Source organism: Leuresthes tenuis, unplaced genomic scaffold (assembly GCF_036924035.1).
Source record: "Leuresthes tenuis unplaced genomic scaffold, fLeuTen1.0.hap1 SCAF_17, whole genome shotgun sequence".
Taxonomy (NCBI): Eukaryota; Metazoa; Chordata; class Actinopteri; order Atheriniformes; family Atherinopsidae; genus Leuresthes; species Leuresthes tenuis.
Genome location: NW_027325371.1, coordinates 22,245,919 through 22,318,007, shown reverse-complemented (window position 1 = coordinate 22,318,007; position 72,089 = coordinate 22,245,919). Strand labels below are relative to the sequence as shown.

Genomic DNA, 72,089 nt, shown 5'->3' with positions numbered 1-72,089 from the left:
TATTAAAGTCTGAGTAACGCAGATTCAGACACTTGCATGGAAAAATTGTATATGTGTGACACTACCTGCCTAAAACATGTTAAAAGGCCAAGAACTGTTTTTTACTGAATAGCAGAGTTGGATTGGTAAAATGTTTTTCGTTGATTTTCTGAGTTGAACTTTTAGGGCTGGACTAAAGACACACTCCCGTATTGTGAACTTCATGAATAAGCCTTCTACTGTATATTGCAATGGCCTCTGACTCATATCTAGCCAACTGACTGTCTTTATCGTGGACATGTGTTTTCACTGGAACTGTCTACTTGAATGGCAGACAATGGGCCAGAGCAAAAAAAAAATAAAAAATTAATTTTGTGAAGAGTGAAGCTGAAATGCGGCACCACCACAGATCTGGCAACACCAGCTTTGAAGCAGAGTTCAGCATCACCCAGCAGAGACTCTGACTTATGCCCCAGTGACATGAAGGGTCAACTTAACCATCTGATACTGCAAATTGTAAATTGATTCTTTGAGGAGCCAACACTGCACTGTGGAGGTTTCAGAGCAGCACACCTATTTAGATAACCATTTCTGGAGAAACTACTCAGTTGACCCTCAGTGGGTATAGTAGATATATTTTGTGCAAAGACACGGTGATAGAAAACCGCAAGTATCTACCTAATTTTTTTTTTTTTTATTAAATTGAATTTTTTTTTTGTTCCCACACTACTAGGGTGTAGTAAATATCTCCCTGGTGTTCATTTTAAAGATTTTTTTTTCCCCTTTGAATGTATTAACTTCTCTTCAGCAATGTTACAGATTGTGAGCAGTTTTTCCATGCAATTTTGTGGAATGTGTGCATGGACCTACCATGACAGACACTTATGATGCAAGGTAAGATCAGAGGTCGGAGTGCCTGGTAATACTTTTTTGTGAAAGATGTTGTTAAAAGATATGTGAGCCGCTATTCATGCACTCCATGACACAGCTTCCCATTATTTCAATACCAATGTTGGCTAAACTTAAACATGCTTAAAACATGGGGGGGGGTTGGGGGGGTCATACGTACGTTGGAGATTACAACCAGTCTCATAGAAATGACTGGACTTTGGATAACCTTGAACACACACATATGTGGAAAAGAGGCTTCTTGCTTCCCCGGTGACATGCTCACAACTTGGCCATGAAAACAGAAATAGTGTCAAGGCCTCCGGACACAAATGCAGGGTCGATTCAAAGTCAGAATGTTTATCCATATGAACAGGTGGAGGAGCTCCAGACAGACCAAATAAAGAGGCTGTGAAACTCCTAAAGCGCTCTCCTCAATAACCATGTTCAAGGAGAGTGCAGCTATGAAAATTACCAACAAAACTCTCCACTCTGGGAGGGAAACATAAAGGGCTGCGAACGATTACACTCTCCTACTGAGGCCGACTTAAACAAAAGAGGACGCTCTACCAATAACGGGGCAAAAGTACACAAAACGCTCCTCAACGGCAGGCTCTATCAAACTTAACTCTTAACTATCAGCTCACCTTTAACGGCGGCACAAAGATCTCTAAAAACAAAACACAAAATCACTCCACTAGTGGAGAAACTATGAAACATCAACATTTAACGACGCAACGCTCCTCTAACACGAAAAAAATCAAATAAAATCACTCCTTTATGGAGGAAACAAAACAGACTATGAAAGACTTATTGTGGCATTAAACTAAAGCTATGGAATAAACTTACAAAACAAGGGGGCTCTGTAGGAGGATCGCACCACTGCAGGCTCGAGGATTCTGTGGCTTTCAATTTCTGTGGACAAGACACTAGAGTGAGGCTCATGACAGGAAGCAACACACTGGCACAAGACAAGGGAGATGCAGACTATTTCAGCACAACAGGAGCCAAGGGGAACAGGTGAAAACACTTTGGAATCAAGGAAGACAATCAGATGCTTGACACAGGAGGAAGGGCAAGATACCTGAAACGAGAGGGAAGTTAATATTTCAAAATAAAACAGGAAATTACGAGACAAGACATGACATGAATCAAAGCGTAAATCATGACAAGTAGCACAATTTAATAATGTCAGTAACTTTGTCCACAAACGGAAGGTTACCGAAAATTTGGTTATTTTTAGTTTATATATGATTTCATGTTTAAGCAGTTTATTTCTGCCCAAATGAACACCGCTCTGTTTGCTCCATTAGTGTGGTTCATTGTTGCTGATCTGAGATTAAAAGGTGTCTTTAGCGAATCTCCCTAGCATCACGTGGCACAGAGCACTGCAATGTGACAAACTCACATCTGTTTCTGCTTTACTCAAAATTTTATGTTGGGGTGAGGGGGGGCGGGGCGGGGTCATGTGGTTATTATTGCAATAGGTTGATACCAGTGGGTTAAACTAGGAAATGGTTGTGGTTCTGGTTAACATAGACCTTATGGACTCTCATTCACCTCTCCTCAAGTTGTGATGTTTGTTTTTGTTTTTTTGTTCGATTGCAAGTAATTCTGTTGCTTTTCTTTTAAGAATATCACAGCTATTGGGAAAACAAAACTGAGACAGAGTTTAATGTGCAAGAAAATGTTTTATTGATCAACAGGTTATAAGGAAATGGTTAAATCAACAGGCGTTGCATTCAGGGTGTAATCAAATCTAAAGTGCGCGTGTTGCCAAATAATTAGCATTAGTTGGGAAGAAGAAAAAGCAGCCCTGTACTCCTGAGTGCTCCTGCAAAGCTCTTTTGGCAGCTTGACTTCGAGGGGTTGCTGCTCAGGAGAAGGGAAAGATGATTAATTAAAATTTTATATTTCGTCATTACAAACTTACTCTATGCTTTTTACTGTTTTTCATTTTAAAATCTCAGAATCAGAAATCAATGTTTCTTGCTGTGATGTGATGCCTAAAAGGTCAAAAAGATTATTTTCTGTGTGCCACATAACTCCTTCCCATCCCCATTCTCTGAAAACTCATAATACCTACTAATCAGCAACTAGGACAATATCTAAGATAGTAGCTATTAAGTAGTGCAAGCAGATTTGCACACAGTCAAATGGGGCTCCTCAGCATTGCTCAGGCTGCATCCTTGCTGCTCGGCAGCGTAGGACTTTCAGGAAGCTGTCAATCTTATGGGAGTCCCGGCGAAGGCAGGACAGCAGAAAGTTAAAGTGAACTAGTTTGGATATCTTGTCCTGGCCCAGATCATTGGCTCCTCTGTATGGCAGTGAGGAGATGGCCTGAGCAGCCGGACCCATCTGGTGGAAAAAGCAGGCGAGTGAAGAAGGACAAAACGTTAAAGACAAAAATAATGACTGCAGCAGGAAAAGAGCATTTTCCATCTCCTCGTATTTTCCCACCTTGTTGGACAGTATATCCAGGCCATCTCCTAGGCTTTTGGAGTGCTCTTGCAGCTCCTGGATCTTGTTGTTTATAGTGCTTTGGGCTGGGTGGGGCAGAGTGCTAGCAGAATGGGACAGGACCACCAGGGGGTCCGCCCAGGCTTGGAGCAGGGAGCGAGCCAGCGACATCAGAGAAGACTCCTTAAAGAGGAGTGAGATCAAAATTTTCACTTTAAAACTCTGTTTTAATGTTCATACAAAGAAAAATTAGGTTTACAAGAAAGCAGCAAAGAGAAGAGGCGCCCGAAGCTAATGATAAGGGCTAAATAGAAATAAAAGTGCAGTCTAACTTACTGATACTTGCAGAGCTTGGTCTTTGTCATTGGGCGTCTGTAGCGAGGACGTGTGGCACAAAGATGGGCGTGGCGTGATGACCCGGCCTATTGGAGGGAAATGAGAGTCCTAAAGAAGAAAGAAGAGTACCATCATCACATTAGACAAAACTTAACTGAGAAGTACTGTACATTCTTCACTATGATGGAAAGTATTTTAAACAAAGAAAATTAATAAAAACCAGTGGCGTTCTGTGAATTCATCCAATGAATTATAAGACATAAAATCTCAACCAAATCTTCTATCTTCACAAAGTGCTCTGAAGCAGATTCAGCTATACCTCCATGCAGTCAGACTTATTGGATTTGAGGACACACACACTTTCTGATAAGACACTAACCAGCTCCTGGGTGAGCATCGTGCTGAGGGAGTGCAGTTTGTCTGAGCGCTGGGAGGCTCGGTCCAGCAGGTCGTTAATGGGAATGGCTCTGCACATCGCCACCATGAACACCACTGGAGCAAGAAAACAAGAGGCAGAAAGAAACAGCAGACATGGTCGGTTTCAGGCTGTAATGTACAGTCTTCTTCTCTTCTTGTTACTCTTACTTAATTCCCTCTGACTTGTCATATTTTATTGCTATTAGAAGGACCAGTGATTAATAAATTCAGATATTTTCTGGGTTTAAAATAAGCTGAAGTACTACAATTTGATGGTAAGTTTTATAACCTGATCATTAATGGACATCTAGAGCTAATAAAGAGATCTGGTCTGCTCTTCATTTGATCCAACTGATATTTTTGTTGATGACCCTGTAAATTCAATTGTCAGACTTAAAAGATGTGTTTTGACATTTTACAGTTACCACATTTTCACTGCTGATTAACAAACTGTGATGGTAACCATGTTTCTTAAAGTCTTCTGGTGTGGATCGACCTGTTTGTACGTACAAAATGTTCAGAAACTCAGATTTGAGCAGCACAAACAGACCCATAGCATAAAGTTCATCTCACCTGTCATGAAGAGTTTGCTTCCACTGGTTTGTCTGTGAGCCATCTCTCTTCTGCTGCTACCTGTCAGTGTTTTCCTCTTTTTCTCGTCGTTTCACTTTCTTGCTCCATTTTGCCTCCATTTTATAGTTCCAAGGCTCCAATGGTTTGATTATGCAGCAGTAAGGTGAGTGTGTGTTAACTGTCTGGAACTTGCTTAGACCAGTTTATAATGAGAAACATGGTGGGGGAGATCTGAATGGATGCAGCAGGATGTGCTGATGCACATTTACTCCATGTCAGTTTGAGTTTGCATGTTTGCATGTGTGTGTGGAGGAGAAGTCCGGATCTTAATTGGACTGATGAATAAAAACACTAATGTTCCCACCAAGTATTCTAATAGGATTTTTAATTCATTTTGAATAATTTAATTGGGAAAATTGCTGATGACCATGCAAGTCTTTAGCTCACCTGGCCTTTTCAGTGCATATATGATACATCACGTGCCATATGTTTCATCAAACCTGTAAAAGGTAAAGAAAAAATGTTCTCCCACAAGACTTGCTGATCAGATTAGAAAAGCTTAACATGACTGGACTCAGCTCTTGTGCTTGGTCTTTCAAGTTGACTGTTTATTCGAACCATGTTGGGTTTTTGGTTTTAGATTATAAACCCCTTTTTAATTGTAAAATCATTTCACATCTAAACTTGAGTGTTTTCAGCCTCTGTCGATGCTTTTGAGTATAAAAGTTCTCTAAGTTATGACATTACAGATCTTTTGTACAGTCTTAATCCCAGCCTGTGCCATCGTTTAACACACTAGCTCCCCCTTTAGTGTCATTTTTCTTTATTAGCATCTTCTTTTAAAGGATTTAAAATGGTGCTGTAGAGAAAAGACAGAGGAATATCATCCAGGAGTCTTAAGTTCACGTCCCATGTGGGTGTGTTATTGTTACAGTTGTTCCACTCATTTGCAAGCCTTAAAACAGCTTAGTTAGCTTTGGGAAACCATTGGGGTCTATTTCAGATGTACTGAAGTCACAGACTGTGTAGCAGGTTGAAAAATTATACCTAAAGGCCAAATGTTTGTTTTGAAAGGGCTCCTCCCTGAGTAAGTAATGATTCAAGAGGTCTGCTTTACAGCATTTCATAACCAGTAGTATGAACAATTACTGAACTCTGTTTCACTGGATAATGTTGATTTAAAGTGTACATGTAGTATAGAAATATGGTCCATCTGGGATCATATTGGCTTTACTCCCCTGATATTTGTAAAAGTACTTGCGTCTTTTTTCATTTACTTTCTTTGCTATCAACATGTTAAAGTCTATCATTCTGTCAATGATACTTCACCTCAGCTCAATTCAAACATCAGCTGAGTATTTTTTCAGCAGGCGGCTGAAGATGGTTTGACAGTAACAGCAGCTCACTGAAACCATCTGGTGGACATATATGAAATGACAGCTCTCTTCTCCACGATGGCGAATGGGGATTTACTAATATCAGATCCTTTGACAGTTACATCATATTTTACATTCTTGATTGGATGAATATAAATTTCATATTCAAATTCAAAAATGTACAAATATATAATTTTTTGAATTTCCCCCACTGGGGGATGAATGAAGTATTTTTTTATTCTATTTCTATTCTTTCTAGATAATAGTTAAGTAAAATAAAATTAATAAAAAATAATTTCTAGCATAGTTTATGACTTTAACTATCAGTTGTGGGTCTTCTGCTAAACAAAGTCTCATCGGTTCATCACATATTGGCTCACAGACTATTTCTTGTCTATGTTTATCACTCTTATTAAAAAAAAACGTTTCAGTCAAATCTAATACACCTGCTTCTCTTCCCACTGTAGAGGTTGGGGTGGCAGGTCCAAAGTGACAAGAGGGAACGGTGATGCCACTGATGTGAGTATCTGACTTCTATTTGTTGTCATATATTCTGTTTTTGTGACAGATTATATGTTTATGTGTTGTACTTCAAGTTTTAGCAGAATGTGGTTATTTTTTTACCTCATCACACAACTGACCTTCCTTTTGCTTTACATATATATAAATATACATACCGTTCACTAATCAATACATCTAACCAGCCAAGCACATAGTAGCAATCCAGTGCATCGTAGCAGAGACAAAGCCAAGACGACCCAACACTCACACATGTACACACAGCTAAACCCACACACATGTAACATATAGAACAATAGATGCAGAGCAGCAGTGGAAAAAACTGTAACGCTGAAGATGAAACATTTAAATAGCTTAATACATGAACACATAGATACTAAATAATAGACAAATCTGTAAACAAGTGCTAGGAGTAAAGAATTAAAAGGAAAGATAAAAACTTACAAATTGTGTCCATTAAACAATTTTATTTTAAAAATGAGTAAAGAGATCAAATGTTACGACTTCTCAAAACATGGTAAAAAATTTTAAATGTGAGTCTTCAGATTATTTTCAAAAATCTCCACTCAGCTGTCCTCAGATCTTCTGCTCAGTCGTCCCGCGGATGTGGGTCATGGCAGCAAAATGTGACCAAAAAGTGTTGTGGTTCACACTTTTAGGCTTAATCAAAAACCTGCTAGCAGAAGGCCTTGGATTAGAGGGTCCACAGAATAAAAACAGCAATAGATATTCACTGATTTCACTGATAAAAGGATTTTAGAGCAGAAACAGGTAGTCAATGCAGATGTTAAAATTGTTGTAATATGTGCTGTCTTTCTAGTTTTAGAAAACATTTGTACAGTCTAAACACAGATCTGATGTGACTACGGTAAGTGTTTTTGTTTTTTGTTAGAATGACCACAAAACAAATTTGTCCCAAAACTGATATCTCAAAATAAAGTTTTCTGAGAAATCGGACTTTTCTGGGAAATGGAATGTGGTCAAACATGATTTTACAAACTGAGAGACAGAAACTTGTTCCTAACATATGAGCCTGCTGAACTCAGGTCTGTTTGCAGTCTGGACGGCTGTGAAATCCGACACTCCACATCAACTTCAGTGGGGTTTGTTCTAGTTCCAAAGACAAACGGTCTGAACATTTTGTTCAACTTACAGTGAAAATAGATCAGAGGAGCATGACCAGCTTTGACTTTAGCATGAATGAACAACCGACACTTCCGACGTAGGTGCTGTTGGATAGCTGTTCTGAAAGTGAGCCCAGAACTGATCTACATAAGCCTATAGAGCTTATTTGGTTACCATGGTAACATTAATGCTTATTAGTCCTTGCCTGCAGGGATGTCCCCATGATAACACAGTCAAAAGCCGTTTACACTGCATTCTCTTCTCTTACGCCCTGTTACAACATCTTTTTGTTAGAGTTAATGAAAACACTAACTAATCACCCTTGAATATTTCCTTTGCCTCAACCTTTCCACACTTACCTGTTGCAGATATTTGATCATATTTAAGATGGACATGTTTTTGTTGTGAACCTCTAAAAAATGTCTTTTGAATGTAAAAGCCCTTTTCAGGAAAATTGGCAGTGAAGTGGGCTTTAAAACTGATAAACCAGTTTTCTAGAGGGTTTTTGTGAGCTGGTAAAGAAAGCCTCAAACAAAATTTAAGTTACATATTAACTTTCCTTTCTATAGAATTACTCATAAGCCAGCTATATGTTCCAGCTCTGTGGACTGAAGTGTGGAAGTACCTTCTGTCCCTCATGAACTCAGCCTGTGTCACCTGTGTGCTGTGTATTTCCCATGACACTTTTCTTTCAACGCCTCTCCCATACAGGACCGTCTCTACCCTTCTCTTTATTTTTTAGTACCATTCATGATATATTGTCCATGTGTGACCTATACACTGACTTTGAAGTGTCCCCCGATGTTCCTACCCTCTCCTGTCATCCAAGTCCTGCTGTTTGTTGACCAGAAACCTCTTCAATTATGCTGGTTTTAAACAGTGAGGGTGTGTTTGCAGTTTAGCTATTTCAACATGTGTATGGTGCTTACTTGTGCAGAGTCAGCAGTAGCCTGAGGGTTTCATGAGTGATACATTTCATAAGAAGAGATGAGATGAAAATGGGCTGAAGGAGAGCAGGAAAGTGGGGAAACAACATGAGAGCCACAGGGGCTGCCTCATTGATTTATGGCAAAAGGCATCGCCATTGCCGCATTACACCACAGCCAAGCTACCATACATTAAATGTCACGCATGTACACCCCTCCTCTTCTCTCTTTTTTTTAGCTCTCCTTAACCCTCATGGCATGTCAAACAGGAGCGTTTTTTTTTTTTCTGTTGCTCTTTCGGCTCAAGCTCCTCTCCAATTTCTTTCTTTTTTCCCTTCCCCCCCAACACTTGCCCCTTTGTCTTTTCACTCTTGGCAGTATACATTCCACTGACTTGCACACACGTACACACATGTGCACACACACATGCACAGACATAAACTGGAGCTACAGGACCCCCTCCTCTTACTGAGAACATATTCGCCACAGAGCAGTTGCAGCACGTCAAATTCCTTCTTTTGGCATTCTCCATTGCTTCCTGCACACAGACGCACACTTTTCCAGCTGTCACAGTCAGGACAGAGACATCCCATCTGCAGATACTATAGGTAAGGGGTAAACAGCTTTGTTCTATATATTCATCATGTCACTTAAAGTACATAGTGTTCCTTCTTGTCCTGATCCATGTGAACTCACAGGGAAGTGTGGAGTATGCTTCTCACTGAAGCACCACGCTCTTCTTTTCTTTCCTGTAGCCTTCTGCTGCACCACAAAAACTTTTTTCTACACTTTTACACTATAGTTTGATGCAGTTTGCACGTGTTTTATCTCTGGTCCTCACACTGAAAGAATGGATGCTCTATTCGTGCAAGAGGAAGTGCAAAAGAGAGGTTTTTGTGTGCAGGTAGCCAGTTGGTTCACATGAAATGCTAATGTAATTTAGGGACACTTTTCACTGTGGAATATGAATGAGGAGAGAGGATTATTTTAAGGAACTACAGAGACCAGTTGATGTGTGATTGGTATAAGAAATTAACATATATAGCATTAATCTACACGTAGATCTTTGAAAAAAGCCTGCGGTTGCAAAATTTACTTACATGTCTTCACTTAATTTAAATGTATATGTCAAATTTGTGGATTTCCAGCAGGGTTTGGAGTGATTGCTCAAACAAACAGACAAGCTGCTTGATAGAGTCAAATGAGAACCTTTAAAAATGTATCATTTTCCAGTTTTATGTATAAAGTTATTGGAGTAGGTTTTGCATCTGTTAAAGGGTCAATTTGCTTTGAGCCACTTGAAGAATAGAACTCCTTATTCCACTCTGTTGCAATACTTTGACTTTTCCTTCCAAAAGCTATTTTCCAGAGACCAATGCCAGCAGCCTGGTACCTGTAACACCATGTATGAGTCTTTGTACTTTGTAGTGTCCACTCTGTTAGATAATTCTAGAAATATTACACAATTTTCATAATAACTTTCATTCAGCAGATTAGAAACGTTTTTTTTTTAATCAAACCATAAAGAGCTCGCATAAAAAGATAATTCCTTCAACATCAAAATCCAAGTAGAATAGTCAAGAATTTACCTGAATTTCCTTGAATAAATTTTTTTTTTAAAGATTTTTAAAAAGTACCAACGTCTATCTATCTAAGACTGAAAACAATAGTTCCTGTTTGATTAGCTATGATGATGATTAGTTAACTGGTTAACAGAGATGTGGAAGAAGATATCTGAACCTCTAAGATGATTAGCTACCCTCTAAGTCCAAACTTTGACTATGACCTTGGAAAACCTTGATGGCTCAGAATGTGACTTGTGTTGGCTATTTTAAGGTAATACATAAACTTAGACTACTATATAGGGTATAGATGTGGATCAGGAGGTGGAGTGAGCATCTTCTTTAATCAGAAGCTAACTGTATCTATATCCAACTTCCCAAGCGCTGATGTCAAAATGTCCTTGAGTGAGAAACTGAGCCTCATTGCTACAAAGTATGTTCCTCAATTGTAAGTTTTTGGATCAAGACGTTACTAAATTAATAAACTGTGCTGCAGGTTGTAAAATATTATAAAATATGATAATGTTTTGACTGATGACATTCCTCGACCTTTAGTGATTAACAGCCTTGCACTGAGATGAAGGCTGCACTTGATGCAAAATGCCTCAGCCATTTACATAAAACTACCATTAGATGGCAGCTTTGGTGGGTAGAGCTGGTTGGACGACTGGCTTGCATCTGCCCCAACACACACATGCACACAGACACACAGACACACAGACACACAGACACAACTCATCTTACTCCACCACATTGTACTTATGAGGATAATCTGTTACCAAACCCCTAGTACACCTCTGCTACACACATTTACTGTTTAGTAAGCAGAAGATCAGGCTCATAGTTATCTCATATCGTAGTGGTTTCAGCTTATCCTGTAGGTTTTATCTGTTTTCCTCATGCGTTAGCTCTACAGTGTGTTTGGAGACCGTGTTCACACTGGATGTATCATAATGAACTTCAGTCAACGAGGAACCCAAAACAGCCGCCATATTTCTGTCCTTGTTTCTCAATCCTCCTTGCCTGTGCATGGCTCAGGGTCACTGCCCCTTCAACCCTCCACCCCTCTCCTCCTACCCCTAACTGCTGTGTACACACGTGTGCCTCCCTCTCACATGTTTTATCTCCTCCCACCTCCTTCTGTGCTCCCCTCCCCTTCCACCAACTCACTCTCATCCCCACTGTCACTCTCCCTCTCTCTCTGTCGGTGGCACTGGGATCCATAGGCGTCCAGAGGACAAGAGCAGGACAGAACGTGCAGCCTTGACACCACACAGCAGCTCCACCACAGACATGTCGGACTCTGAGACCGCCGCTGCCCCTGCTGAGGCCCCCGTCCCCGCTGCTTGTGCCAGCATCAAGGCAGACCTGGACAAATGGTAGGTGAAAACGATGTTAGTTGCAAGAAAGTTTCTTCATCATAGCAACAAACTCATCATGCAAGTCTTGCACTACCTTCAATTCTTTCACAAGTTCTTCCCCAGATTCCATAGTTGCCATCAGATTCTTATATAGATGAAGGTGGAGGAGCAGAAACTGTTTGCAAAGAGCTCGAGTCTTTCTTAATGAGCTGCCCAACAACTCCACGGAAAAAGAGCATGAGAACTGCTTAAAATTGCTAAAATATTTGGAGCTTGCACAAAGGCGAGGAGTTGGTTGTGGACAGCAGCATCCTAAAATGCGCCATGATAAAATGGAGTCTCACCAGCGGACATTGTGGTTAGCCCAGAAAGCCACCACGTCTTGCAAGCGGTGAAGTAACTGAATTCGACATCCTAATTGTTCGGTGAAAGGGGTTATGAAAACTTGGGGTTACGGGAGTGCGATTTAGGGGTTAACGATGTGTGGCAGCACCATGATGTTGGATGCTTGTCCATACGCTTGGATGGAAGCTGGGAATCTGCTTGCGTCACTAGCCTCCTTTTCCCCAGAATACTTTGCGTTAGCTCCATCCATTTGTCCCTGCAGTCTCCTTTTGCCTCCTGTGGTGTTATCTGTCAGGGACACCAGCGAGGGGATATTTAAAGAGGATTTTCTGTATTTGCAGTAGACAATACTTCAACCCCAATCTGTTTTTACAAAAAAAAAAAATTTATTTAATTTTCTTATTTGTGAATGGTCACCAAGCTTTGACCTCTGATCCAGTCAGGAGCAATGTCATTGCAATTTGTGGAGGCAGATTTTGTGTTTACTGCGCTTCATGACTTCTTTTGGAGGGTATACCAGCTAGGAGTGACACGTTTGCCTTTGCCAGACTTTTGGGCCCAGATAAAGTGACCGTGAGCATGTGAAGCCTTTAGATAAGACAGCAGGTTGAGGTTGGGGGGTGGGGGGAGAAAGGCGTGGATTGACTGTCTAATCACGTGTTTCACAAGTTTAAGTTGAAGACCTGTGCCTTGTGCTTTGATATTTAGTTTGACACAGTTCTATGTTTAGGGTTTCAGATAAAAAAAAAAAAACTGTGACAAAGATAGATAGCTGTAGTTACTTTTGTGTTAAGACACTGCAGATGCTCTTAGATTGTGGTAAATAAGTAGGCCTGTACTAGGGACGCTTGCCAAGGATTACACCTAAGGATGTTTTAAAGTACAACTCAGTGTGAGGTGACAAATGCTTTGCCAGACATGCTACACACAGGGCTTCAAGTGTATATTAGTCATTACATGGCTCATGTCAGCAGAACTTGAACTCATGACTGTAAGAAGCTGAAAGTGAGGCAGCATCAGCTCTAATAAATAGAGCTTCCCAGCACACATTAAGCTTCCTCTGCTAATCTGCGAGCCACAGTGGCCCCTCTTAGTAAATAAAATACCTAACCTTCATGACCCTGGATCTTTGTCCCTTTATCTAAAGTCTCAGTAAAGTGAAATATTTAACCAGAAATTCATTTTGCACAATGTTCCCTGTACAAATGAGCCCCATATGCAATAAATACATCAAGCTTCAGTGAGGTCTAATGGAATTTCACTCTGCACTCTACCTGAAGTTACTGTGTTCACTATGACTGCAAAAGCAGTGTGTGATGGGCCTTCATATTCAGATAATGTGTCCATTCTGTCCATGTTTCAGATTATTCCCCCTGGTGTTCAAGGTCATGAATTACATTTCTTTTTGGATTGATGAACATTTCATTGCAGCAATGGGAAAGGCTCGTTTTTGTTTTCCTGTCCAGTTTTATGGAAACCTCACATAGAAATACTGCAACAGAACAACACTAACAAGGGGAGAAGTCAATCAGTAGAGGTTTATTTGCACATGTAAAGTCAGTTTTGTGGAAAACATTACTAAAATTATCACAAACCACTATGAATACTGTCCATATGTTACAGGTCTACCCATCATTTCAATGCTGTTGTTGGCTAAACATGGCATTGAAGTTTTCAGTTTGAATGTGTTCCTTTTGACTGTCAAGCTAGTCTGTTAGCCTAATCGCAACTTTGTTTTTCTAACTTCCTGGCACACAGCGCCATCTCGCTCTAAAACTGTTGTAAAAGTTAAAATGATTTAATGTATTGATGGCACAACTGTAATATGGATACATTACAGAAAATTATGACAAGTTTCAGCTCAGTAGCTGTTTAGCTAGTTTTACTTTTGTGCTTCAGTCTTGTCCATTTAGCATTTAGCAGCTACAAGCTATTTTTCTCCTACAGGAGTTCTGAAGTGGGGACCAAAACCTGAGCTAAACAGAGCAAACATTCAGCTAACTGTTGAATGTAATAAGCTGGCGTCTGCCAATATATTAGTTATATAAATTTCAGTACCATTAATAATAAGAAGAAAGGGGTTTTTTATGTTACAGCACCAGCAGCAAGAGAGAAAAAAAAAAATAGTATAAAATTTAAATAACAATATAAATACTACAAACAATAAACAATATAGAACATATATATATATATATATATATATATATATATATACAGTGTTTTAATTTACACCATTTCATTTCAGAGCTGAGAATATATCTGGTTGGTATATGGACCTTTATTAACACATTAAACTGTTAAACTTTTTCAGTCTCAATGTGTCAGTGATGAGTTACATCCACCTTTAGGTAACAAGTTAGTGGTCAGTGCTGATGTTTAATGACGGACCAACAGCCTTGCATCATGATGCAAAGTTGACACGGTTAAAACATATTTTTCTTTTTAAAAGCAATCTCCTGCAACTCAGCCAATAAGTTATGGGCATGTTATGTCAGTTGCTAATGTAGCCTTAAGCTGCTATCTACTGCTGACCTCTGCTCTGAGCAGCCCTCACTGCCATTCAAATGAACGTGTTTGAAGTCTACCGGCAAAGGGTCAGGGTTACAATGTCATCCATTTAGACTGAGATGGATTAATACTTTGATCTTTATGGTAGTAAACCATCTTAACTATTTTAAATCCAGGTTTTATAATAATTTATATTCTATTATTAGGTTTGCTTAAGAGAAAGTGTTCAAGTTTCATGTACTCAGCTCACTCTTGGACTCCTGCCTTGTACACTGCATGCCTTCTCCTCCTTGTCAAATGCTGCTTCATAAGACCGTTTTTTTACTATGGTAGTTGAAATCATATCATAATGCTGGTCACATCTGGATTTTATGATGAATTCCCAGCAACTTTGAGCCAATTATTGATTCAAAAAGGCTTCTGAGTCTAATGAATATTAGAAGTTGATGTGTATTTATAGCTTGTAAAAGTCATAGATATAGTATGAGTGAAACTGTATGTACGGGACACCATAACATGTTCCCTGCCCTAGATCACGTTACTGCTCCACTTGATACCTGCTGCTTTTAACCCAGGCCAGTCAAAAAAGCAAAGGCCTCACATTCACACTCAACCAGAGACATACTGCATGGAGGCGGCCATGTTGTTTTTAGGCTCTCATGCTGTGATGATAACCATCTCTGTACGAGCACCATGTTGGATTATATCTTTAATCTTTAATGGAAGTCTTTCAGTCTGGTTTATTGGTTGAATTTATTTTCTCCAATCTTTTTATTTGATCATTTATCTTTATTTTATAATGGCAGCAGTAGTTATGACCTTGTCTAGGTCAAATCAGCAAACACTGAACAGTGAGGTGAGGAAAGAACTACAAACAAATGAGGCTTTTAAAATGTTCTGTGCTTTGCATGTACAGTAGGAACAGAAACTTTTTCTCTCTGAACATCAATCAATTTACACTTCCCGTGGATATATTTTGAATGAATGGATGAATGAATGGATGTGTCTAAACATTTGACTGGTACTGTGTATTTCTTTTCTTTTCTTTTTACTTTATGAAGTCTTTTAACCCCTTTTTTGTACCCTTTCCTGCTAATATTGGCACTTGTTTGCAAGGTCACAATATTCCATGCTGTGCACTTTGAGAGTCCAGGGTTTTTTCATAAGAGTTGCATACAGGCCTACGACCCTTTCCCCTAGTTTTCCCCTAAACTAACTGACACACACATACACATGCTACTGATAGCCTGCAGTTGTATGTGCAGACATGCCTGTACATTCTTGTTGGTGGAAACCGTCCTGGTTTTCAATGTGGAATTTGGTGACTCGGCAGAAGTCAGTAATCTGAGTGCATTGCTACTGTTGTGTTATATTAGCACCAGCCTCCTCCCATGCAGCCCACCAAACCATGTATTAGTAGCAGATCCTCTGCACTTCTGTACTCCTTCATGACTCTTATCAATATGAAGCCGAATACCTCGTTTGATGTTTAATCATTTACAAATGTTTATGTTCAGAAGCAGTCGTCCCACCAGCACGGAGCCCAGTTCAAGTGGACTGTACTATTAGTAGACCCTTGCTTTAGTTACACTACCTTTACACTTAAGACACTTATCATTACCCTTAAGTCAGGGAGCAAAGCCATTTTTATAAACTTTTTTTTAAATATGAAATGTTGGCCAGAGATGACTACATTCATTTTATATGACCATTTGTATTTCTCAATTAAATTAAACGATCTTACATTATTCTATAACTTTATGTAAAAAATACTTGATGATTTCTTTTTTTTTTTACAAAATGAGCAAAGGCAAAAAAGCAATTTTCCAGCTGAATTGGTAATTTAGTCACCACCTGTAAAACAGCTTGAAGAATATTTATGATGCAACAGACAATATTTTTCATTCAGGTGGTAAAAGGGAATCATGTAGTCAGTAATTATTATTAGAACATTTGAATAGGAGGAGTTGCATTGAAACAATAAAAATCAACAGAACTTCTTTTAATGCACAAAATAGTTTACACCCTTGCTTGAGGTGGTTTTTGCTTTTGATGTTTCTTGATGCACTTGAGGAAGAATGGAAACACCTGCAAATTGCATCTGACCTGACAAAGTTTACAAGTCCTCAAACTAAAAGGATCATGTAGGTTATTTTTTATTAACCCTCAATATGGCTCATAAAGTCATCCTGTAAAGTACAATCCCCTAAAAATGGCAGAAGGGTTTCACTTTCTGATTGACTTCAGAAAATAACACCACTTGGTTGTATTCAGACAAGAATAAAGGTTAGAGCTAAAAAACATTATTTTTACTATGCAACCATACATTTTTGTCTTCACGTGCATGTTCTTTGCATGTAACTATTGCCAGTATTTGTCCGCCTGCACGAATAAAGCTTTGTTTATTATTTTCAATCAACATCATTAAGAAAATGTCTGATTTAAATGTCTCATTTATTTTTAATTTTCTTTATATTTTGCAGCTTTTTAAAAGATCCTTTCAAATTTGCTTTGCCAGTAAATGGAAACTTGGCTAATTTGGCTAAATTACTTTCCAGACATTGCAAAGAAGTCAGTGCATCTATTTATTTATTTTTTTTAGAAACATTGATACATTTGTTTAATGGTAACACAAAAGTGGCACATGAAGAAACGAATACACAATAAACATCCCCGACAAAATATCCCAAAACTTATTTTTCATTTGGGTTTTTTTTTTTAATTGCTATCCTTCGCTTAAACAACATCATGTGTAATATGTTGCAGTCAGTGAGTCTAGGCACCCAGGGAGGCAGTACTTTACTGTTCCTCACTCTGCTCTCCAGCAAACAATGACACGACAAGCTCAGCCTTAATCACATGATCTTTTGACTAAAGCTTAGCCTTGCATCATCTTTTAACACTGCACCTGCTCCGTGATGTATTATGCATGTTTCTCCCAGAGGATTGACAACACCTTGCTCAGCCTAAATAATTCAACATTCATTTCCTGATTGTGTCCCATACACAGAGGACAGCGTCACTTTTCACTTTAGGCAGAGCGGTCTACATTTCTGCATCAGGATAAAACTAACACTCTGAAAATTGGTTTTAGGATGACAAAATCATCATTCATTACCTGAATGAATTTATTGCATTAAGCCAGTGACAAAAGTTTTGCTCCATGTTGCCATGACAACTCAGCTTTGCCCCTTTGACCCTGTAATGAGACCTCGCTCACATTCGTGCTTTCCCTCAGGAGATTGCGTAATAGCTTTGATGGTGATGATGTCATCACCTCCGTACCCTCCCCTGACAATGTATGTGACCGCCAATCCAATCAATGCATTCCATACAAAAAAAACACTATAAAGAAGATGGGGGCAAAGGGTTCATCATTTTTTTTATAATTTTGTAAGTAGTTTAGAACTCCCATTAGGGTTAGATTGAAAGGAATGTGTGTGTGTGTGTGTATATTGTGTTGGATGGTTGATATTGTACCAGGATTATCTGGCAACACACCCTCAGGTTAGACATTTTGCGACTCTGATGTTGGGTCATCGACTCATTCAAGCACTCATCGACTCTGTTCAAGCACATGCATGTGTCCAGTCTACACTCAGTGGCCTCCATTTCCTCACACACCCTCCCAAACAGCACACAAACAGACCATTTGCTCCATCCCACCTGGCAAATAAAACGCTGAGTGATAATCTGCAGCAGCCAGCTGTGCGTTACATCATTGATGGGTACCCAGCCACAATGCAAAGACACAAAGCCGCAGACGGGAAACTGTAGCTCAACTGAAGACTCAAAATATATGGGACAGTAATGTAATGGTGTTGATTTCCACACTTTTTTGTTATTCAGAATATCCCTCTTTTTAAAGCTTGAAAATGAAGCTGACATTTGTTGTTACATTACCTTGGCGATAATACCCAGGCCATAATGGAGCAACAGCTAGTTAGCTTAGCTTACTGTTGAGATTACACATAACCATATACTGTAGCTACAGTGTGAAACCTCAGCCTGTAATATTCTACAAGTCTATTTAACTGAATAAGAATCGAAGACTTGTTGACTAGCTGTTCCCAGCAGTTTGAACTCTGAATGCTAAGCTAACTGTGTCTTATCTCCTGTATCATAAGCATCATTCTTTGCATGAATTTAATTATCATGGTTCTTTCCTGATCTCGTAGAGTTAATGAAAAACAGTTCTGTTTACATGTAAAACAATGGAATAAATCATGCCCTCCCAAGCAAGTCGCAAGATCTTGCTAGATGATGTCACGTCCTAATTTTCTTCATTACATTGCATTTGCATTCTGCTTCTACTAACCTTTTATATCTGTTTGCTTCTCTGCCACTCTCTGTGCTCACATATACTTTCTAATGATACAGCCCAATTCCCAATAGAGCTGCTCACATTCACATTTTTTATGATGATAACTCTGACAGAATGTTTTGAACATAGAACATAGAGACATACATAGAGACATACGAGACAAACAATAGGACTGAATATAATTAGAATATTTGTTTTTGATGGAGGTTTTTTGTTTGTTTTTTTGGAGGAGTTTTGTTTGATTTCCCCGTGACCTCATAGAACTGTAGGAGAATGAACAGTACTTAACAAGGCAGTCAATATCACTGACATAAATTGCACATATTAACATGAGATTACATGCTAAACTATTACCTGTGAATCCTTTCAGACAATTTGAAGTCAGAGCTTACAAAGAACAAACAAAGAAAATCATTGAATAGTGGGGTAGCAAGAGAATAACTCAAAGCATTTTAACTATAAAGAAAAATACTGATGATTCTCAATAATCTTCTTGATGTCAAGTGACACTGAGAAAACAGCAATTAGTTTATATATATATATATATATATGTTATAATGTATATTATATGTTCGTGACTGACAGGGTCTGTTGTAAAGGACTGATGCCTTTGCTCTTCAAAGGTTGGAGGAGGGGTTGGAGGAGAGCAGAACAGAGAGATAATGATGTCACAAGAGGAGCCAGATGATGGGTTTACAGTCATGTAACATGAAACCCCTCCCCCTACAGATTCCCTTCTTACCTTCTGTTATCTCTGCATTATCATACAAGCTCCCTCCTCCCTCTCTGGTGTCCTGTCAAACATATGGGTTTGTCCACATGATTTTCCATTTCCCTCCCTCTTCCTTTTGGCTCCCCTCCCTCACTTCCTCCCTTTCTCCCACCCTTCCACTCCATCACCCTAATGCACTGTGGCAGTGTCGGCTGCTGTGTTTGCTCCTGAATGGGAGCACAAATTCATCTGCAAGCATGAATTCCCTCTTTCTCTCTTTCAAGCCTCATTGTCTCATCCGTCAATTCTCTCTTGTTTCTCTTTTTGCGTTGATGTTGCTTCTGGTTATGTTCTACGTCTGCCACTTAAATGTGTTTGCACCTGAAACAAGCATCTGTTTTGTCAACAGAAACTGGGCTTGGACAATGTCAAGTCCATCCTTAGCTGCCTTAAGCACAGAACTAACCTGACTGGGATGTACTGAATATTAATATTTCTTGCAGTGTGGCAGAGAAGGGAGCCGAGGGCTGCAAAGAACTGATGGAGGCCTTCGCTGCTTGTGTGAAGAGTGCTGCAGAGGGGACGTCATGAGGAGTCGCCCTCCAGTCTAATATGTAAGGATGTTGCCTTATAACTAGCTGATTCATTCATAGTCATTAACAGTTTGGTTGTAGGTTGTTTAGCTGGAAATGCATTTTCTGTGACCTACCAAATAATGGGCACAAAGGGTTTAATTTGCAGCAGAAAATCCACAAATAATAATAGGTAGCAAAAGAGTCATTACCTCTACAGTAAATGCACAGGTGGACAATGAAGTTTTAGATGTTTTTATTATTCCATCAATCAAAAGCTGGACTGGTGATGCTAAGGTCATTTTTCAGGATGATCATGTATCCAAGTACAGAACAAAGTTTTTTTCGCAAAAGGCATCAACTCAATGATATGGCCAGCAAATAGTCCAGATCTCAATCCGATTGGAAATTCTTGGTGGAAACTGGAAAAGCTGACATGCCAACTCCTGTGAAATAAAAGTGGAGTCTGATTGGTGAAAAATAGCGTTTTGTCATTGTCAATGAGATTTTCAGAGGTATGTTTTACAAAGCTTATAAATCTGTGATTTCTTGATGGGACATCTTCAAAGACTGTTGATTACATAATTTCTGACAGGGGTTGTACAAAGATAAGTGTTACTTATCACCTATCATCCAAAACACTTGCCTACTTTTGTCTCCCTTTTTTATTAGCCTCAGGTAAGACAACCCTTACAAATCCATTGTGTGTCTAATTCTCAACAAAATCCAGTTAGCTAAATAGGCTTAGTGCTGGATAAGTGATAAGGAGCGCAAAAGGTTGAGCTTAGCTCTGCCTGTAGAAGTTATATTTTTGTTCCACATTTAAATCTGTATCATGAAGATGACATTTAATTGAAAATTCAACCCTTCAGTGTTCTCATTGGGGATTTATTGTTAACAGTTTCAACAATAGATTATCATCTGGAGCAAAATAAGCTCACTTAGGCGTTAAATGTTGCTTTGTCACATCAGAAGTGCTGTTGACACAACATCGACTCCTGACCAGCATGTGTATTCATTTACATGCAAATAAAAGATGCATATTTGAGCAGATGGAAATTAATCTAGAAGAAACTGATCAGAATCAAATCATAATATCATCACTGCATTGGATATAAGCCTCATGTGCATGTGGTTTGTTCAGTATGATAATCGTCTTAAGAAACAAAAGCTATTTGTTTATCATTGAACTGTATATTACTAAGCACATGTTACCAATGTGGAAGCTGAGAGGTTCTCTACTTTTGCTTGGGAATAACTGAAGTGATAATTCGTTTTTAAAAAGCTTAAGGACTCTGTAATTCATGTGTCAACCTAATAACTTCAGTAGTAATCAACTGACATGATTGTTTCAGCTGTAAACCAGATGGTGTAACATCTGTATAGAACAAATGTCCATAAAGCACCCAAAAGTTCCCTGCTTTCGTCCATCTCATCCTGCTCTCCTCTCTTCCAGGTCCTCTGCACTGAGTCCTCCAAGTTCCCAGCATTCCCTTCTGCACAACAGCACTGGACTGAATGATGACAACAACAACGATGATGATGAGGATGGTGATCATAGCGGGACACACGCTGTGTTGATCGGTCTGAGTTTGGGATCTGGTGGCAGTAACCACAGTCCCCCCCCCCACCCCACCCCACCCCCTTGTTTTAGGCTTCTCTGGTGTCCCTCAGTCTTACCGCCATACCCTCTTCTCCCTCTCTTGTTCAATAAACCGTATGTTGACAATTCCAGAGAGCCGACGGGCTGTGATGTAACCTGTCGACTTGAGATGAAAACTTATAAATGGAAATAAAGTATAAAATAATTGGTATAAAAACAGTTTGGGATTTCTGGCCTCTTGTTTTGCTATTCTGAGGGTGGCTGTAAGAAACCTGAACAAAGTCATCATTTTACCTTCTTATGTTTTGGAGCATGAACACACTTTATTCCCACGGTAAACAGACCAGAAGAAAACATGCTTGTATTCCAATTTGAAATTAAAGAGGCTGATTCATGCGCAATAGAAGTCATGGCTGGGATGTTCAATCTGAGAGTTGATTAATCTAAAGAGACTAAATAAGTCTGACGGAGATTTGGTGTCCATTCATTTCCACCAAAGATTGGAATAAGTTGCAAAGCTGTTACAATTTGGACGTTAAGGGTAACCACAAGCATAATATTATGTTTTCAGCTGACTTTACAGCGTTTGGTTTGATATGAATGTCAGATGTGTATCAGTAGTACAGGGCACTAGATTAAACTGATGGGATTTAATGTAACAGTTTCACAGTGTGATAATACAATCGTAGAATTCTGCACGGCTAAAAATTATAATTTGTTTTGTGAAAACTTTGGAAGGTGTATCATATGCAACAAAAACCATCCAAATCTGTAATTCTTACATTTGTTTGAACTATTACTTAACAAACATGAGTCCAAAATATATAATCTTCAGCATATTCACTGACCAACTTCACTGGAGTTAAACAATCTAGAGTTTGATGCCAGCAACACACTCAAAGTTAGGATAGAGTCATGTTTTCCATTGTGTTTTAATGATTTGGGAACTGAGGATACTAACTGCCACAGTTTTCCAAGTACAGTCTTGCTGACTGCAAGATTTCAGCTGCTCAACAGCCCATGGTCATCATCAAGTACACACTCTGTGTGTTGGAAGTTATGTAGAATGAGGTCTGCTACTGTCCTGCTGAAATAACCACAGACCTCCTGAGAAAAGATGTCACCTTGATGAGTGCCATGAAAATAAAATGTATTATTATTATTATTATTATTATATACACAGATTTTCAGTATAGGCTTCTGTATCAGTGCTTGTGTGTACCTACATAGTGATGTTCCTTCTACAGATCTTAATCTGGATAGGACTATATTCCATTTATGGTGGTTACATGAGTTACAGATAGAATATTCCATTCATTTTCCAATTTAAATGTTACAGAGCATACTGCAGAAAATAACTCGCTCCCACATGACATCCACCGATGCAATCGGGAATGCACCTATTCAGAGTCTTGATTATATCTATACACATCCCTAAACACACAGAGCATTTGCCGACTTGGGTTTCTCCCTGGCTGTGGCTTCTTTTTACCACTTCTGTTTTGGACTTAACTCAGTTAGAGGTGGTGTTTCTAGATCTTATGACAGAAACAAGCAACCTGATCTTTGAAAACAAGCCACAAATAAGTGACAGCGTTCTTTAAAAACAAGCCCAAGGTCGCTCATGATAAGTACACCTGATAACTGAGGTGGCATAAGTTTGCATGTGTAGTGTGACACAAGGTGCTGTGATGCAATAATGGTATAAAGATATATTGTTGTCTCTGTGATGCAGCTAAGATCAGTACACGCCACATAGCATCATCTGATCATCTTTATTCTGGGTAAGTTTATCAGAAAATGTTACATAAATTGTAGTATCTTATATAGGTTAGGTCTTAATTGGGGTTAATAATACATCTTACCATGGCTGTACCGTTACATATCTGCAAGTCACCTGTGAAATGGATGCGGATGCAGCCTATACCATCACAGACTCTCTCTCATTTTATGTTACGTAGAACCACGTGTCAGGTTTTCTCCCAAAAGCAGCTGAAACACGGACTCATCTGATCACGGAACACATATCCACTGACTTTTCTATGCGTTTGAGATGAGTTTATGCTCACAGAACTCGGCTGTGTGTCTGCAGAGTCAATATATGATTTCAACCCTGCGTAAAATAGTTTGAGATTACATTTCTGTATCCAGCAGTAAACTGTGTTCTGAGAACATCCCTGTACACCCTCATTGATCTACAGCGACAGTGCAAGAGTCTTTAGTGGAACATGAAAACCATTGTTCAATTTGACCCTATTGACTGCTCCTGTGAAGGTGAGGGTCTTACAGTTTACAGGAGCTTTACAACTTTTGCTGCAGCTAACCATGCTGAAGTTTGTTTTGGCATAACTTTTAACTTTGTTTAGTTGCTTGAAAATATACCCTAAAAGCACACTTGTTCAGTCTCCATTTTATGTTGCAGCTCAATGAGCCAAGCTGTAATACAAAGTACCTCGAAGCCAATGTGGCTATACTGATCCTGGTGGCATGGCAGTTTCTCATAAAGGACAGCATGAGGGCTCAAAGGTCACAATTTATCCAACATTTTTTTCTTTTTCCAACGACAGAGTTTGGCATAAAGTGATGAGCTACATCTCTCTCTATCTCTGTCTGTCTATCTATCTATCCACATATACATCCATCCATCCATATATATAGATAAATGGATACATGGACAGATGTTAAAAATGTTGACAGGTATTCAGCTAAAATGAGCCAGTGGGTCATATGCTGAGTGATCTAACCAGAAGCCAAACTGGCCGCATACTCACAGGCATGAGCAGCATCAGCTGTCTGGGCTGCCCTAATCCATCCACAGGGGTTAAATTCAGACTCCCAGATTAGTCTGTCTTCTTCTTTTACCCAGTGCCTCGCTGTTGGAAGCATAGATTTAGAGCAAGGAAGTGCGTGTTTGTTTTAGTTAAACCTTAAGTACATTTTACAGTAATGTACAAAGATGTGAAGTCACTCTAGAGACATAAAGGCATATGTATCTGGTTTTATGTAAAGAAAAGCAGAAAAACTAATGACAGATAGCTACTTTAATTATTTTTTCTTTTTTTAGTCTTCGTAAAAACTTTCCAAACTTAAAAAAATTACACATTTTTATTTATGTCCTCAGAAGAAAATAGAAACAATAATGCTATGTCATTATAACACACTCCAGGGGATGCAACTCTCAGCACATGTGAACACAGTGTAAAGCCAATTTCCAAGATCAAGCTGTACAACCACACAGTGTTTTCATGTAACAGGTGCAGTCCAGTATTGTACAAACGGCACAGCTCTGTGCTTGACATCAGATATACCAAGTCCAACTAACTCTTGCTAAATGCCTCACGAAGATTCCACTGAGGGGGGAAGGACATACAATATTTCTGCCTTACTCTGCAGAGAGGAGCCTAAAGGGCAAATGGTGTTTGTCTGTGTGGAAGAGGCAAGAGTTGGTGGAAGCTCATATACAATACAAATCAAATTTCTATACTTAAACATAACAATAAAGGAATATCAAGTCATTTCTCAACTATTCTAGCACACAAACAAGCACAATACTTAAACTAAATGGTCATGAAGCAGCATTCCTCAGTTGGGACGCTGTGTGGGAATGTAAATAAAAACAGAATGCAATGATTTACAAATCTCATAAATCAGGACTTTATTGTCAATCGAACATAGAAAACATATCCAAAGACCTGGATTCTTCTTCTTGAAGCCATGCTATTGTAATAGATGCAGTGTGTGTTTTGGCATTATCTTGCAAGGCCTTCCCTGAGAAAAGATCAGAAAAGATGGCGACCATTCTGGATTGAGTTCACATTTGGCTTCTTCTTTGGATCACATAGCTTTAAACTGTATTTGTGAACGGCACAGTGAGCTGTGTTCACCTACAATGATTTCTGGGAGTGTTCCTGAGCCAATGACTTCCATGACCAAATCAAACCTATTTTTAATGCACTGACGCCTGATCATGGACATCATGCATTTTACACAGACCCCCAACCACTTTGAAACGAGTTGAATTGTCAGGGCCTTTAAAAATAAACAACTGAACTACCAGCTGGTAAACATCCAGTATCTTAAATGTAGATGCAGTTATTGCAACATTTGAGCTTTATTTGGGCTATTTCTGGCATTCATGGCTGAGATTCTGGCACTCTCAAGTTTTAAGTGACTTTGGAGCCAAACTTTGGATCAATGCAGGTGTTGTGTGGACCAAATGTCATTCTCTGACTGATATATGTTAGGTCAAGCTTTGTGAGAGTTAAATGTGAACCTTAGTAGATTTGGGGCATGTCTGGTTGATGTGTGGTTGAGTTTAGACAGCTACACATATCCTGAGTCGATACAATCACAAAAAACAAAATGTGGGCCAAATAAGACTAGACTAATAAGACTAGTTGACCATGTTTGGGCCAAACATTCTTTGCTATCTGGGACTAGAGGTGATTGGTCTCACACAGAGGGAAGTTCTCTGGAATCAATAACATTTTCAGTGGTTTATTAATGTCAAAGCTATGCAAAGTTATGCTTTGTTGTGAGGTTTCTGACTTCCTTAAAAGGATTAATGAGACAGAACAACAAAATGGGCAGACAACCGTGAGGAGACTGGGATTATAAAACCAAGTGAACGAACTGGAGGAGGAAAGCTAAATTTGCTCAGTGGGGTTATATGAGTGCCATCGGATCTGATTAATGGCTAAATTACAATAAGACTGAGTTATTCAATTCATGTAGACACCTTAATCTGACAAAAAAAACGGATCGGATCGGGTTACTCGCGATCAGATTAAGACCCCAAGATTACTCGATCCAAATGTACACTGAACGGGTTTGTAGACGGCAGAAGCATTGTGGTGGATTGGATTGAGCGTTCTGCGCATGCTCGAGATTTTTTTCCCGGCATCGTCGAAGGAGACGATATTACTGTTGTTGTCACCGCCATCGTAAAGAAATAAACAACGCGATGAAGAATGCGCCGTTGTGCTTCGCGTTTGTGCCATAACCATGCTCATCACAAACGAAATGTAGAGGGACATAGCTTCATCTTGCTCTTCTTTCGCCATTTTTCTGAATACCTCAGTTTGTTGTTGTTGTTCATATGCATACAGCGCCACCTATCGTACTGGAGTATGACATGCTTTGTGCAAGTGATTCAATTCATTCACCATCATATATCCATGGATAATTACTCTTGCTCAAAAAAGGAGCATAACCCAATTATGGCTATAATCAAGTTAATCTCATCATCGCTCACTATTAGAAAATATTGAAGACCCAGAAGGGTGAGGGGAGGGGTCTTCTTCCCACACCCCTGCTTCCTGGTTGCTGCTCGGGGCGGGAGGGGCCAAGAGGATTAATTAATTGTTCTGCTGGTTCGGGGTCTGTGGTGGCTGGGGGGCTGCTGGCCCCCTGGTGTGCCCGCTGCGCTACACCCCAGCGGAGTCGAGGGAGGGAGGACGTGTGGATGTGTCGATGTATGGGACGTGAAAGTGTGTGTGGTAATGATTGGGCCTGGATCTGGGACTTGCTGTCGCCTGGCCTGCCTGTGCTACACCTTTTTACAGGTGTAGCAGCTGGTTGTCTGGTTTTTGTTTCTATTTTTGTTCTGTTTTCCCTTCTTTCCTCTTCTTCTTTCCTTGTCCCCCGGTCCGGTTCAGCTCTATTACATGTCATATATTGTAAACAGAAATAAATAAATGGGCATCAAGGGGAGCTTTACATTTATAAAACTTCCCTTGGCAAAGCAAATCTGTTTGGCATCAAAGGTATTCAGACTACAATTCTGCTGCCATAATGCTGGACAGGACAAGGGGGGAAAAAAAAAAAAAAAAAGAAAGTTAATCTCATCATGTAACCCCAATGGTTACACTGTGACAACCCAACTTGTTGGTTGCAATCTAAAATGAAGACCAAATACAAAGTTTATCTTGAAAAAAAAATTATCAGTTTTAAGGGATTCACCAGTGAGCATTGTGAGCTCAAGCATAAAGAGTGGTGGACTCTGTAGGTCTCACCAGCAGGCCTTACAGTATATCTACACTTTCACCTTCAGGTGCAGCGTGTCAGGGCATATTGGTGCAGATTCTCATCATCCATGTCCATGTCCCAAGAGCCTGAATAAATGCAGCCGGACTTTTCTTCTTGTTTCTTGGAAGCATTTCAACTCTTATCTGGTTCACTGGGCAGTCTTGCAGTCCAGTGCTGTGAACAGTGTACATACCTTTATATTGGGGAAACTAAACAAACACTTTAGAAGGACGTGGTGCAACACACAAGAGATGGCTCCCCAGGTCAAAACTCAGTAATCCACCTGCATCGAAGGAGAAGGAACATTCTTTTGAGGAGAGTAATGTCCACATTCTGGTATGAGTGAGGAGTTAAAGAAGCCATTAAACTCCAACTTTACACAGAGGATGTGGCCTCAGGTGTCACGTATTAGGTATCACCTATCCAGCTCCTACAACGCTGCCTTGACCTACCTCCCTCGGCAGTTTCACAATCATTCACGCTTTGGATCTTGTGACCAACATGTCGGGAAGGAACTCTCAAGTGACAGTGACCTGAACGACCCACAGGAATGGCGGGTGGGTTAGTCTGGTGACCTCAAGGACACTGTGACTCCATTCATAAGCATTGCTCTTACATGTATCTGCACATTTTGCTTTTCCTACTAAGACTGAGACTAAGAAAGTCTGTAATTCTTATTTGGATTAAGATTTTCTCAGTAGACATATTGCAAGTGTCATTGTGAAATAATTTACTTATACTTTCAATGGTTGCATGAATTCATTTGTATTAATATTTGGTAAGGAGTGGTAGAAGAAGACATACTTACTGCAGTGTGCTAATTCAGAGAATCCCCCTTCAAAAATAGCACCCTGTGATCTTTTTACATGTATGCAATAAAGAAAAATTATGTTTGAATAATATGCTAGTGGTCATAAGAGAAACTGCATGCAAAGTGTTAAAAGACTATCTGTTTGTGTATTAATTGTTAGCTAGCTAGCAGACAACACGGTAATGACAGTAAAGAGCAGCGACTTGAACCTTCTACATCAAACATCACTAAAGGCGGTAATAAGAGGAAGACTTTATTACAAAAAATATATGTTTGAATAAAGTTGAATCAACACAGGGAAAGCTTTTCCTCAATGGCTACAACTCTGAGAATCAAATTTCTTTGGTTGTTTTACAATTACAGTACAGCTAGTGCAGATATGTAATTACATTGTGTGTTAGAAAATGACGGTTTTTATCTCAGTTTCTGATGTTAACCCACAGCTAACTCAAACTCATTGCTCTTCCAGCTTTCTGGGGTAGTGCACATGCACACATTGTAGATGTGTGGCTTTAAAGTGAGCTCTGATAGGAGGGGATGGAAGTTTTTCAAGTGTGTAGTTTCAAAATCTAGCTTTCTCTTGCTCTGGGAATACATTGTCCTCTGCAGCTTTAAGGTGACATTGGCATAGTACAAAGAGTATCTCGTAACCCAAACCACAATTGTTTTCTAATCCTCACCAAAAATTCTGTGTTGTGCAATCGTCTACATTGTTATGGCATTTTGATTCCACTTGAGGCAGTATCAGAAATACAGTATGTGGAACAGTCTGAGCTGTGGGCTGCTCTTGTTTGTTTTTGTGCCGTTATTAGTCCTTTAGTTTTGCCCTGCTAAGGAAAATCTTGTTGTGAGATGAAACTAAGGGTTAGAATAATGAAAACTGTTGTTGCTGTTGTCTGTGTTTCTCACCTGTGCTTTTTCATTCGTTATTATCATTCTCCTCTTCTTTGTTATGAAGTTTGTTGTTATCAGCCCCTCCAGGCTCAAGCTAACTTTCAGTCAGTCCGTATTCTACCTTTACACTGTGTCATCTCTGAGTAGTACATCTGTTAGCATCTTGGAGGACTTCACACAAGCGCTTCTGTGTTGGTAGAATCCCCCAAACTTTTTACTTGAGTGGGGTGAGAGCAATGTAGACATGCAGACATGCTAGCATAGAGGTTTTTGGCCTAAACCATATTATCTAAACCAAACCACAAAGTGACAAAAGTGTTACAAGTTCCGAGTACAACTTGTGGCTTCTAAAAGGAAACGCTTGAGAACAACATCAGCTCCGATTTTAATTTTTTTTTCCTGTCATGCTGCCTGTGTGGAGGAGGTAGTTTGGAGGATGCCACCATGAGTCATATTTAATTGTATGAATAAATTACCTATGTAGTCGTCTCAACTGGGCTACTTGTTGAACATCACAGTGTATTATATTTTTTGTCTGTCACAGTCATCTCTGTCTTTGTGTTCGTATTTTATTCTTCGCTTCTGTTATCTTCTCGTTGGGTTCATCTTGGTTCTTTGTCTTTACAAATCTCTTGTTGTGGGTCTAGTTAATATTTGTTCTAGCCAGCTTTACTTACTGTTTTATTCTTTAGCACTCATCTCACTTGAAAACATGACAACCCAGGGTTGAGACCAGGATGCAGAGTTGTAGTCTTACACACTTCTCTGCGGCTTCCCACCTGATGCTGCCCCCCCCTCAATCAAAAAACACAAAAGGAGCAAATCCTCTTGTGCAAAAATAATTTAAAACAAAAACTTTAACTGAACAAAAACATCAAACTATTAAATGTGGTTTGCTGAATATTAGATCTCTCCCTTCGAAGTCTCTGTTAGTGAATGATTTGATTTGTAATCATCATATTGATATATTTTGTTTTACAGAAACCTGGCTGCAGCAGGAGGATCATGTTAGCATTAATGAATCAACTCCCTCTGACTATTTAAATGTTCACGTTCCTCCAACCACAGGCAGAGGAGGAGGAGTGGCAGCTATCTTCAGATCAGGGTTACTAATCAGTCCTAGACCCAAGATTAGTTTTAGCTCTTTTGAATCTCTGATTCTCAGTTTCTCCCACCCAAAGTGGAAATCACAAAAACCTCTTGTGTTTGTTGTTGTGTATCGTCCACCTGGCCCTTATTCTGAGTTTCTATCTGAATTCTCAGAGTTTTTATCCCAGTTAGTGCTGAGTACAGATAAGGTCATTGTAGTGGGTGACTTTAATATTCATGTAGATGTTGAAAATGACAGCCTAAATATTAACTTTAATTCTATCTTAGACTCTATTGGATTTTCTCAAAGTGTTCACAGACCTACTCACTGCCTTAATCACACCCTTGACCTTGTGCTGACTTATGGCATTGAGAGTGAACAGTTAACAGTGTTCCCTCATAACCCTGTCTTGTCTGACCATTTTTTAATAACTTTTGAATTTACATTACTTGACTACACGGTTTCTGAGAAGAATTCTACATATAGAAGGTGTCTGTCAGAGAATGCTGTAACCAGATTTAAAGAGTTGATTTCATCATCCTTTTCTTCACTGCCATGTGCAGATATGACAGAGGACGGCTACCTAAATTTTACTCCAGTAGAACTTGACTCTCTTGTTAACAGCACTATAGCTTCAATGCGTACAACACTGGACAATGTTGCCCCTCTGAAAAGGAAGGTAATCAGTCAGAAGAGGTTGGCTCCTTGGTATAATTCACAGCTGCGTGCGTTAAAGCAGACTGCAAGAAAGCTGGAGAGACAGTGGCGTTCCTCTAATTTAGAAGAGTCTCAATTAGTCTGGAAAGATAGTTTAATAACGTATAAGAAAGCACTTCGTAAAGCTAGAACTGCTTATTATTCATTATTGATAGAAGAGAATAAGAATAATCCCAGGTTTCTTTTCAGCACTGTTGCCAGGCTGACAAAGAGTCTGAGCTCTGTTGAGACATGTATTCCTTTAACTCTCAGCAGTGATGATTTCATGAGATTCTTCATCAATAAAATTGTTTCTATCAGAGAGAAGATTAATGGAATCCTTCCCATTATTATCACTGATGTATCATCAAGTAGAGCAGCTTTAGAAGTATCTTTCGAACCTGAATTGTATTTAGACAGCTTCTGTCCAGTTGATCTTTCTGAGCTAACAACAGCAATAGTCTCTTCTAAACCATCAACTTGCATGTTAGACCCAATCCCAACCAGACTGTTCAAGGAGGTTTTCCCCTTAATTGACACTTCCATATTGGATTTGATCAATCGGTCTTTGTTGATAGGATATGTACCTCAGACTTTTAAGGTTGCTGTAATTAAACCTTTACTTAAAAAACCTACTCTTGATTCAGAAGTGTTGGCTAATTATCGACCTATATCCAATCTCCCTTTTTTGTCCAAAGTTCTTGAAAAAATAGTTGCAGTTCAACTTTGTGATCATTTACATAGAAATAATCTGTTTGAAGAGTTTCAGTCAGGATTCAGAGTGCATCATAGCACAGAAACGGCACTGGTGAAAGTTACCAATGATCTCCTGTTAGCTTCTGATAGCGGACTTGTTTCTGTGCTTGTCCTGTTGGATCTCAGTGCTGCATTTGATACGATCGATCACAGCATTCTGTTACAGAGACTTGAACATGTTATTGGAATTAAAGGAACTGCATTAGGCTGGTTTAAGTCATATTTATCTGATAGGTTCCAGTTTGTTCTTGTAAATGAAGAATCTTCCTCACACGTTGGAGTAAGTCATGGAGTTCCTCAGGGTTCTGTGCTTGGACCGATTCTTTTTACTTTATACATGCTTCCATTAGGTAACATTATCAGACAGCATGGCATAAATTTCCATTGTTATGCTGATGATACTCAGCTGTACTTATCTATGAAACCAGATGAAACCAATAGGTTGGTCAGAAAACAAGCCTGTCTTAAAGACATAAAGACCTGGATGACTCAGAACTGTCTGCTTTTAAATTCAGACAAAACTGAAGTTGTTCTCTTTGGACCTGAGCGCTTCAGGGAGAAATTGTCTAGTTATATAGTTACTCTAGATGGTATTTCCCTGGCTTCTAGTTCTACAGTGAGGAACCTTGGAGTTATTTTTGACCAGGATTTATCATTTGACGCACATATAAAACTGGTTTCTAGGACTGCCTTCTTTCACCTTCGTAATATTGCCAAAATCAGGAACATCCTGTCTCAGGGTAATGCAGAGAAACTAGTCCATGCATTTGTTACTTCAAGATTGGACTACTGTAATTCTTTATAATTGGGCTGTCCCACATATTCTCTGAAAAGCCTCCAGCTGATCCAAAATGCTGCAGCCAGAGTTCTGATGAGAACTAACAGGAGAGATCATGTTTCTCCAGTTTTAGCTTCTCTTCATTGGCTCCCTGTTAGATTCAGAATAGAATTTAAGATTCTTCTTCTCACATATAAAGTTCTTAATGACTGAGCTCCATCATATCTTAAAGATTTAATTGTAAGATATTTTCCTAACAGAGCACTTCGCTCCCAAACTGCAGGTTTACTTGTTGTTCCCAGAGTTTCTAAAAGTAGAATGGGAGGGAGAGCCTTCAGTTATCAGGCCCCTCTCTTGTGGAATAAGCTGCCAGTAAATGTCCGGGAAGCAGACACCCTTTCCACTTTTAAGATTAGGCTTAAAACTTTCCTTTTCGATAAAGCTTATAGTTAGGGATGGCTCAGGTAATCCTGAAACATCCCATAGTTAAGCTGCTATAGGCTTAGACTGCTGGGGGACCTCATCTGTCACACCTTTCCTCACTTTGCTCTCTTTTTCCCCCTGTTTAATTTCAAAATTGATTTTATGTACATGTGACATTATTGTGATTATTAACGTATGTTTCCCTGTTCCAACAGATATCCTTTGAATGGCGTTATGGTGTTTTTCCCCCCTCTTTTCCCTCTTTTCTGTCTTCTCGAACCCCAGCTGGTCGAGGCGGATGGCCACCCTTCCTGAGTCTGGTTCTGCCAGAGGTTTCTTCCTGTTAAAAGGGAGTCGTTCCTTTCCACAGTCGCCTCAGGCACGCTCAGGACGGGAGATTGGACTGAAGACAAGTTTCGGTGCAATCTGTTGGTTTCCTTAGCTAGGATATTAATTTTTTGAATTGGCTCTATATGAATTAATTGGATTATGATTACAATGAATTGAATTCCAATTGGCTTGAATTGGACTATATTACTTAAGTGCCTTGAGATGACAATTGTTGTAATCTGGCGCTATATAAATAAAATTGAATTGAATTGAATGGAATTGTATTACTTGAGTTAGCTTTCCTCCTAGATGGTCACAGCTGATCTTTGTTTGCTGATTATCATCTCACCCGTTATTTGTTTGTCATTAGTTCCATAAGTATATTTACTGCCCGGATTCCTTTATTCAGTGCCAGATCCTGATTATAGCTTCCCAAAGTCGGCGAATCATGCTTTTTCATAGCAACCTTTGTTTCTTTTTAGTTCCTGGTATTTCTTTGTATTAATTTGTCAGTTTCAAATAAAGTCTAATTTTTGGATAGCAGCCTGCCTCCATCTATGAGTCTTGTGCTTGGGACAAACTCCTCTTGCCATACATTGTGACAGTGTCAGATGTCTGAGAATATAGTTGTTTGTGCTTGTCACACTGATGGGAAGGTATTTATTTAGATTTAAAGTGAAAAAAAAGAACTAATCAAAAGCACGGCACAAGTGTTATTTCAAATCTTAATCTGCGAAGTAACTGTGGTACAGTGATTAATAATAGAAATTGAAAAGTGTTCTGTATCATAAGATGGATATAAAGTGTATGTGCAATATCAACTTATTCCAAGACAAAGTGGGTGTCAATCACAAACACAGAGGCTGAACAAAAATTTAAATAAAAACAATGTTTTTATGAGTAAACTCATAGACAATATAAACTACTGTCATTCATAACTTCTCACATCACCATCTTATGGCCAGAAAACACAGAGAATTGAATTACACAGTAGAATAACAGCACCATCATGTGGTTGGAAAATAACTTCACGACAGCAGCCCTTTGGATCATCAGTTGATAACAAAGATTTTATTGTGTTCATGTTACAAAAAAAGCCAGTTTCCTTCATGTTGTTCTGTATCTTAGATCAATTATATGAAGCCTAAAATACTGGACATGCAGGGATAGAGGTTTTAATGTGCATGTGGCACAATCACTATCAGTGATTTAGAGATAAACTGACATTTGTGGACTTACAAACTTCCACATGGCACCATTAGATAATCTGAACTGCATCAACCTGACTGTAGCAAGAGATTAAGATTAAAGGGGATTAAGATTTGGGAATAAACGTCACGCAGATATCACAATGTGAATTTTAATCACACACTGGGATGCAGGACTCAGAGGTCTTCTAAGTGTACATCATGATCCACCTCAGGGGTTGGTGCACAGTGGCTGCTGGTCCAGTCGGTGGTGATTTAATCTTTAACATGTGTTTTGTGTGTGAAAGGGGGGAGGGGGGGAGGTGTTTCATAAAAGGAGACTTCATCATGCCAGTATAATAAATCCCTCTTCTCACATTAGAACTAAGGCTTTGACACTGGTCAGAAAAGAAAAAAAAGAAGGGAGAACTAGTAATAGATTTGAGCTTTTTCACAAGAATAATATATAGAAATACAAACTTAATTTCCAGAAAAGTTGGGATTTTTCTGGATTAGTAAATTGCTCATTTATTTCAACCTCTATTCAAAGGATACAAGTGAAATTATAAGAATTTCAGTGTCTTCTCTGTTAAGCTTTCTTGTAAAGACACCTAACTCAAGAGATGAACCACTGTGTGTCTTCACAGAACAGACAACTTAATGTAAAATAAATTTTACTATATATCTTTAGGCACTTTGTTGCCAGCAGCCTGTTGCAAAGACAAATAATTTGTTCCAATTTATTTAGTTGCATCCATGAAAAATAACAAAAATAACAGTTTGACAGACATGATATAGTGTTTTTGCACCAACAACGGAATTCTCAAAGAAGTGTTAGCTGATATCTGCAGTGTATTGAAAGACAAAAGAAGAAGTGTCAGGCCTAAAAAATACATTTACAGCAGATGGACATTGTCTGAGAGTGATGTTGTTAAGAAAGGAAAAGAAAGGAAAGGAAAAGAAAAGAAATCCAGCAAAGACTTGACACCTGGACCTGAGAGATGCATCTGGACCATCAGCTGATCCATCTACTGTTGGCCCAAGCCTCATCAGAAATGGTCTCCATGGAAGGGTGGCTGTCAAGAAGCCATTCTTAAGGAAGGGAAACAGTGATAAAAGGCTGAGGTATGCCAAATGACACAAGAAGTGGACTGAAAATCAGTGGAAACAGGTCTTATGGAGGATAAATCCTCCCCAGAGCCCGGACCTCAACATTATTGAAGCAATGTGGGATCATCTTGACACAGAATGGAAGAACAGGCAGCCACATCCAAAGAAAAGCTTTGGAATGTCCTTCAAGAAGCCTGGAGAACTATTCCTGAAGACTATTTAAATAAATGACAGAAAGCTTGTCTAACAGGGTTCAGAATGTGTTGAAGAATAAAGGTGCTCAAACCAAATATTGACTTTCAAACTTGTTAGAATTGTACAAACATTTTTGTCCTACATCCTGCTCCTCTATTTATGTTTGCACATGTCTCAATACATTGCTTGTGATACATAAAGAAATGAGGGGTGGCTCAAGACTTTTGACTGCACTGTCCATATCAATGTAGGCTAGCTGTCATTATATGGTCTTATTCATGTAATTTTCTTTTTCTCATCTTTGAATGTAAACACATCTTTGCTGACAGTACTAGGGGTTTACTAGATGTTTTTCTGTTATTGCAGAAGGAGAAATTTAAGTACTATAAATAAATAAATAAGGGTGGGGGGCCCTGTGAGGGAGAAGGGTGGGGCGGCAGCAGCGGAACCCGGATGCTGATGCTGACCGATGGAGAACAGGAAGCCGGAGAGAAAGAGGAGGAGTGGCGAGGAATAGGGGATTGTAGACTACAGCGGAGCAGAGGAGGACATCCCGTAAGTGATAACCACTCCTGTGGATGCGGACAACTTCCGACTGCCCTCAAGCTTATTCTGCCTAAAGCGATCTGCTCTTATGAGTTGTTGTTTTTTGTGCATTCAGAGGCAGCCGCCTCGGCTGAGGGAGGAGATGCTGTGATATCATGAGCATAGCCGTCCAAGGTAGAGGGAGGGAGGAAGAGAGAGCACAACGAGAGGGGAGGCGGGGAGTCGGCAACCACCAGGCCAACTGAGGATGCTTGTTGTTTCTAGAAACAAGATTAACAGTCAGACCGAGCGCTGATCTTCCTCCGGCTCACCGAGCGCACCCGTCTCCGCCGCAGCTGTCCCGGCCGGGGGGCGCATTTCGCCTCTCTGGTCCGGTCTGTCTGGAGGCTCTTTGCCTTTTTATTTCATGCTCTCCCTCCTCTCCCTCTGTTTCCCGATGCAGGGCCAGGGAGGGGGTGAGCCAAAGTGTGCACCGGATATTGGAAAACCCATTCTTCTTGCTGATGCCGTTGTGATAATAGATCATAATCTGGACAACGCCGCATCTACACAGACAGGCAGATCCCGACCAAACGAGGCCTGGGCTGACAGGAGAGGAGAATGTATGAGGTTGGGGGGGATTATGAGAACATTTTTAGACGGTAGCAGTTGAGTGGACGGGGGTCCCTGATATCGATCTGAGAATGGATTCAATCACGGCATTCTGACTGAGGATATTTGAGACTGTGCTCTTACAGAAATCAATCAGTGGCAAATGTAGCCTTCCTTTCCAGGTCTGAATGAGATTTATCTTTACTGCTCCACTTTGGCCAGATATAAGCTATATATGATCAATCAGCTTTAAACTACTGTTATTTATAGGAGGGGGTGGGTTTCATGTGACTATGCCTTGTGTTGTGAACATCACCATCACTTTCACCGGTCAAACCTCACCACACAGGATTTCTTCTCGCTCGTCTTTTCTACTTTCCCTGCGAATGCTGCTGCTTTCTGAGCTGTGGTAACAGACATTGGAGAAGACTTTATTCCAAGCCTTACAAAAGGGAAACTGAGCAGGTTCTCACTCCCATCGCGGACCTGACCGCACCACAAGTGCATGGGAGTAGCCTGCAGGGCCCGGCTTCAGATCACGACCAGTCCTCCGCCGCACAGCCGCCTGTGATGTGCGTTACAGCGTTAAGCACGAAGCAAACCGAGCGCTATCTTGATTAGCCTTATTTCAGGGAGAAGAATTTAATCTCGGGAAGAATGAGCAGCAAGGAGCTGACAGTGGGCCAGTCCAGCCAGTATGTGGGGCCTTACCAGCTGGAGAAGACCCTTGGGAAGGGGCAGACAGGTAAGAGCCATAACTGTAAAGTTAAAAAAAATAGGGCGTCTGCAAGTCGTATCAGCGGATACCAAGCTGGTACACCCCAATGCAAAATTACTCTGTGTAATATTCAGAGCTCATGGTGTAATCCTTTTTTATTCTCTAAGTCATCATGGTTTTAATCCCCTGTAGTCTTCTTACATTGTCTCTAAGGAGATACATTTTGTAGAATTTGGGGATATGGGGAGAGAAGATATCACACCAGGCCTCTGAATAAGAGGTCTTGTGTTTTTTTGCAGTTTGTGACAATGTCAATAAATATTTTTGAATTATTTATGACATTTCCTTCCTGTTTTAATGCTGCATCATGATTTATGATTTTCAAACACATTTTTCCTCCCTCTGTCTGCCTCTCAGGACTGGTGAAGTTGGGCGTCCACTGTATAACTGGGCAGAAGGTGGCCATAAAGATTGTAAACAGAGAGAAGCTCTCTGAATCAGTTCTAATGAAGGTACAGCACTTTTAAAAAAATCCTCTCTTCCCTCAGATATTAAGTTTTTTAACCTCTTAACATGTTCATAATACGTTTTTTTATGATGTACTAGACATATCATGAGCTATATCAGCCTTTAATTCCTGCAGCGCACCACATAGTCCCAATGCAATGATCTGTTCTGTGTAGATCATTGGAGTGACCCATTCTTTGAGAGAATTGAAAGAAACCAATAAAATGAAAAGCAATGACCTTTTGGATGTTTGTTTCACACTCTTAAATACGACTCATATTGGTGTCCTTTAAACTAGTGGTTCCCAACTGGTGGCTCGCAGACCCCAGACTGACTGGGGAAAAAAATTCAGAAAAATTACCATGTTTAATTTTGAAGGGCTCAGAATGCATGCTATTCACACTCCTAAACAGTAGATGGTGACAATAACCTGTAATGCTAATCGACTCCCGCCATTTCACAGATAGAAGAAAAGCTACGTTTTGTTTTCATATGAGAGTGAACATGGCTAATCGCAGGTACGGCATTGACTACATAAAATATGGATTTTCTTATATTGAGGACAAAACGGGGGAACGACCTCAGTGCACATTTTTATTTTGAATTAGAATGCAGCCACTGGTAAAGTTTAAAAAAACAATCATGGTTAGAGCTAAAATACATTCCTTTTACAACTCAACTATTGCAATTCACATGCAGTTGCTGTCATGGCCCCTAGAGGGCGCATATTCTTCAAACATAATTATAGTTGGTTTTGGGGGCTGCATAGTGGTGTGATGGTTCCTGGTTCAAATCCTGGCTATGTGGCGTATGCGTGGGTTCTCTACGGGTACTCTGGCTTCTTCTCACCGCCCAAAAACATGCTTGTTAGGTTAACTGGCGACTCTAAACTGGCGACTCTAACATAATGACAGCTGGGAAAGGCTCCAGCGCCCTCCCATGTTTTATGTTTTTCACTGTAAAAAGTTTAGGATGTAGAAGTTTGAGGAACTCTGAGTTTTTATAACTGCTAGATTGGGACTTTCAGAGTATAATGTCTGTCAGTCTCTATGCTGGATCTGCTTTGCCTGTCATGAAGCTCAAATCATGTAAGCTTGTCCGCTGCAGAAATAGAAACAGAAAGAGAGTCTCTATGTTTGTCAAGAAAAGCCCGTCGGTGTGTTGGAACTTGGAGCTGCTGAGTGTGTGGGCACTGCTTCTCTACAATAAACTATAGAAATGATTTCAGTCTGCTAATTAAGCCATCTGAAGAGAGCAAGCAGGTGAAATATAGTTGACTGAAATTAAATTTCTTTTCACGTTGGTATCTCTAATGTGGCTGATTGCCTGCAGCTTACACAGTCGTTTTCAGATACAGCAGGAAACAAAAGAGAGGAAGTGTTGTGGACCCATAGGTTTACACAAATATCTCAATAACTCAAAATGACATTGAGATTCTGTTGTGTACTTTGGGGAACATTAACAGACCATATAGACAGATAATACAAATAATTAACCTTCTGCAGGTGATTGTGGCCATGTATTAATCATTTGTATTGTTGGAATTTATCATCAATATCTGGGCTGCTGCTATATGATGCACAGGCAAATTCTCACCAACTTTCACCCACTATTCAATCTCGCGATTTATCTTTTACTGCATATAATCAAGAGTGTTTGTTAGAAACTTAAATTAGTGTTAAATTTGAGTCTTTTGGCTCCACGAAGGGCTCTCTGTAAACTTTGAAGCCTGCTTTACTTTATGTCTCAGCCTCATAACCCTGTTTAAAGGACAGCGGGAATGACATGTTTTTACCGCCCAAAAATCAATCCCCCTCTGATGTGGAGAGAAAATCAATATTGTGCCTCATTGTCTGCCATGTGGGGGACTGTTTTAGGTCATGTTATGGACAGCTGCTGGTGCTGAAATGAGATATTATAGACTTTGAATTGAAAATGATTAATTTCAAAGATGAGCTTGGGTATAGTCAAAGAGTTTTGAATTGTGATGGGTTGCTTTGATGACCGAACATAACCATAGCCTAACTCTCAACTGATCCTGTAAGATAAGATAATAAGATGAATGTAAGCACACTGCAGGTTAAGTTTTTCTGGAGCTGCGACTGAGGAAAGATCAGAGCTGACCTCAGGACAAAAGTGATTATGAAAAGCAAGGTAACAGCGATCTGTGCAAGTTAACTTAGGGCAACAAACACTTTGCATATCAATTAAATGATAGGCTACTGAGATGCATCAAGTACTCTATAGATTTAGACTTATGAGAATCAGACTTAAAAAAGACAGTAAACACTTACTTAAGCTATCAATTAATTTGTAAGATAAAGGTGTTGTCTGAATAGTTGTCACAGAGCCTCACAACAAAAGGGTTCCTGATTCGAATCGTGGGTAGTTCCTTTCCGTATGGAGTTTACATGTTCTCCCCATGCAAGCGTGAGTTCTCTCTAGGTACTCTGGCTTCCTCCCACTGTCCAAAATCATGCATGTTAGGTTAACTGGTGACTCTAAATTGTCCCAGAGTGTGAGTGTGCATGGTTGTTTGTCTCTGGTTCTATGAGGGACTGACAACACAAGCAAATGGACAAGCAAAGTCTTTCTAAATGTTATCAGTTGGTGACATTGCAAATCCAAGTTTATGCCAAGCTTTAGTTCTTCTTCAGGAGGACGAGGGTTTGAGTCTGCCGCTGGGCATTTAGTCAACCTGAGTATACATGTTTTTCTCATCTGGTGTCTTGATGACAAAGGTCTTTAGTCCTTATGTACACACGTGGACAAAATTGTTGGTACTCCTCAGTTAAAGAAGGAAAAACCCACAATTCTCACTGAAAGCACTTGAAACCTACAAAAGTAACAATAAATAAAAATCAATTGAAAATTAAATAATCAAAATCAGCCATTACTTTTGAAATGTTGATTAACATAATTATTTTTAAAAAACAGACTAATGAAATAGGGCTGGACAAAAATGATGGTACCTCTATAAAAGATTGAAAACTATTTGACCAGAGTGACATGATTAAATCAGGTGTGTCCTTTAATTGACATCACAGGTGTTTCCAAACTCATAATCAGTCAGTCTGCCTATTTAAAGGGAGACAAGTAGTCACTCTGCTGTTTGGTGAAAAGGTGTGTACCACACTGAACATGGACAACAGAAAGCGGAGGAGAGAATTGTCCCAGGACATCCGAAAAAAAAAAATTATAGACAAACATCTTAAAGGTGCAGGCTATAAGACCATCTCTAAACAGCTTGAAGTTCCTGTGACAACAGTGGCTCCTATTATTCAGAAGTTCAAGACCCACGGGACAGTAGCCAACCTCCCTGGACGTGGCCGCAAGAGGAAAATTGATGACAGATTGAAGAGACAGATCGTTGGAATTGTATCCAAAGAGCCCAGGACAACCTCCAAAGAAATTAAAGGTGAACTCCAAGGCCAAGGTACATCAGTGTCAGATCGCACCATTCGTCGTTGTTTGAGCCAAAGTGGACTTCATGGGAGACGACCAAGGAGGACACCACTGCTGAAAAAAAAAAAATCATAAAAAAGCAAGACTGGAATTTGCAAAAATGCATGTTGACAAGCCACAAAGCTTCTGGGAGAATGTCCTTTGGACAGATGAGACCAAACTGGAGCTCTTTGGTAAGGCACATCAACTATATGTTCATAGACTCAAAAACCAAGCATACGAAGAAAAGAACACTGTCCCCATGGTGAAACATGGAGAAGGCTCAGCAATGTTTTGCGGCTGCTTTGCTGCATATGGCACAGGGTGTCTTGAATGTGTGCAAAATGAAATCTGATGACTATCAAGGCATTCTGGAGAGAAATGTGCTGCCTAGTGTCAGAAAGCTCGGTCTCAGTCGCAGGTCATGGGTCTTCCAACAGGACAATGATCCAAAACACACAGCCAAAAACACCCAAGAATGACTGAGAGAAAAGCGTTGGACTATTCTAAAGTGGCCTTCCATGAGCCCAGATCTGAATCCCATTGAACATCTGTGGAAGGAGCTGAAACATGCCATTTGGAGAAGACACCCATCAAACCTGAGACAACTGGAGCAGTATGCTCATGAGGAGTGGGCCAAAATACCTGTTGACAGCTGCAGAACGCTCATTGACAAATACAGAAATCGTGTAATTGCAGTGATTGCCTCAAAAGGTTGTGCAACAAAATATTAAGTTATGGGTACCATCATTTTTGTCCAGCCCTATTTCATTTGTTTTTTTTAAATAATTATGTTAATCAACAATTCAAAAGTAATGGCTGATTTTGATTATTTAATTTTCAATAAATTTTCATTTATTGTTACTTTTGTAAGTTTCAAGTGCTTTCAGTGAGAATTGTAGGTTTTTCCTTCTTTAACTGAGGGGTACCAACAATTTTGTCCACGTGTGTATCTCAGCTATGTGGCATACCTGTTAAGTTTTACGTTCACCATCTCTCTCTCAAAACGAGCTGTTATTTATTTTCAATATTTATTTATGGTCTGACTTTTTTGGTCGTGACCCGGAAGCTGTCCGTAAAACACAAGAAGAAAATTTGACTTACCGATCGCGCAAATTTAATTTGGATGAAATATTTATGCAAAAACAATGGCGTTGCACGAGTTTGCTGATTTCATATGGGGAAAATGAACTAATGAATGGAAAGACGCGTGGGGATATTTCCACCACTTTATGTAATCAGTTTGGAGTGCTACGGCAGTTTTTTTTTTTTTTTTGTTTGTGCTGAGCAGAGACTGAGAAATTCTGTATATAGTCCATTGACATGTCGCTGACATTCAGCGTAACTTGTTTTCCTCCTCGAAAGAAAACAAAACTTTCCCCATCTATTTCTCAACACGATTGAGCAACTTTCCATTGATGTGCTACGTGTGGGGAGAGGATTGCTTTCGGGTCATGACCTAAAAAGTCACAGACCATAAATATTGAAAATCTAAATTTTCCCATCTTTTTCAATCAGGGTATCATTTGTTCTTTCCATTTTCAATTGCCAATCAAAAATCAAATAATGAAAAAGGGACTGGTAATTTTTATTTCACTTTTAGGCTCAGATCAAAAATAAGAAATGGAAAACGGGCACCAGGACAGAATTTGATTTTAATATTTAATTGGTCGGGTTTACGTGACCTGGAAGTTTGGTCAGGCTGCCCAGCCTGGGAGGCTGCATCAGACAATACATAGACGCTGCATCGACAGTGGAAAGGCATGCCTAAAGCACCGCTTGGTACAGTTGCAACGGTACATGAATTTACAAAGGAAAGAGGTACTCCTCAATCTTAAAGTAGAATTATTCGCTTTCCGATTTCCAAACGTATTGATTTGTTAAAAACGTCACACATGTAGCTATGATACAGGGTGCTTGGATATTTTAAAAATGGTGGTTGTCTTCCAGTGGACTTGCCTCAGCATTTCCCTGAAGCTGAACCTCATTCTAATGTTGTGAGTATTTGCATGTAATATTCTTCAAACACATGAGAGCATCATGAGAGCTGGAGGGAGTAGGTTAAAAAGTGATAATGGACACATAGGAAAGACATTCTGGTCAAATTGCCTGATGACAGTTCTAAATTATCGCGCTGGCTCAAACGCTAGTTGGTAACCATGGCAACGGAGACTCAACGTTATTTCACAGTTTATTTATCACAACGGCAAGACAGACAAAAACATGAGTGATATAATTTCTTTTCACTTATTTGGTGAATTTGATAACTTTGAAGCCTGGAAGTCTTCGGCGCGTCAGACGGCTTACGCCTCCGCGTCGTCCATTAATTTCTGATAATGGACACCTCGTCGGGCATTATCCCTTACATATTTCCATCCCTCTTACTATACTAAGTTGAATATTTTATATAAGTTCTTTAAATAAAGATCTGAATACACCTGATCTTTTCTGGGTTCTGTCTGTCTGTCTGACGTTTTGACAAACAAACCTTACAAACAAAAGTAGCTTTACAACTGAGTGATTTATGATCACTTTTATTGTGTAGAAACACCATTCCGCCATAGATGTAATGTGGGAGCGAGTGGCACTGTACCAAGATGACCACCATGTAGACACGCCCCTCTAGTGAGCGGCAGCAGTCAATGCGGCGTCTATGTATATATGAGTGGTGTAAAAAGAGAGTGGCAACACTCCCATCGACTTCTATAGAAAGAAAGGAATGCGGATTAATAATAATTATCAGCCTGCAAGGCACTAATCTCTGCAGTCAGCCTTGAAGGCAACTGACTGAATGATGACATGCAATATGAAATCATCATTATCCCAATAATTAGCCTGCAAGGCACTAAGGCACTCTTGAGAGTAGAGAACAGAATACTAAAAAAATGTGCCGTGTATCGACAAACTAGCTAAGTTAAATGGACTTGTACTTGTATAGCGCTTTTCTAGTCTAACTGACCACTCAAAGCGCTTCACTACATGCTGCATTCACCCCACTCACACACATTCATACAGCACGTCTTAAGATTCTTAACTACGTGCTTTTTTTTTTCTAATTCATACACACATTCATACCCCAGTGATACACTGGGAGGCAACGTGGGGTTCAGTGTCTTGCGCAACCACCGACCTTCCGATTGGTGGGCGACTGCTCTTCCTCCTGAGCTACAGCCGTTAGCAGTTAACGTCAGCAGTAACTTGCAATTAAAAATGAACTAACCAGTTTATTTACAAAAATACTATTTAGTCATCACGCTCGATGGGTGCTGATGAGCTGATTGATTGTGCTGTAGCTTGCGAACTGATTGGCTGAGCAGCCTTATCAAACTTCTGGGTCACGTAAACCCGACCAATTAGATATTAAAATCAATTCTGTCCTGGTGCCCGTTTTCCATTTCTTATTTTTGATCTGAACCTAAAAGTGAAATGTGAAAAAACGGGCTTTTTTTGTGTTTTGCTGTTTTGGTGTTAATTTTTCATTATTTGATTTTTGATTAGCAATTGAAAATGGAAAGAACGAATGATACCCTGATTTTTCCCATTTCTCCTTTTATTATTGGTCATCGGTTAACAGCTTGTTTCCCGACCATTTTACCTGACTCCTTCTTCATACTTGCTTCTTCTCCCTTTGTCTTACAGTGTATTTTCCTTACCTCCTCTCCCATCTGACATTTCCATCTCCATTATTTCTAACATCCTCTTTTCTCTCTTAACCTTTCTTCACATCTCTCCCTCCCTCTGTATGTGCAGGTGGAGAGAGAAATAGCTATTCTAAAACTAATAGAGCACCCTCATGTTCTGAAGCTGCATGATGTCTATGAAAATAACAAATACCTGTAAGTATCTTTGAATCTTGCTCTTTTCTGCTCACTAAACATTTCCGCCAAATCTTGAGATAATTGACCAAAATGCATGGAAGATATAGAGGGCTGTGAGTGTTTTTTTTTTCTTTCCATTAATCTTCTGTTCTTGATTATTTTTATCTGTCTACCAGGTATCTGGTGCTGGAGCACGTGTCTGGCGGAGAGCTGTTTGATTACCTGGTGAAGAAAGGCAGGCTCACCCCCAAAGAGGCCAGGAAGTTCTTCAGACAAATCATCTCTGCCCTCGACTTCTGCCATAATCATTCTATATGGTTTGTGAGAAGCTGGAATAAATATTTCTATGTATCTTCTGCACTTTTCTTTGTAACTTTTGGTTGATTCATTTCTTTTAAATGCCTGAAGAACCATAAATAACTATGAGCTTCTTTGTCACTCTGGTAGGGTTTTTCATATTGACAATAACAACCCATTCTTGTAAACTTAGAGCCTTTATTTAGGTACATACACCGGTATGATGATGTTAAAATGCTCCATTATTCCAGTAAAGTTCAAGTAATCCACACATGTTCCTACTTGAGAGAAAGTATTTTCAGAAAAACATACAAAAAATAACAAAAATTAAAGTTCTCATTCTGCACATAAGTGGCTCCTGTGCTAAATAGGTTGTTATGGCATTGATAAGAAGATAAAGAACGATTTTACTGTTTGATCTAGTTTGTTTAACTATGTTATGTTAAGCTAGGTACTTTTGTCTAGTGGCTCCCGGTTAGAACTGCATTGGAGCAGTATGCTTAAGAGTCACTGTGTTATGGATGAAGCCATAATGTCTGTTGGACCCATAATTTCAGTGCAATACATTTCTAAAAAATAGAATAATATGCAATTATGAACAGTCACTGTTAAGATTTTTCTGTTAAAACCTTTCAAATTAAACAGTCATCCTAAAATGATTTGCGTTACATCATCAAGACATCTCAGCTGTCACTTTGCTTTGACATGCTAACAGACAGTTTCATTTGCATTTTACGTGTATATCCAATATCATGTTTTACACTATTCATTCCACAGAGTTTACAATTGCATTCATATCAATATAGTGGCTCTAGAATAACTGTAGGTTGTCCAATACGCAGCTCATTTGAACCTCACTGTGCAGTGTACTGTAAGGCCGTCAACACCAAGAACAACAATATCTATAAATGGATGGATGTAAATGTCTGTCAAATTCAAGCAGATGGTGGAGTTCACACAACAGCTGTAACAACGACAAAGGTGATAAACAAGTGATTTTTAAAAAGATTTTTTTTTTAAAACAGACAGTGTCCGTGTTTCCCAGATTCGCTAAGAAGCTCATCGCTCAAGAGCTTCTTAGGAACGGTCTAAGTTAGCGCTTCTAAGAAGCTCTTAGCGCTTTCTTTGCGAAGCTGGGAAACGCGGCCACTGTAAATAAAGCTGGAATCATGCCCTCTGAGAGATGGGCATCTTAATCTGTGCTTGACAATGTTTTCTGATCATCATTATTCTTTAAAAAATTAATAGATACAATCTCATTTACGTGAGCTAACTGGTGGTGTGGGAATGTTTCAAGACATTTCACTATTTCAAGAAGAATATCAAGTCATCTTAAAACTGTTGGCAGCAACACAACTCAAAAGGTTTGGGACAGGGGCAACAAAATGCTGGAAAAGTAAGTGGTACTAAAAAGAAATAGCAGGAGGAAGATGTTGCAGTTGATTTGCCTATTTAGCAATAGTCAGTAACATGATTGGCTATTTTAAAAAAGAGCATCATCGAGAGGCAGAATCTCTCAGTGGTAAAGCTGGGCTGAGGTTTAGCAATCTGCCAAAATCTTCATCTACAAACTCTAGAGCAGTTTCAAATGAATAATTTCTCAATTTAAAATTGTGAAAACTTTGAAAATTCCATAATCCCCAGTACATAATGTGACATAGAAATATTCAGAGAATCGGGAGGCATCACGTTGTGTAAGGGACACAGCTGAAATTCAATATTGGATGCCTGCTGATTGACATTGATAATACATATTTAATGCCAAAAGGGATTAAGTTTAGTCATTAGAGTTATTGCTGTTAAGTGTGAGCCTGTGTGTATTTACATCCTTCACACAGCCTATGACCAGATATATGACCAAAAGTGTTTGTGTGTGTGTCTAGTCACAGAGATCTGAAGCCAGAAAATCTTCTGCTGGATGAAAAGAATAACATAAGGATAGCAGACTTTGGCATGGCCTCCCTACAAGTTGGGGACAGTCTGCTAGAAACCAGTTGTGGGTGAGTATTACGTTTGGTGGATTAAGAGGCCATTTGAGATTGAATTATTTTTGTGTTTATCTTTATTTTATCAGTAATTGTATAGCAGTTAAAATTTGTCACCAATTATTATGTGCAGTCTATGCTGTATTAGTACTTTAAAAAAAGATTTAATCAGCTGATAAAATTGTTTGCTGCTTGCAGTGTATAGAACATTAATAGCAAGGCTCAACACTCTTTTGTTCTTTTTACATAATCACTATCAGTGTTAATTTAAAAGCTTAAAATCGCCCGTTAGGACGACTTTGGATTTAAAGATAGAATTAAGATGGAATTTTGGCTTTTGCCTGAATTCACCTTTTTCCCTGTTGCTTCACACAGATCTCCCCATTATGCTTGCCCAGAGGTCATAAGGGTGAGTTACTTCATTCTCAGTGTGTATCCATGTCTAAGTGTATGTGTGTTTGCATGTCTAACGGGGCCCAACTGTGGATTTGTGTTTCAGGGGGAAAAGTATGATGGTCGCAGGGCTGATGTTTGGAGTTGTGGAGTCATCCTCTTTGCTCTTCTTGTGGTAAGAACGTCCTCACCACTTTTTTTTTTTTCTTTTCACACCAAGCCTCAAGCCAGAATGTCAACACTGAAATTAGGAGTACCTTGTGGAGCATTTAGCATTTATCAGAGGATCAAAAATATTGCTGCGGAATATTCGTTTGGGTGTCAAATCTAATAATTGTCCACCTGTGACCTGTAATCAATATTTTTTCCATGTTTCCCACCCCCGCCAGGGTGCCTTGCCCTTTGACCATGACAACCTGCGGCAGCTTCTCGAGAAGGTGAAGAGCGGAGTTTTCCACATGCCCCACTTCATACCTCCTGACTGCCAAGCTTTGCTTAAAGGAATGATAGAAGTCAACCCTGATAAGAGACTCACGGTAAGAAGGGAAACACTGTATGAGGCATAGGAGGAAAACACTTTTAAAAGTAAAAAAGAATACAAAATATACCTCAAATTAGATTTGTTTGCTATGAATGCTTCAGAGATATTAGTGAAGTATTAGTAGCATACAGTTTAGTAGTATACAGTTGTTTACAGCTACAGAAAGTTGAAATTTAAGAAATTAGTAACTAATTACCCAGCTGAAACATAATTTTGGAAGCAAAGATCAAAGGGTTCTGTCTGGGTGCCTGCTTTTGATCCATCATCAAGCAGACGACATATACATTTCCTATGATAGAGTAGAGTTAGTACATTGTTGTGCATTGATTGCAGAAACCTTGTGAAATCAATATCCAACTGAATCATTGTGTGAAAAGCAAAGGAGCAGTGACATAGCAAGACTGGAAGATCAGAAATGACGAAGCAAGTCAGCAAGCCTGGCCTATACTCCTCTTATATACCTTCTGTATCTTTTGTTAGTTGTTTAATGGTGTGTGTTTAACAATGAGCATATGCACAATTTTGACTTCAAATCATTCCAGTTTTAACAAAATTCTCATTAATTGTGGCATCAATTAATGCTTAGCATTAATGTGGCATCAATTAAGCATGCGATGAAATAGTTGCTGCAATCAGCATGTCCAGCTAAGTAGCTTGAATTCTGCTCCTCTTTTGCATAACATTTCTCACAGTAAGCTGAGTGTTAGCTGTCCTACGACTCACTTTACTTCATATCGTTTCCACTCCAGCATTTGAAAATCATTGTAACCCCTTTACAACAACTCTCCAAATCTTTGCCCTTGTAGCAGGGAAAAGTTCCACTTGAAATACAAACATGTAAGCTAAAAGGCTAGACAGGCTATTGTTAGTTTAAACTTGAGTTAAAACTACTTCTTTACTTACATTACTTACAAATGAAAGAAATTAACTAATCACTGTTACTAAAATTACAAAGCATTCAGATGATGTCCTGAATGATTATCATTGTAAATTGTCTCTGAATGGAAAATGTGACAAGTGAGACAGAAGCACTTGTCTGTTTGTACAGCATGTAGCAGGAACTAGGAATTGGAAAAATAATTGAAGAGAATAGAATGGCATAGAATAGAGTTAATACTTTGTTAATCCTTTATTAATAGTATGTAAGGCTAATGCTGTGGACAAGAATGACCTCTTGACATCTGGTTCAGTTGACGAAGCCTCTGGTTGAAGACACCTCATTGTTTAATCACCACTGTGTAGAGGGTTTGCAATGTTTTTATTTCTATCAGTTTGTGCAAATTAAATCTTTCAACAATCAGCTCCAGAGGCTTCAGCACATATGCCAACAAAGTGAGCCTTCTTCATCAGTTAGTTCTGTTTAAAAGTTTAAAAGGTGTAAGGTGAAAAAAGAGAACACTCAGCCTCAGGCTTGGTTTTAACACAGGACAGAAATTAAATCTGACACAAGACCTCATAGAGGGAGGAAGAAGGCGAGACAATAAGGAGCGCTGAAAAAACATACCACAGGGATTGGCCAAGGGTATCGACAAGACTTCCCTCAGGCAGATGGAGAAAAAGAAGTTTTGTATGCCTTTTCACCTGGAAGACAAGCTTTTCATCCTGAAGCTAATTCCTAAAATGTGACAAGCAGTTCATAGAGCAGAAGGCATTGCATGGAGAGTTAAGAAGGAGTGAAGAAATGAGTGACCAAGGGAGATGGGCAACATGAGAAATAATAGAATTATGTAGGGTGAAAATGAATTTACGCTTGAAAGGCATAGACAACTATAATAATGTGTTCCAGAGGGCCCTGTAAAATAAAGACAGAGACAAAAGTCTTGTTAGTCATCCAGCGACAACAGCACAGATTTAATCAAAGCTGTGAGTTTGTCTGATGAGCTGTTGATTAATGGAGCCTGAAACCAGGTCAGATGATCTCTCTTGCTGTCTCTGCCTCTGTCTGTTTGCCACTCGCCTCCACAGAAACCAGCCACTGCGTAAAGAGACAATTTCATATTAGCTACATCTGCTAGTTAGTTTTTAAAAAAACTCACATATAGTCCATATGCTATCATATATCAGAAAGTGAGGATCACAGGACTCTATGCTGTCTTTTAGTAAGTCAACAAATGCATAGCTTTAATTTTTGTTATTAGTTCCATTCTAATGACTTATAAATGTATCATTTATCACAGGCCCACTTTTTTACATGCTTGTAGAACTGCAGCTGCCCCATTACTTATTACATTACATTATTAGAGATAGTCTGCATTAATGATGCAATGGTTGCCTAAATGCGATTCTAAAGCGAGCTGTGTAATATATGGGGGGATGTAGTATAGCTGCAGGAAAATGTTTCCTAGAGGTCCTGAAAACAAGGGTTTACAGCCTCGAGTTAGCTGCTCTGTGAGGGAAGCTTGCTAAAATATGTCCAGTAACAGTGCTAAAATGCTATAAAGCCTGCCTTGTCTAATGAAAAGTTAGAACTATTGTACGCCAAGTCATTTGGCATGTTATTAAATTGCTTTTGATGAAGTAGGTACTCTTACATGTTAATGTTGCCATTTAGCATGGTATCTGAAATTAGCTAGTTCTGTACGAGGAGCTGAGGCTGGAATGTGTTATTTTTTTTCAGGTGTTTGATCAGCAATGTACATGTTATAAAGTACCGGGCAAATTAGAAATTTGACTTTGTTTTATTCCTGTAACATAATCATTCATTTTATGTTATTAATTTTATTAAATAACATCAATCTACATAAGAGGAATTAGATTTGGCATTAAGAATATGGCGCTAACTCTGAAACTTTAGCCTTCCAAAAAGAAAATACCTGATTAGGTCGGGGATCTGTACACAGAATCCAGTGTTTAGATGTGTTGACATGTATGATTGTAGTCTTAAATCGGTTAGAAAGGCATATTCTGATCAGCGCTGTAATGTTGTCTACTGTCTTTAATTACAGCTAGAAGCAATACAGAAACACCCTTGGTACCAGTAAGTACATTTACAATGTTTTGTCTGTTGGTTTAATTGTCCTTTTGGTTTTCCTCATTTGTTCCTTTTTACATTCATTGTACCCCTACCCATATCCATTTTTTACATTTGTTTCCTTATAATACAGAAATTACCATAAATGTGCATAGAGTTTGAAAACTAGATTAAATACCCAATTTTTCTTTAGGTAAATTATCACAAATAGTTCTTCATGCTTCCACTACAAGACTTTGTACTGGTACTTTAGTAACATGTATTATACATAAAGTGTATCATTATGTAGAAATAACCTCATATACATTAATAAATTCTGTGACCTATTTTGGGGATTTATCTGTTAGCCCTCTATTATTTCGGAGACAGAACAACAACAAAAAAAACAACTTCCGTACTGCAGATATGGATCATGCAAAACAAAACTAATCTTTTTAGTCAGTGGTTTATTCTTGCATTTTTTGTTTTCATTGATTTAAGTTTAGAGAAAATTTAAAGTTTGAATCTAATCTATAGTGATACTTGCATCATTTAGTGACTATCAACCTTAATTTCTTGGATTTTAGTCCAACATAATTAGTATCTTTACTTAAATTGTAAAGGTTTTTTATCCTCAGAGCTAAGTCCAATGCTTTTTTTTTTTTAGATCTATAAGAAAGATATGAAAGATATTAGTTTTAGACGCTGCTAGGAAAATTTGAGACTGATATGGCTAAGCATGTGTAGAAGATAATTCACTGAAGCTCAATTTATAAAATTGCTGGAAGTAGTGTAAACTACTGCACTGGAACTAATTAATCATGCTGTATTCACTATCCTTTCTCATCGAAAAATATATTCCTTTCAAAAGCAAAGAAGCAGCTTTTTTTCCTCTTATTGAGAATTATATTGCACCATTATATCATGTTGAACCTTTTTTCAATTAATGCCTCCTATAAACCTTGTGATGTTTCTAACAGCACAGGCTTTTATACTTTTTCTTTCTGTTAGGGGTGGTCGTAATGAGCCTTGCCCAGAGCAGCCTCCACCTCGCCGGGTATGTGTGAAGAGGATCGTGTCCTTAACAGAGCTAGACCCAGATGTCCTGGAAAGCATGTACTCTTTAGGGTGCTTCAGAGACCGGGTTAAACTCACACAGGACCTTACAAGTGAGGAGTGAGTAAAAGCAACCCATCCAACTTTTAATTGGCGCTATATCAATGAGAAGGATACATGATGGAATTCACAACAACAAAGACTCCTAACCTAGTTGAAGTAGCACTGTAAATCTGCTCTCTTTTTCAAATGAAGGTATTCTAAACATAGGTTTGAATTTCAGTTGTGCTTGGGTTTTTTGTCTTTGAGTTACAATTTACACTATTCAGTCATACGAATAGTAGGTTTCACAGAGACCAGTATGCAGTTTGGAAGTGTATGTTGGCATATACCAAATAAGAGACAATTGAGTAACTGTGTGTGGTCAAATCAGTTTCTCTTTTTTCTGTTTCTCTCTCTTTCTTGTTCTCTCATTTGTCTCATTGTGGCCAGCCAATTACCCACACCATTAACTGCCTGACTTACCAAGAACAAGAGCCACTATATAAATGATGCTTCTTGTATTTCTCTCCATGACCATTCTGTGAGTTTCTCTTCACTGCTCAACTGATGAGTAGAGTAGAGGTTCCATGTGAGGTCTTAGAGTACGAAACACTGCCATAAAGACGCAGTTTGGATAGAAAATCGTAAAAGCAAAGATCTGACCTAAAGACACATTCTTTTAATATGTGATAAGCTTTCAGCTGGTGGCAAGATGGAGTGGTCACACACCTCCGTGCTCCCAAATTGTTAATTATGAACACTTTTCATTGCTCTGTAACCAGACATAATCACAAAAGTCCAACAGATCAAAGAAAGAGGAACAAATTAGAGATGACTTCAATCACATGGCTATGCTAACAAATATGCTAACGGAGACGTCATTCTTGGGAGACTTCAAAGCAAGTTCTCCAGACTTGAAGCACAGCAGGATTGACTTTGTTGGATCATATTTAGGGGTAGTAGTGGTTGTTGAAAACCATTAAAGGCTTTTTAATTTTTACAGTGGCAGTGACCATCGCCTGAAAGTCATTGTTAGCAAAATAATCTATCTATCTATCTACAACACACACCATACTTGTGAACTCAACCACTGTAGGGAGGTCTGGGGGCACTTAAATGGATCATTCTGGTGTACCCTGAATAATAAATAGAGGGAAAGACAAATTTGGATTATCTGAGTGGTTAATTGTAATATTCATTCAAATCATCATGTTTTTGTTTAAAAGTAGGGTCTGTGACTATTATTCCCTCATTCACTGATGCAGTCATTCGGGTACTTAATGATCAGTAGTTATAGTAATAGAAAACAAGCTGACTTGAGTCCAAATTTATATCATAATACAGTTTGTTTCTTCAGTACCTGTGGCTGATATCAGACTGCTGCTTGGCTAATTTTGAATAAAATATTGGCCACCCCTGTGTTATTAACTCTGGTGCAAGTTGTGCGCAAATGATGCGCTGAGGTCTGGGTTGTTTGGGGAGCTCTCCATGGTGCTGATCGGCCTTCATGACGATGCATCGCAACCAGTGTTGATCATCTTACTTAAAAAATGTAATTAGTTACAGTTACAAATCATTTCTCCCAAAAGGTAATTGAGTTAGTAACCCATTGTAAGAGTAATTATTTACTCAGCAAAGTAACTGTGACTATATTTTTAATTTTCAATAAGGTATTATGTTCTTTAACATCTTTAACATCAAATATATTAACTGATTGAAGAATAAAAACACTATATTGAGTAATTTAGAACATTTGGTACTATTTGAACTCAATAGATTACAGCCTGCCGTATGATATGCATAGAAATAAAAATATATAAAAAAGAAATATGGAAAATAAAATTCAAGTGCAAAATTAAGAAACACGTGTAAACTTGGGTAAAACAAAACAAAGGAAAATCTGGCCATGAAGTAGTGCAAATCTCTGTAACTGTATTTTAGACCTACTGCACAATAAACTGAACACTATATTTATATATTTGGGCTTGGGGTTGGGTTAGCAGCAGCAGCAACAAGTGTCATGTTAGCATGTGTTGATGTAAGGTGTGTCATAATATTCGAGTTGCTTGAGGCAGACGTGGATAAAGTCTTTTTTCCTGGGCATAGCGTACATGTTACATAAACAGTCTTTAATTCCAATGAGCGAGAAATAGTACTTATAGTTTAAGAACGCTACCTTTGAACTTCCCTGGCTCAACACCATTGTCGCTGTCTTGTTGTGTTTGGCAGTCAGAACGTGCAGCGGGAGCAGGGCATGATCCGCCCACCCAGCCAATCATAATCGCATTTGCAACGGCGTCATCATTCCCATTCCTGCTCTCTCTCCAGGCTGCTTCATTCAACCAAATTGTGATAACGCGCCACTTCACATTCTCAGTAAAGGCAACGGCATTGCAACGATGGGAAAAGTAATTAATTAGATTACTCGTTACTGAAAACAATAATGCCATTAATAACGCCGTAATTACCAACACTGGTCCCAACAGGGCTCTGGGTCAGAGAGGTTCGAGGCGAGGGAGGCTCACAGCCTATGTATTTACGCACTTTCATTTCTTTTTGTTACCTTCTTCCCTGTTTGTGTACATTTTTGTCCTCATGCTTATGACACGTGCTGTCCCCTGCAGATTGGCAGCTGACTTAGAATTTTGCATTACTGTGGTTTACTATTGCACATTTCCTTTTGCTGCTATAAAAATTTGCTTAAAATTTGTGATACAATGGAAACTGGTAATAACAAACGTGTATCGAAATAACAGAAAGAAGTGTCAGGCTGGGAAGTGAAGTTTTGCTCGGTGGCAGAGTGAGAGAGAGAGAGAATGGATGAGAGTGGCATGAGCAGAGCAGAGCAGCAGAGACATTTACCACTGCTCCAAAATGACACAAACAGTAAAGCTGGAGACAAAAAGAAAAGAAAGAGGCAAACACATAAACCATGACTGTGAGTCTACTTCACTTCGAGCCTTTCCAATCCGACCCAGAGCCCTGGTCGGAATACAGGGATTACTTTGGTCAGAGCAATGGGCAGTCGGGCCAATGGGCCTAGAAAAATCTGATTAATGGGTAGTCAGAGAGATGGGCGGTCGGACTTTTGGGGCGTCGGACTGACGTATGCTCCCCAGGCTTTTGTGTCATCTTTTAGTTGAGTGTTCTGGTCAACAGCAATTTGGACCTCCCAACCGCTTCAATTTTTTTTTCTTGCTGCTTTCATCTGTTTCTCAGAGAAAGTTTGTCTCCTTAACATACCAAGAATCAAGTTGAGCATTCCTTCCACGGCCTCCATCGCTCTTTTACATTGCATCCAAGTGATATGTCAGAGGTGGAGCCACTATGTCAGTAAAATACTATGACTATGTGGTGGTACTACCCGTAAATGAAAACGAAATACTTTCTACCTGTCCCAAGATGTTTCGTACTGTATCATCCATCCATCCATCCATCATCTACCGCTTATCCGGGGGTCGGGTCGCGGGGGCAGCAGCTTGAGCAGAGAAACCCAGACGTCCCTGTCCCCGGCCACTTCCTCCAGCTCTTCCGGGGGGACCCCGAGGCGTTCCCAGGCCAGCCGAGAGACATAGTCTCTCCAACGTGTCCTGGGTCTTCCCCGGGGTCTCCTCCCAGTGGGACGTGCCCGGAACACCTCCTAACACATCCTAACCAGATGCCCGAGCCACCTCATCTGACTCCTCTCAATGCGGAGGAGCAGCGGTTCTACTCCGAGCCCCTCCCGGATGACTGAGCTTCTCACCCTATCTCTAAGGGAGAGCCCAGACACCCTGCGGAGGAAACCCATTTCGGCCGCTTGTATTCGCAATCTTGTTCTTTCGGTCACTACCCACAACTCGTGACCATAGGTGAGGATGGGAATGTAGATTGACCAGTAAATAGAGAGCTTCGCCTTCTGGCTCAGCTCCTGAGCCCGCAACACTGCAGATGCCGCACCGATCCGCCCATCAATCTCACGCTCCATTCGTCCCTCACTCGTGAACAAGACCCCGAGATACTTGAACTCCTCCACTTGGGGAAGGATCTCATTCCCGACCCGGAGAAAGCATTCCACCCTTTTCCGGCTGAGAACCATAGTCTCGGATTTGGAGGTGCTGATTCTCATCCCAGCCGCTTCACACTCGGCTGCGAATCGCTCCAGTGAGAGCTGAAGGTCACGGCCTGACGACGCTAACAGAACCACATCATCCGCAAAAAGCAGAGACCCGATTCTGAGGTCGCCAAATCGGACACCCTCAACGCCCTGGCTCCGCCTAGAAATTCTGTCCATAAAAGTTAGGAACAGAATCGGTGACAAAGGGCAGCCCTGACGGAGTCCAACTCTCACCGGAAACGTATCCGACTTACTGCCGGCAATGCGGACCAAACTCTGGCACCGGTCATACAGAGACCGAATGGCCCCTATCAAGGGGTCCGGCACTCCATATTCCCGGAGCACCCCCCACAGGACTCCACGAGGGACACGGTCGAACGCTTTCTCCATGTCCACAAAACACATGTAGACTGGTTGGGCAAACTCCCATGCACCCTCCAGGATCCTGCCGAGGGTATAGAGCTGGTCCACTGTTCCACGGCCAGGACGAAAGCCACACTGCACCTCCTGAATCTGAGGCTCGATTATCCGACGGATCCTCCTCTCCAGTACCCCCGAATAGACCTTACCAGGGAGGCTGAGGAGTGTGATACCCCTATAGTTGGAACACACCCTCCGGTCCTCCTTTTTAAAGAGGGGGACCACCACCCCGATCTGCCAGTCCAGAGGCACTGTCCCCGATGTTCACGCGATGCTGCAGAGGCGTGTCAGCCAAGACAGCCCTACAACATCCAGAGCCTTGAGAAACTCAGGACGGACCTCATCCACCCCCGGAGCCTTGCCACCGAGGAGCTTTTTGATCACCTCGGCAACCTCAGCCCCAGCAATGGGAGGCCCCGTCTCCGAGCTCTCCGACTCTGCGTCTTCCGAGTACATGTTGGTAGGATTGAGGAGTTCCTCGAAGTACTCCCCCCACGACTCACAACTTCCCTAGTTGAGGTCAGCAAAGCCCCGTCCCCACTGTACACAGTGTTGACTGTGAGCCGCTCCCCCCCCCGAGACGCCGGATGGTGGACCAGAATGTCTTCGAGGCCGTCCGGAAATCGTCTCCTTGGTCTCACCGAACTCCTCCCAGGCCCGAGTTTTTGCCTCAGCAACCGCCGAAGCCGCAGCCCGTCTGGCCTGCCGGTACCTATCAGCTGCTTCCAGGGTCCCACTGGCCAAAAAGGCCCGATAGGACTCCTTCTTCAGCTTGTCCACCAGCAGGTTCGAGGGTTGCCACCACGACAGGCACCGACCACCTTACGGCCACAACTCCGATCAGCCGCCTCGGCAATGGAGTCACGGAACATGGCCCATTCAGACTCAATATCCCCCACCTCCCCCGGGATATGGTTGAAGCTCTGCCGGAGGTGGGAGTTAAAGCTCCTTCTGACCAGGTGGTGATCAGTTGACAACTCCGCCCCTCTCTTCACCCGAGTGTCCAGGACATACGGCCGCAAGTCTGACGACACAACCACAAAGTCGATCATCGAACTGCGGCCAAGGGTGTCCTGGTGCCAAGTGCACCTGGGCAGCTGTAGCTCAAGGAAGAGCAGTCGCCCACCAATCGGAAGGTCGGTGGTTCGACTCTGGCTTCCCCGGGCTACATGTCGAAGAGTCCTTGCGCAAGACACTGAACCCCACGTTGCCTCCCAGTGTATCACTGGGGTATGAATGTGTGTATGAATGATTAGAAAAAAGCACGTAGTTAAGTATCTTAAGAGTGAGTGGGGTGAATGCGGCATGTAGTGAAGCGCTTTGAGTGGTCAGTTCGACTAGAAAAGCGCTATACAAGTACAAGTCCATTTACCATTTACATATGGACATATGGACCTTATGCCTGAACATGGTGTTCATTATGGACAGTCCATGACTGGCACAGAAGTCCAACAACATAACACCACTCTGATTCAGATCGGGGGGGCCGTTCCTCCCAATCACACCCCTCCAGGTCTCACTGTCATTGCCCACGTGAGCATTAAAGTCCCCCAGCAGAACGAGGGAGTCTCCGGTAGGAGCATTCTCCAATGCCTCCCCCAGAGACTCCAAAAAGGGTGGGTACTCTGACTCTGAACTGCTGTTTGGCGCATAGGCACAAACAACAGTCAGGACCCGTCCCCCCACCCGAAGGCGGAGGGAGGCTACCCTCTCGTTCACTGGGGTAAACCCCAATGTACTGGCACACAGCCGGGGGGCAATAAGTATGCCCACACCTGCTCTGCGCCTCTCACCACGGGCAACTCCAGAGTGGAAGAGAGTCCAACCCCTCTCAAGAGGACTGGTTCCAGAGCCCAAGCCGTGCGTCGAGGTAAGTCCGACTATATCTAGCCGGAACCGCTCAGCCTCGCGCACCAGCTCCGGCTCCTTCCCCAACAGAGAGGTGACATTCCACGTCCCAAGAGCTAGCTTCAGTAGCCGAGGATCAGACCGCCAAGGCTGCTACCCAGCTCACATGGCACCCGACCCCCTTGGCCCCTCCCACGGGTGGTGAGCCCGTCGGAAGGGGGACCCACGTCATGATTTTGGGCTATGCCCGACCGAGCCTGGTGGCCGGGCCTGTGCCCATTACTGTATCATGTAATGGAAAAATGCCAAAAGTGACAACATTAGTACCCAAGTCTGCCATTGTTACCAGCTGAGTAAGAACCGTTATGCTTTTGGAGTCTTTCTGTTTCATGTGTCACATAGTTTTCTTTCTTGTAAAAGGTCTGAAATGCTACAACGCCATAATTTGTCCACACCAAAGGGAGTTTTTCTTTGCCACAGTTTTTATACTAATATTAAATTTCAGGATTTCCAGTTTGTTTAAATGGCATCTTGATGTGTCAGTTGGACCATTTCCTACCCTGTTAATCAAGAGCTATTTGAATAAATGTGTTAACAAACAGAAAAAGAGACACGCAAAGAAATCAACTAACTGTTTTTGCTTGCTGGAAGTAATAATTGCAAGGATAGCTGTTTTTACTACCAGACAATTGTGGGTTTTTTTTTACAATCACAGCCCAGTATAGGTCAGACACTTTTTTCAATACATGTATGATGAAAATAATGATATCACCTTGTGCAAATACTATAGCCCTCTTAGATTATTTTCCTCAATATTTTCTCACTTTTTTTCATCTGTCTTTCCAGCCTTTCTTTTCCACGTCTAACTGCTCTTTTGTCTGCAGGGACAACCAGGAGAAAATGATCTACTACCTCCTCTTGGACAGGAAGGAGCGATACCCCAGCTGTGAGGATGAGGATCTGCCACCCAGAAATGACCTTGGTGAGTAAACTGAGCAAAGCTTTCTTTGAATTAAACTAATCCCAATTACAGCACACTTTTGTTTTCATTTCCATATTTTCAGTTGTTTTCGTGTTTCTCTCCCAAGATCCGCCCAGAAAGCGTGTGGACTCCCCCATGCTGACGCGTCATGGCCGTTGTCGTCCAGAGAGAAAGAGCTTGGAGGTTCTCAGTGTCACAGACCAAGGATCTCCCACCCCACCTCGCAGGGCCCTGGAGACTAATGCACACAGCCAGAGGTACGAACTGATTTGAAGTGTGAGCAGCTAAAAAACTTTAAACAGACATTAGAATATGTTGCATAAGTTAGTTCTATTCATTATGTGTTTAACTTCCAAAGGTCTCGTTCAGTCAGCGGAGCGTCCACTGGTCTGTCCTCGAGTCCTCTCAGCAGTCCGAGGGTAAGCATTTTACTCTGTCCTGCTCTTCTACATATACTATACCATGACTATACTATGCATCATGTAAGGGCTCCAAATTAAGAATCTCTCTCTCTGCTACTTTTAATTAGTTTACTTTCTTTTATGTATGTGAATCATAATGAGGGTAGCATTTAAATGTGCTCATGAATACTTTTGTGACATAATGTTACAAGCATTGCATGTTACCTTTAAAGGGGACATACTGTGAAAAAAAATCCTTTCTTTGTCTTGGCTTGAGAAGAATTATGATGTCATTTTAAATAGCTGGCAGGGTGATATGTGACTGCGGTGTTCCCATTTGTTGTATGCTGTTTTAACAACTTTGACCTGTTCAATTTAACTGGCCACAAGATTGTGCCTAAAATAGCAATATGTACCAATTGTCCATGGCTGGACTGAAGCCTGAGCTTGATTTGCTGTGTGTGCTTGTATGAGCTCTCATGCTTCGTTTCCACATACGTGTGTTCAGTCCATACATCCATCTGATACTGTATACAGACTATGCTCTTCTGTGTTCAACGTAAGGAGAAGCATTAGGATGGATGAAGAAGCCTCTGCAGCAACAGGAAAGGCTAATTTTAGCAGTTTTCCCTGTTTAGCTTTAATTAGTTTTCAGTAGAGTTAAGTCCAGTCTGTGTGTTCAGTTTTGTGAAAGACCTTGTTAAAAGACCTAAGAACCACTAAACATCGACTCTGTGCTTTACAGTTTCCCTTCCTTTCAATACTAATAACTTGTATTTAGCCAACACTGGTGTGTTTACCTGTTTGTAGCCCCCGACTAGTTTCCCAGTCCCTGCTGATGAAAAAGATCTCTACAGCACAATCCTGCCATCACTATGCTGCACTATGGTGATGAGAGGTGTTGGTTTTGTACCAGAGTTAGGGTTTTCCTTGATGGCCAGTAAGTCAAATTGTAGTCTCATCCGATTAAAGAGCCCTCTCCCGTATGCCTTTCGGCATGCTTTTCTGTCAACTATCTTTTTTTTTCTGAAAAAATGCTGCTTGTGCCCCATAATTATTATTACTTGATTAGTGGTGTTTCAGACTCTAGGGTCTTTCAGAACATACTGAGATAATATGACACAGATTGAACACCGGAGGATATTATTAAAGTAATTATGTGGCTTCAGGAGGTCATTTGCAGCACCAGATCATATTTAGGGGCGTCAGGGCAGAGAGGGTGAATATATTTGTACATACCAATTTTTTTTAATTTTTACTTTTTAGAATTTAGAATTTTAGAAGTTTTTTTTTTAACCATTTCTTTTCACCAATTTGGATAATTTTAGATTATTTTATGAAACATCCTAAAAAGAATAAAATAAAATAAATTTAGATTACAGGTTGTAACGCAAAAGAAAAAAAAATGGGGACAATTCTAGTGGGGGTGAATAATTTTTCAAGCCACAAGAAAAAACAGGGCAGTATTTTGCACACCTATCGGAGATTTTAGAGATTTCAACTGGAATTAGTGGATTTACGGTTTACTCGCATATGAACACACGTGGAAAAAAAGCATCAGGCTAACCACTGTTTCCTCTTTCATAGGATAAAATATGTTTACATCCAAAATGCGTGCATGGTTGCACAAAGCTATACACAGCTTTCAAAGAGGCTGTGGATTGTTCCCTTGAGACAGGATGCTATGAAATATAAAGACATGTTTGGGAGTTGTTGTTCTGTATCTTTGTGAAATTTTGACCAAAGCAAAAACATATTTTATGTCATGATGATGATACTGTAAATGATTACAAATAAAAAAGTCAGTTATAATGTGGAGATTCTCCACAATTGATTTATTTTTGCATCTATTGATCAAAATTACATTGAATATAGATTTTTTGTTGAAGAAAGAACTGTGTTTTTACTGTAAATAAACTGTATTGTAAGATGTTCTGTCTGAATTTAGTTTCACATGCTGTTTACCCAGTCTGATAGGGCAATGCGCAATAGTATAATGTGTCCGTAGGTGTCTTTTCATTTTAACACAGAGTATGTAGTGTGTAAATATAGTAATATTTGTGTCATCTGCGGCTTCAGCATTCAATATCAGGTTTGGTTATCAGAAGGAAATTTCCTGTGATGTAACTTTTTCTTCCCTAGTAGCATTTGTTCCGGGTGTCCCTGCTTTTCATACTTTTCCATCATACCATTCTCATGTCAGAAACATCATGCTTCCTCATAAAAAAGTATGTGTACATTATCTAATATTAACAAAAAGGGAGTGTAAAACACATAAAATTAGAAAAGAGCAAAGTGATTGCCAAATCCATTCTCCATTTGGTGCATCTAATCGAGGCTTGTTGATGATCATGTTCATGACTCATATTTCATGACCATTGCTTTCTGTCTCATATGTCCACATCCCTTTCCCTCCTTTTTTCCATCTCTGTCTGCCCATCAGAGTCCGGTCTTCACTTTCAGCCGATCAGAGGTCACCTCCACCTCAGCTTCCTCCTCCAAAGACCCCAAATCAGGAACTGCCACCACCCCTCGGCCCACCCGTCCGACGCCTGACCCAAAAACCCAGACCTTACCCTCAAAGGGTCCCGCTGACCGGCCTCAGCTCCACTCCATGAAGTCCCTCCCTCTCCAGACGCCACGCTCTCCTTCCCCTTCCCCCTCCCCCATTCTCTCCCCTGTCCCACGTTTCTTCAACTTCCCGTCTCCATCCATCTTCAGGTCCAAGAATGTCCACTCGTCCTCTAACTCATCTGCCACCCCTCCCCCTGTATCACAGGTCACGCCGCAGGGCTCGCCACTGCCTACCCCACTGGGCACACCCGTACACCAAATCCAACACCCTTCCTCCACCACCCCTCCTTCCTCTTCTTCCTCGTCTTCTTCTTCCAGAGCAGACGGAGCCGGTGGCGCTTCGCTGTCGCTGACCCCGCCCTCCAGTCCGGGTGGCAGTGGCAGTTTGGCTGCCTCGAGCTCTGGCCACTGGAGAACGAGGCTTAACTCGTTCAAAAACAACTTGCTGGGCTCCCCGCGATTTCACCGGCGCAAACTGCAAGGTGAGTGAAGATTTTAAAGAAAACACTCATTTAAAGCTGTATCCTAAGTTTAGAGTTGCAGCCGAGGGATGAAGCCATGTTAGCTTCCATCAGTGTGAGCTTGATCATAGCAGAGCGGTCTAATTCAGCATTTGCATTGAAGACAGCATCTTTTATTACCAAGAGAAGAACATGTATCCTTGCCTGCAGCTGTGTTGAATAAGAACTGATTCTGTGATAATCTCCAATTAGGACAATTAAATTAGAGCTTGTCATCAAGATTTGCTGCCCTTTTCTTCTCTCTCCTCCCTGCCTTCATCTCCCTCTGTCTGTGTTTTGTTTTTTAGTCCCTACATCGGAGGACATGTCCAGTTTGACTCCAGAGTCCAGTCCAGAGTAAGTTCACACATCTCAGTTAGTTTTCCTCCATCTTCTGTTTGTGTTAGTTTGGGAAAGGAAAATTCTTACCACAAGTAAGTAGTTTGTCCAGAGTCTCCATGTCTTCCATGTCTTCTTCTCCACAATAACTAGAAAGTAAAATCTGTTAACCAAGCTGTACGGCAGGAATAATTCGTTTCTATTTGTATACACAACATTGAAGCTAATTCACTCATGGACTGCACCACAAGCTACGATGATCGAATTAGCTCTGATCGTGACAGGAAAAGGGAATCTGAGCAATGAAATGTTAATGTTGAATTGTTTCACAGCAGTTACATTTTATGGCACAAGTAAAACACTCACATGAAATGTGTAACATCAACAGATTTTGAGGCAATACAGCTCAAGAGCACTTCCTGGTTTGGCTATTCTGTGTAGGCTACTTTGACCAGCATGGCAGCCCCGACACTCCAAAGAGGAGTGATGTTTCTTATTCATATAAATGTTATTTAACCTGTATCTTAGACCTCGGTGGAAATAGAATGGACCCAGGGTTTAGTTAATTAGTTAGCTCCTTGAAATAAAACACAGGACGTTTAAATTCCAGGTGCTCTTGATTGAAATTTCCCCTCCATAGCATAAAACTTAGACTTACTTTGCTTGACTATTACTACCTGTACATTTTCAAGATATCTCTAAGGTCAAATTTATTCTAGTCTTGGTTGGGTAAACTAACATCTGGAAGCCATGCACATTTTGACCAAATTACTGGCTTTTTTAAACTTTAACTGTTTAAAAGTTGTTTAGAAAGTATTTCACATGGAATGTCAGTGACTACAGATGAGTTAGAAATATGCACCTAACTCCTTTTCGTGTTGTATAATTAATCTTTTTTTATTGTAATGTATGAAATGTGTGACTGGACTTATTGTGTTAACTGTGCGCAGACTGGCTAAGAGGTCCTGGTTCGGTAACTTCATCAGCCTGGAGAAGGAGGAGCAGATCTTCGTGTTGATCAGAGACAAGCCACTCAGCTCAATCAAGGCTGACATCGTCCATGCATTTCTGTCTGTGAGTGCGTTAATCATCTTTTGACACTTCTATATAAAAACCTTTGCAGAGTTAAAGGCACAGATTCTAAAAGCCTGTCTCGCTCTCTTAGTGTCACCTTCCTCTGTTGTCTCCACAGATTCCGTCTCTCAGCCACAGTGTGGTGGCTCAGAATAGTTTCCGGGCCGAGTACAAGTCCTCTGGCGGCCCCTCTGTCTTCCAGAAGCCTGTCAAATTCCAAGTATTATTTCTATCTTTTAACTCAGTTTTAATTAATTACGGTTCCTGTTTTTTTTTAATCTGTTTCAGTGTATTCCCTTAAATTGAAGCAGATGGTGCTGTTTTGCTCAGGACTGTGTGTGTAGTGATCCAAAAATATTCTATAGCAGTTGAAGTTGTGATAAATGAGGGACAATCGGAGGGACAATCATAGAAGAAGCCCTGATTCAAGGAGGCTTGCATCAGTTTCCACATTTTTTTTAAACCAGTCTTATAAATAGTGTATACCTGCCAGATTTCCATAGCTCAACAGATTCGAATACAGTGTAAATAAAAAAAAAAGACAAGTGTAAGTAAGCTAAAATAAAATCATAAGACGGCTACGGGGCATTTTATGCTGGTCCTGTTTATTTTATTTGCTGCACTGAATGTGTGCATCTGACATTCAACATAAACGGAACGGCAGCTCCATGTCTTAAGGGGTTATTTGTTAGTCGTAGAGGGTTACTGAAGTTACCGAAACAAGATATTTAAATGTGCGGCAATGTTGTGTCGCCTACTTATCTAATCAAGTCAGTCTTTTTTTTTCTTTTTAAAAGTATTATTTAACTTTTAAATGATTGTCAAATTCAAAGCTTTTTATTATTTTCTTTTTATAGCTTTGTAGCTTTAGGATCTTTACCCGTTTAGATATTATACAGAAATAAGGACATGAAATAAATGAAAATTCCCACAATTAAAATGCTGGTGGACAGTGGTTCATCTGGTACATATACTGCACCATTTCTCCAAGGTTGTTCTAATCAACATGTGCTGCTTTCAAAGCTTCCAGAAATTAAGCCATTTTCAACACCTTTCGCTGGAAAGCTTCAGGGCTTAAAGAAGCCTCATCTAGCTGTCGCTGATGATAATATTTGACGATATTTATTCACATAAATACAGCAAAAAAGGTACACAGACGAAAAGTGGAATAAGGTGTATTTATAAGGGAACTGATTTAGATTTAAATGTTTTTGCAGTTTACAAATGAGATACAGCTAAAGGCCCTCCTATTGGTGTCTCTATACAATATAGGAGATGGATGTAGAATATGAATGTGTCATACAATACAACATGCTCATTCTGTTCAGATCTGATTTAATTTACTGAAAAGAATCTCAAAACACGTTAATAAGTATTCTTGAAACCACTTTGTGTAGAATATGAAAATTTTCATCCAGAGCAAATCAGAATTTTTTTTAAAAGACGGCAGACATGAGTGAATCGTTTTGATTGGTTCCTCTCCTCCTGCAGGTGGACATCGCTTTCTCTGAGGGAGAGAGGGAGCGAGAGAGGGAACGAGCAGAGAGAGAAGGACGAAGAGAGTTGGGCATCTACAGCGTCACCTTCACTTTACTGACAGGTAGGAGACAGATGTGGAAACATTGTTTATAGGTTAGACGGGATCACATGTGAATTATTTTATTCACTCAGCAATTTTGCATGAAAATGATGCAGTTTCAGTACAGTTTTTCCTCTTTGGGTTGCTTTGCCAGGCTTTCACCGCAGCGGTCTCCAGTTGTTGGTTGTTTGTGCCTTTAATGCAGTCCTTAAGTGAACTTATGGCTTGATCAGGTTGAAATCAGGCGAGTGACTCAGCCAAAGTGGGCCGAGAATTTATCTCTATACACCTTAAAGTTAGGACAAGTGGTTTTGTTTTCTGTCTCATCATCGTCCAGGCCCTTTTTTGTATTGCAGATGTGTTAAAAAAACTCTTGATTTGGCCACTCTCTTGGATGGATCTGTTTTGTTTTTTTAAACCTGTTACAGTTGCATTTAGTGCTCTTTTGAATACATGTGGTTTCACAGCAGCAGATTTCAAATACAAAGGCTACTCCTAAAACTTCTGATCCATTACCACCAAATAATGAAGGAACAGCCAATGTTTGTCCATCAAAACAGGTTTCGAGTCAATTGTCCAATCACTTTTGATCTTGAAAAAAAGATCCAAAAAGGCTTTCTTAAATTTGGATGTAAATCCCCTCAAATTAAAGAGTCTGCACTTGAAGACATATTCATTTTATAACAGGAACTACAACATGTTTTAGTGAACAGGTTTAATTACAAGCATTATGTCATCATATAAATATGTATAGAGCTGTTGTGCTAGTTCTGTGGTTGACTGATTCTGAGGGTGTTCTCTTGGATTTTTTTGGTATGGCCCTGTCTCTTTTATTTTTACCCTGTTTCATGTGTATTATATTAACACCAGAAATGGTATTTTATGTGAAACAAGTGTGCAATTTTGTCTTATACTGCACCATTGCCATGATCTTATTTGTTTTGTAGACATTTTATTGATAGGCAGATTTTCAATATATTGCTTTCTTGTGACTTCTTCACAATAAAAGTCCAACATGTTTCGCCAGTTCTTCTTCTTCTTCTGAAATAAAATGTTGGGTAATTATATAAAAAACACTCAACAAGAGTGTTAAAAGAAAAGAGATTTAAATTACTGTAGGTTAGATGTATTTCGATCATCATGAATTTGAGTCCATCAAGAAGGTGAAAACATCTTGCAGAATATTAATCAAAGAGATAACTGCTGAATGTGTGAAATGATCAGGAATTTCATGGAAAAACTGTGTTTTACATTGTGTTCTGCTTGCAGTTTGTTTATACTGCCCCCTGGTGGCTACAAGAATATTCTGCTCATTTAAAAGATCCTTGAAAATATGGTAATTTGAGGCTTAAGGAAACCAAGAGCCTGCAATTAACTATGTTGATGTTGTCATCTTAAGATCAGGTGTTTTTTAGTTATCTTAAGATCACAAGACTTATTTTCGTGTGATGAAAAGTTAATTTAGCTCTTTATCTCAAGCAATCTGCCCTTTGTTTTCTTAAGATCACAGCAAACAGTAAAACTCGTCATCATTAGAAAACAAGCTCGTCACATGTTTTTCCACAGCTGGTCCATTTGTGGGCATGGATTAATGATTTGGTTGTTCAGAAGGAAGTACATGTAACACTTAAAGGGAGATGTTGGTAAAACTAATGACCCAACTCTCAATCCACTCACCTCTCAGGTCCCAGTCGCAGGTTCAAAAGAGTTGTGGAAACCATTCAAGCTCAGCTCCTCAGCACCCATGATCAGCCCTCTGTGCAGGCACTGGCTGGTGAGAACCATACCCAAGCCCACAACCTACATGTATTTGTGGTTACACCATTTGTTTGACCTCTTCTCTCTGCAATTTTACCTCTTGCCCCTCAGATGAGAAAAATGGTCAGCTAACTCGCCAACCCAGCACTCCTTCGCGTCAGAACTCCCGGCGTTCTGAAAGTGGATCAGAACGGGGAGAGAGGGAGAATGCAGCAGACGGGGTGAGCAGTAGCGGCAGCGGGACTGTCTTACAGCGTCAAGAGTCGGGGAAAGACAAGACCAGACTCCTTTCTTCATCCAACGGGACACAGTCACACCCTTGAAAAGAATGTTGCGGAAGAGAAGTAGGGGTCATCTATGTGGCCTTTCTCTTTTCCTCCCCCTCAGTCCTTCCTATATTCTCTCCTTTCCCCTTTCCTCACTTTCTGCCATGCTTCCTACCTTCAATCCCAGGCCAAGGGATGGAAAAGGAGGAAGATTTTCCTTGAAGATGATCTGGGATATGACAGAGGATTCCCCCCAAAATGGCTGCCTTTAGTAGAAATGTATATTTGTGGAGACATCTTGAGCTGATCTCTTGACAGCTCTCAAATGTCGTTTCACTCCAGACGGATGAGTGTAAATGATGTCCAGAAAAACCCAACCTTACTATAGAAATACAGGGATAGCTCACAACCAGGGAAACAAGTAGTTCACCACTGCAACAAATGAAGAAAGCACATGACGTTTTTGACGACCAATCACAAGTGACATTTAGTTCAAACTTAACTGGCAACTTTCAATGAGTCAGTTAAAATGGCACAGGAGGATGGTTGCCAGTAACGGAGCGCATCCAGGCATTCTTATCTGTCATTTCCAGGCCATCCACATCTCATCACCTGCTTCATCTAATGGACTTACCTTAAAAGTTAAATGTCAGCAACTCCTCTCTCCTCTCTTCTCCTCACTTTCTGATTTAAGACAAAGGTGTTTCTTAAGCAAATCAACAAAATGAAATTGAAAAGGAAGAGAATTATAGAAGTCTTTAAAAGTGGATTGTATCTATAGACAATTAGACAACTTATTGCTAAGCTTAAACAATCAAAGAGTAAGGAGCAATCTGAGAGCATAGACACAAAGAAATGATGGAAAATAAGTCTGCTGAGCATTGTAGTGTAGCCCTATATAAATCAAAATGAGATAAAACACTTCCTTGTGTATATGAAGCTACTCAATTATTTTTAAATTACGCTGACAAAGCTATGATACCATATTGCCTTTAAAAAGTGGTCAAAAAGTGGATAACTAGTTAGATTAAGACCAAAATTCAAGGAAACTGGTGAAATTACACGGAAAATATCTCACAAGGCAAAAAGCCTGTTGGAGGAGGATGAGGCAAATACATAATAGACAAGACAGAAGAGAGCTTGCAACGTTTCATAGAAAAGAAGGGAAAGAGGAACAAGAAGCCAAAAGCTTTTTTAGATAATTTAGATATGTAAAACAGTTTTCATTTCAGGTCTAAGATTTTTTCTAGTTGGTCACAACATTAATTTGCTATATACATAATGACTTATTGCTCACTGTGGTTTTCCTTCTCTGCATACTGGTTGTGAGGCCTTATCTTCCAAGAGAGCTGTCTGAAAGATGGAAAAGTCCCGGTTCCCTGCCAAAGTGCATGCTAGTGTTTATCCGTAGCTAAAATAAGACTTTAGCACAGTAAAACATTTGCTAAAATACTTTCCCACACAGTAGTTGTCCAGTTATTACTAGTTACTGGAAGACAATTAAAATCTGACTTTGTGTTGAGAAATGCTCTGAGTTTTTGTCCTTTTAACACAGTAACAGCATCACCAAGTGCATTTTGAGACCTCTAACAATTTCAAAGACATCAGAAAAGTCTGAGTTTCATAAAACTAGCATTAGCTTAATCACCTTGCTAGCACACCTGTTGAAAACCTAATGACTGAAAACAACTCACCTCTCTACTTTAGTCTGTGGACTTTCTTGTTGTACTGTCAAAAAAATTGGAAAACTAAGGAAACCCTCCCGTTATTCTGGTGTTCAGATGGATTCAGCTACTGCTTCCCCCGGCAAACTCATGGGTCATAGCAGCTAATTAAATTATTTTTACTATGTTGCTTGTGTGTTACAATTATCTAGAACATATTGCATCAAAAATAGTGATAAACTAGATTTAATCTGGCCAAAACTTCAAAAGAGAGTTGATTGCTGGGTTTGCATTGTTGTTTGTAATTCAAATTTAGAAAATCTTAATAAGAAAGGGTGACTGGAGAGGCATAAGGAAAAACTTTTTTTGCATGTTTAGAAGAATAAGAGAAATGGAAATAACTTGGCAAAGGTAAACAAAAAAAAAACCTGACTGACCAACTGATTCATGTCTGAGCTAGCTAACAAAAAACATATGCGACTGACTGATCTTGCCACGTATGATACGATATTAACTTGATTTCCAGAGATTAAAGTAAATCTCTAAGAAGAGGTGTGTGCACTTTCCTCTTGTGGATGTCCACCATAAATCTTGTATTTTTATCCTCCTTAACGTTAGTTTCTGGTCTGCCTCTTCTATTGATCTATTGATTATTAAAACAGCATCTGTACTGCCACCATCTGGCAAAACTATGCAGCCTAATGTATTAGCTTCCAGACAGTTGATGAAAACATGTCTGATTTACACTTTTTGTGTTTTAAAAATGTTTTTTTTAACTTAAGTTGAGCACTTCTTAAAACTTTTTTCAACGTATTTTTTTTTCTTTATTACAATTGTGCACAGCTTCCAAGAGAAGTATGTCTATTTGATTTTGCTGACTCAGACAACTTGAGCTTCAAATTAGCCTCAGCTAACACTTTGAAAGCATTTTTGGAGTGTTTTGTATTTATATATTTCACAATATAATAACGTGGGGAAAGAACCACTTCAGCATACAGATAAGGAATAATAACAGAAATCAATAGCTCTTTCGATGTGTACATGGGCGTGTGAATATATATGGTTAAAACTTCCAAATCTCTCTTTTCACTGGGATTAAAAACTACATTGAACAAAAAGATGGATTACGGAAAAATATGGAATCTATATTGAAGGCCTGGGCAACCAGTAGTTCAAGCATTTTACCCTTATAATAAGGCAATCGAAACTCGTTGCTCATTTTCCTAGATTATAGACACAGAAAGGTGCAGGATGACTATAAAGCTTCAACAAAATCCTCAATGCTTTCTGCCTCTGAGAAAAGAAATGATAGGAGGACCGAGAGAGGCAAGTCAAGGTGAATGAATAAAGTTCTTTATCACAAAAGGCCAAACATGAAAGCAGCAGTGAACGAACAATAGGACTCGAGTGTGTCTGTTGTCATAATGACTGTACACATACTGCCAGGGAAGGAAATTGAAGCCAAAACAAAAGAATGAGATGTGCTTATTATATTTTTTACAGTCTATTTCTTCTTTCTGTTCTCTCTGGCTTTTGTTCGTGTCTGTGTGAGCATGTGTCTGTATGTATGTGTGCATGTGTGTGTGCTTTTTTTTTTTTTTTTAAAGATATTTTTGTGTTAGCCACCAGCAAAATAGATGGTTGAACTAAGTGTATGAATGTCAAAAAACTTTTTCAAAATAATTGCACAAGTACAAACTTATTTTTGTTCAATATATTTACTGAAAATGTTGTTGTTTTTTTAATTGATTTCATATCCATCATGTACTTGTTGACGGTAGGGTTGTTTTATTCTCAAAAGCTTTACTATATGTTTA

General features: G+C 40.0%; 2 protein-coding genes and 1 long non-coding RNA gene across 5 annotated transcripts; 2 read left to right on the top strand and 1 right to left on the bottom strand.

Moving 5' to 3' along the window:
* Positions 1 to 2,538: 2,538 nt before the first annotated feature.
* prl (prolactin) lies at positions 2,539 to 4,736 on the bottom strand. Its single transcript, XM_072368918.1, has 5 exons — positions 4,654 to 4,736; positions 4,043 to 4,155; positions 3,664 to 3,771; positions 3,328 to 3,510; positions 2,539 to 3,225 (listed from the first exon to the last, which is right to left on the bottom strand). Exons 1-5 carry the CDS (start codon positions 4,694 to 4,696, stop codon positions 3,034 to 3,036), a joined length of 639 nt encoding a protein of 212 aa, XP_072225019.1. The 5' UTR covers positions 4,697 to 4,736; the 3' UTR covers positions 2,539 to 3,033.
* A 4,245-nt stretch (positions 4,737 to 8,981) lies between these two features.
* On the top strand, positions 8,982 to 21,805 carry LOC140273375 (uncharacterized). The gene is made up of 4 exons (XR_011908026.1): positions 8,982 to 9,207; positions 11,388 to 11,540; positions 19,915 to 20,025; positions 21,440 to 21,805. It is a non-coding gene; the product is annotated as an uncharacterized lncRNA (long non-coding RNA).
* A 14,550-nt stretch (positions 21,806 to 36,355) lies between these two features.
* Positions 36,356 to 71,854, top strand: LOC140272806 (serine/threonine-protein kinase BRSK1-like). 3 transcript variants are annotated; one of them, XM_072368260.1, is made up of 21 exons: positions 36,381 to 36,438; positions 36,545 to 37,765; positions 38,156 to 38,250; positions 45,440 to 45,525; positions 45,684 to 45,824; positions 47,688 to 47,804; positions 48,165 to 48,198; positions 48,289 to 48,357; positions 48,572 to 48,718; positions 51,669 to 51,700; positions 52,685 to 52,849; positions 60,020 to 60,117; positions 60,224 to 60,374; positions 60,476 to 60,536; positions 62,962 to 63,574; positions 63,901 to 63,949; positions 64,882 to 65,005; positions 65,124 to 65,225; positions 66,497 to 66,605; positions 68,269 to 68,358; positions 68,454 to 71,854. In XM_072368260.1, exons 2-21 carry the CDS (start codon positions 37,678 to 37,680, stop codon positions 68,663 to 68,665), a joined length of 2,583 nt encoding a protein of 860 aa, XP_072224361.1. In that variant the 5' UTR covers positions 36,381 to 36,438; positions 36,545 to 37,677; the 3' UTR covers positions 68,666 to 71,854. The 3 variants fall into 3 exon arrangements, with proteins under 3 accessions (XP_072224362.1, XP_072224360.1, XP_072224361.1); XM_072368261.1 differs by having other exon boundaries at positions 36,356 to 37,765; positions 63,298 to 63,574; XM_072368259.1 differs by having other exon boundaries at positions 36,356 to 37,765.
* The last annotated feature ends 235 nt before the right edge of the window (positions 71,855 to 72,089 follow it).

What these genes read in the sequence shown, in the direction of transcription:
- prl (XM_072368918.1), bottom strand. Translation starts at nt 4,696, where the DNA reads ATGGCTCACAGACAAACCAGTGGAAGCAAACTCTTCATGACAG. An exon ending in AAGCAAACTCTTCATGACAG is followed by an intron (nt 4,156 to 4,653) that starts GTGAGATGAACT and finishes TTCTTGCTCCAG; the next exon opens with TGGTGTTCATGGTGGCGATG. An exon ending in CGATGCTCACCCAGGAGCTG is followed by an intron (nt 3,772 to 4,042) that starts GTTAGTGTCTTA and finishes TTTCTTCTTTAG; the next exon opens with GACTCTCATTTCCCTCCAAT.
- LOC140272806 (XM_072368259.1), top strand. Translation starts at nt 37,678, where the DNA reads ATGAGCAGCAAGGAGCTGACAGTGGGCCAGTCCAGCCAGTATGTGGGG. An exon ending in CTGAATCAGTTCTAATGAAG is followed by an intron (nt 38,251 to 45,439) that starts GTACAGCACTTT and finishes CTGTATGTGCAG; the next exon opens with GTGGAGAGAGAAATAGCTAT. An exon ending in TCACCGGCGCAAACTGCAAG is followed by an intron (nt 63,575 to 63,900) that starts GTGAGTGAAGAT and finishes TTTGTTTTTTAG; the next exon opens with TCCCTACATCGGAGGACATG.